Source organism: Mustela putorius, unplaced genomic scaffold, assembly GCF_011764305.1.
Source record: "Mustela putorius furo isolate JIRA1106 unplaced genomic scaffold, ASM1176430v1.1 tig00000827_pilon_pilon_pilon, whole genome shotgun sequence".
Taxonomy (NCBI): Eukaryota; Metazoa; Chordata; class Mammalia; order Carnivora; family Mustelidae; genus Mustela; species Mustela putorius.
The window spans coordinates 7,919,169-7,991,257 of record NW_025421489.1 but is presented as its reverse complement, the minus strand read 5'-3'; the positions used below and the strand labels follow the sequence as shown (position 1 = coordinate 7,991,257).

Here is a 72,089-nt window from a genome sequence, read left to right as displayed (position 1 = left end):
AGAGAGAGAGAGAGAGAGCGCACGAGTAGGCAGAGCAGCAGGCAGAGGGAGAGGGAGAAGCAGTCTACCTACGGAGCAGAGAGCCCGATATGGGGCTCGATCCCAGGAGCCTGGGTTCATGACCTGAGCCAAAAGCAGAGGCTTTAACCCACTGAGCCACCAGGCGCAGCACCCCCTTACATTAAGTTCAACTTTTTTTGTTTCAATTTTATTGAGATGTAATTGACATTACAGCACTGTGTAATTGTTTAAAGTATACAGCATCGTGACCTGACTTACATACACTATGAAATGATAATTGTGATAAATTTAGTTAACATTTGTCATCCTGTATAGATATTTAAAAAAAAAAGGAAAAAGTTTTTTCTTATAAGAACTTTTAGAATGTACTGTCTTAGCAGCTTTCAAATATACCCTTCAGCAGTGTTAACCATAGGAATCATGATGTACATTACATCCCCAGCATTTACTTATCTTGTAATTGGAAGTTTGTACCTTTTGAACTACCTTCATAAGTTCAATTTATAATCTTAAATTCATTTTTGAATGACCATTAAAATGTTCATCGTTCTAAGAGTTGGTTTCAAGGAAACTATTATTTCATCCATTATTAAACATAGTTAATTAGGGGTGCCTGGCTGGCTCACTCAAGTTAAGCGTCTGACTTAGTCACAGGTCATGATTTCAAGGTTCCAGGATCAAGCCCACCTCTCAGTTGGGCTCCATGCTCAGTGCTCAGCGGGGAGTCTGCTTGTCCCTCTCCCTCTGTCCCTTCCCCCCAACCCCCTCCCTACTCGTTCTCTCTCAAATAAATATAAATAAAATCTTTAAAAATACATAATTAAGTCATCTTAAACAATTTTTAAGTGACTCTAAAGATAGCTTTGAACATTTTTAAATACTTCAAATCTGACTAAACCTTCCCATGTACTTAGATAATTCTAGTAAATCTAACAAATGTATTAAATGTAATAGATCTTCTCTTTCTTAAATATTAGCAAATTTTTTTACAACTTTTTTTTTTAAGATTTTATTTATTTATTTGACAGAGATCACAAGTAGGCAGAGAGACAGGGAGAGAGAGGAAGGGAAGTAGGCTCCCCGCTGAGCAGAGAACCCGATACAGGGCTCTATCCCAGGACCCAGGGATCATGACCCAAGCCAAAGGCAGAGGCTTTAACCCACTGAGCCACCCAGGTGCCCCTCCTACAACTTTTTAACTTAAAACCAACAAATCTAAAACCATTTATCCATTCATGTATTTTACGTTAGAATTGTAAGTTAGTGTGTTAGATTATCTAATATGACAAATCTTAAATATTATACATACTCTACATACTAAGTAGGCATAGGCTATTCTTTTTTTTTTTTTTTTAAGATTTTATTTATTTATTTGACAGAGAGAAAGAGATCAGTAGTAGGCAGAGAGGCAGGTAGAGAGTGGGGGGTGGGGGGGCGGGAAAGCAGGCTCCTGCTGAGCACAGAGCCTGATGCAGGGCTCTATCCCAGGACCCTGGATCATGACCTGATCTGAAGGCAGAGGCTTAACCCGCTGAGGCACCCAGGCGCCCCAGCATAGGCTCTTCTTAAACCTCACACAAAAGCATTCTACTATGGTTTTGTCTTACTTAACCCTTGTTTATTGATTCTTGGTTTAAAAGACCCTTCTTTGTTTAAAAAGGACCCTTCCCCCTGAGAAAACAATTTTATAGCCCCAAACAAAGTTGACTTCCCATGTTAGTGGGCTGAGATGTTTGAGGAGGTTTTGCGACTTGGTGGTGTAGTTACCCGAGAGGATTCTTCTGGTGCAGAAACAAGTACAACATGAATTCCGTGGGAGAGAACCCATACCTTCCAAATGAGGTTGGTTATTCTGTCATTTCTTTGTCATTAAGCACCTAACTTTTTCGGTAGATGGCATTGTTTATAACTCGAAGTCAGGAAATTCTACACTTGATAGGAATTGTCTAATCTATTTATTGCTTGATTCTATTCTGAATTAGTTTCGTGTTCTATTTAAATTACAGCTGATTGAATTCTGCCCATTTTTAAAACATGGGATTGCTTCTGGCACTGGATCCAGTTGCTGAGTCAATGGGAAATGGGAAGCCTATAGATAGTTCCTGGGGAATTGGTAGGTGGCTGAGATGGAAGCCAGTTTTTAAGAATGTGTTTGAGAGGACTAGGTAGCTGTCATGACTTAAAATAACATCGGCCATTTTGAGCATTCCACATGCCACACCCTTTGCTAACCACTCTATTATATTAGCTCATTTTGCTACAACAACCTTACGAAGGCAAAAAAGTATTTATTCCTATTCCACAGTTAGGAAGCAGACTCTGGGAGGTAAAGTGACCTGCCCAAAGTCACAAGGTTAGTAAGTGGCACAACCAGGATTCAAAACAGGTATGGGTCGGTCATTCTAAAGCTGTTAACGGTCATGGAGAAACTTCTAGAAGCTTTTCACACTGGCTTCCTTTCCTCCTAATAACAGAATGAAAGGGAAATGGAAACGTTCCCTATAAATATGCTTTGCCTGATAAGAAGGCACAGGCATAAGGGAAGTTCCTTGGCTAGAGTTTGGATTCTGAACATAGATCCTGTGCTCAGAAGAGACAAGACTGGGAGAAGGATTCTCATTCCGGGGGTAGTCTTAACTATATGCCGGACGGAACTACATCAAGACTCTCTAAATTCCTCTGCTTAAAAATGAAACAGAAGTAGAAGCAAGGAAAGCAGTGGTTCTTTTTTGAAATCTGTTCTTTTTTGTTCCTTCCTTCCTCGTTGGCATTATAATTTCCTTGTTTTTGTGAATTTGTAGCATATAAAGTCCGTAAAACAGTGGTACAATAAAGAAGGTGAATGCAATGTCCTCCTTACTGGTCATTGTCTTCTCAGTCTATGCAGTGTTCCTCCCCGAAAATGGCCACCTTGGTAGGGTTATGGGTATCACTGCCATTGAATGTATTCAAGACCATCTTCTGCCTTCAAGGCTGGACCTGAGCTGTGACTGATTCTCCCCCCAAAGAACCCAAAGAAATCCTCTGAGAAGGGTTTTTACAGTCTTGTGATAAGGAGAAATCTGTCAGGGGGAAAGCTCTAATCTCTCATCTGTATCTTTTATTTCCTGGATCCCGTGGCATAGAGATTGTTCAGGTATAAGCTAATAACGAAAAACAAAGAGAATCAAAATTCAACACTGATAAAAGTTTCTGAATGAAATTTTACTTTATCGAAATCTTGAGCAGCTGTAGATGTTAATGCCAATAGCATAAAATTTCCAGTGACACCAGTGGATCCCCTCTGTGGATAGGACCCAGCATTTCTTTCTTTTCTTTTTATTATTATTATTTTTTAACCCGGCATTTCTAGTGAGTCTCCCTCAGTCATCTCTTTTGCTAAGAGATTTTGAGGCACTTTCTTGTGGAAGAAACTGGGTGCCCCTGCTTTTGAAGTGGAAAGAGCAATTTACATGCCCATGAAGGTGAGAATAAAAAGGATTTATGCTCCAGATTCAAGGAAAGGAGATTGTCTGGCGGCTGATGGAGCTTCTTGCAGGCAATAATGGCGATCTCGGCACACACGTGCTTGTCGCTGTGGAAGCTGTTGCCCAGGCGCACCTAGTACTTCTCAATGGTGACCCAGGCTGCTGCCTTCGTGGTTTTAGTACAAGGGCGGCTCATGTGGATGGGTCCCTCAAAAAAAAAGCTGTGGTTGATTTTTTTTTTTTTCAAAAGTAGTTTGAGGTTCACAGCAAAATGGAGTAGAAGGTACAGAGATTTCCCATATGCCCCTTGTCTTGTACATAGGCACAGCTTCCCCACCATCAGTATCCTGCACTAGAGGGGTACATTTTCTACAGTTAACAAACCTATACTGATATATCACTATCACTCAAAGTCCATGGTTTGTCTTGGGGTTCACTCTGGGTGTTGTACCTTCTATGAGTTTTGACAAAAAATCTAATGACATGGACCCACCGGTATAGTTTTACTAGCCTAAAAATCCCCCCTGCTCTACCGAATCATCACCCCCCCACACAAGATAGTTGGACCATTAACTGAAGTGGAAAACCTTCAAGAAGAAGCCCTTCTGTGATATCTGTAACATAGTCTTTTTTTTTTTTTTGCATTTTTAAAATTTTTTTTCAAAATATTTTTATTTATTTATTTGACAGAGATCACAAGTAGGCAGAGAGGTAGGTAGAGAGAGAGAGGAGGAAGCAAGCTCCCCACTGAGCAGACAGCCCGATGCGGGGCTCGATCCCAGGACCCTGAGATCATGACCTGAGCCGAAGGCAGAGGCCCAACCATTGAGCCACCTAGGCGCCCCTTTTTTGCATTTTTCATAAAAGATTTTTATTTATTTATTTATTTATTTTTAAAGATTTTATTTATTTACTTGAGAGAGAGACAGTGAGAGAGAGCATGAACGAGGAGAAGGTCAGAGAAAGAAGCAGACTCCCCATGGAGCTGGGACCCTGATGCGGGACTCGATCCCAGGACTCCAGGATCATGACCTGAGCCGAAGGCAGTCGTCCAACCAACTGAGCCACCCAGGCGTCCCTAAAAGATTTTTTTTTTTTTTTTTTTTTTAAAGATTCTATTTATCCACTTGACAGACAGAGATCACAAGTAGGCAGAGAAGCAGGCAGAGAGAGATGAGGAAGCAGGCTACCCGCTGAGCAGAGAGCCCGATGCGGGGCTCGATCCCATGACCCTGGGATCATGACCTGAGCCGAAGGCAGAGGCCTCAACCCACTGAGCCACCCAGGCGCCCCCCTAAAAGATTTTTTTAAAGACCTGTCCTTTTCTCACCCTAATTTCACAGAAAATAATTTTTGCTCTCTTTTTTTGTTTGTTTTGTTTTAAAGATTTTATTTATTATTTCAGAGAGAGAGAGAGAGCACACACTCAAGCATGAGTGGTGGGGGGAGGAGCAGATGGAGAAGCAGACACCCTGCTGAGCAGGGAGCCGGATGTGGGGCTCAATTTCAGGATCCTGGGATCATGATCTGATCCTGGGATCATGCTTAACTGACTGAGCCATCCAGGTGCCCCGAATTTTTTCTTTTTTATTTAATATCAGTTTGAGGGCTACCCTGATTTTTCCCAAGAACATTTAAAAAAAATTAATCCACTTGACTTTTTAAAAGTAGGTTCAGATTTACAGAAAAATTGAGCCCCAAATAGAGTTCCCATATAGTCTTTCTCCCCACCTCCCACAATTTTCCCTACATACTTTGCATTGGTGGGGTACCTCTGTTACAATTCAGTAACCCGTATCAATACATTATTATTAAAATGTGTCATTAGGGTTCGCTCTTTGTGTCACACAGTTCTGTGGTTTTGGCAAGTGCATAATGTCATATGTCCACCATTCCAGTACATTCCAGTCGTCTCTGAGGACATCTTCTTGAAGATTTTTCATCTTAGTAAATGGCCCAGTTACCTAGGTGTACAACCTGGACAACTAAAGGTCATTTTGACGCCAACCCAGAACACCCTTTTACACCCACTTGGGATGCTTAAGTCCCTGTCTGTCTTGGTCCATTCAGGCTGTTATAAAGGAATGCCATAGACTGGGTGACCTGAAACACAGACATTTTTTTCTCACAGATGTAGAGGCAGAAAGTCCAAGACCAAGGTCCGGGCAGATTTGGCATCTGTTGAGGACCTGCTTGCAAGCTCACAGACAGCATGTTCTCGCTCTGTCCTCCCATGGTAGATGGGGTTCAGGAGCTCTGGTATTCCTAATGGGCACAAATCCCATTCCTGAGGGCTCCATCTTCATGATCTAATCACCTCCCAAAGATCCCACCTCCTTAAACCAGGGGCACAGTCTATAACACTACCTGTTTTCCCTCCTCTAGGACTGCAGTACGCCAGCGGAGGCCACTGCCCAACTCCAGGAGACACTACTGACCCAGACCACAGTCCCATGAGACTTGTCTTCTGCTGTGACACTGCTGTACAACAAGCTGTTGTCACAGGTTGCCTCTTAGGGGTCTTGTGTTTGGTCCATTCTTGGCTCCTTTCTCTCTGTCACCCACTGGACCCAGACTAGTCTTTCAAAAGCACAAATCTGATTAATTCTCTCTTCTTGAAACTCTTCATAACTGGCTCATTGTCTGTCATCTGTCTCCAGATGATTAGACCCCAGGCAACCCCTGCACACTCAACCATACCCCTTTCCCACTAATCTTTAGTTCCACAAGAGCATCAAACCTCCTTCCAACCCAGGGCCTTTGCCAGTGCTGTTCACCCTTCTGGGAATGCTCTTTCTTTCTGCTTTGCTTATCCTTTGGATCTCTGTTTGTTTATGTGACACAGAGAGAGAGAGAGAGACAGTGAGAGAGAGAGAGAGAACACAAGCAGGGGGAGTGAGAGTGGGAGAAACAGGCTTCCCACTGAGCAGGGAGCCCGATGTGGGGTTCGATCCTCAGACTCTAAGATCATGACCTGAGCAAAGGGCAGTCACCTAACCAACTGAGCCACCCAGATGCCCCATGGATCTCTCATAGAATAACTTCTTTAGAGAAGTCACACCTGATCTCATGACTAGACCAAGTCCTACTTGCAGTAAACTCTTCCTTAGTTCCCTGTAATTTTATAATTTTATGTGATTGATTAATGTTTCGTCCTTAGTAGACTATTAGCTTGTAGAGAGCAAGGACTCTGTCTCTTTCATGTGGCATTTCCCCTTCAGTGCCTATCACAATGCTCAGCCCATAGTGGGCATGTATTAAGTATTTATTGAATGAATAGATAAATGAACTGAAAAAACAAAACAAAACTGGACTTAGATTGGGCAATGTGGGTGGAAGTGAAAGCAACAGTAACCAATGTATGATGTCGAACAGAGTATAGAATGTTTGTTGGCTTCAGTTTCTTCCACTGGAAATGAAGAGATTGAAGATTATCTTCACTGTCCCCTTTAATTATGAAGCTCTTTGATTATATGAATGGCCACCTGTTCGCTGATTTTTTAAGAAAGTATATATTTGGTTGTAATAAACTCTGAAAAGCAAATACTTTGTACCTATAAAATACCACTCTGCAATTTAAAATACCACTTAATGCTTGTTTTATATATTAGGTCGGGTAATTTAGAAAAATGTAAAATGTGGGACTGAAAATTTCAGTGGAAACCATCACTAAAAAGCTTCAGTTTAAGCTGATGCATCCACAATGACTGGCCAGGGCCATGTTCTTAGAAGATATACCTAAGGTGGGGCTTTGCATTTGCAGGGGGCCAAAGCCTTGGAAGCCAGATGCGGCCAAGCAAGGCAAGGTGTACATGTCAACTTGATGCTGATCCACAGTAGTTGTTTTTAAAGATTTTATTTATTTAAGAAAGAGAGAGAGAGAGGAAACACATGAGTGGGGGAGGGGCAGAAGAGAGGGAGAAGCAGACTCCCCCCCGGCCCCCCCATACTGAGCAGGGAGCCATTGTGGGGCTCAGTCCCAGGACCCTGGGATCATGACCTGAGCAGAAGGCAGATGCTTAACCCACTGAGCCACCCAGGTGCCACTCTAATCAACAGTTTTTTTAAAAGTGCTTTTTAAACAAATTATTTTTTCTGTGTAATGAAATCTGATAGTGTCTCAGAGAAAAACAAACCTCTTTCACAATTCTCCCCCACCCACTTTCTTTTAAACAGAGTATCTCTGTATCTTAAACTTCAGGAGCCATTAAGATTGAAAATATTTTTGGTCATTCTAACTAGTATAAGGTGGTATCTCGATGTGGTTTTGATTGGTGGTGGGTATTAAGGAGGGCACGGATTGCATGGAGCACTGGGTGTGGTGCATAAACAATGAATCTTGGAACACTGAAAAAAATAAAATTAAGATGTTAAAAAAAATGATTTAAAATATTTTCTAGGCAGTTAGCATGTGTCCTCTAGATGGCAGAACAGGATTTCATTTTGCGCTGTTGAAGCCTCTGTCATTAATGGAAGGTTTCCTATTGCAGAAAGTTCTTAGTGATTTTGTAACCGAAAGACTCAATATATGTCAAAAAATTTCTTTTGTCCAAATAACAAGTTGACCAATCCAAAGTCACAAGACGAAGAATCAAGGTGCATTAGTAGAAAATCTGAACAATGAGTTTTTTTTTTTTAAATCCAAAATATTTGGTGTTCTTAAGCTACTAAATTATTTTGAATAAACTGCTTATTATTTTGCCAAAATGTAGATCCTGCTAGACTGGCTATAATGGACAGACAAGGCTTGTTGTTAATTGACCTTTATTGTTGCTACTTAATACATGTTGCTGGAGTGGAGTCCCTGAAGAGTATTCTTTTATATAGGTTAAAAATGCTGTTACATTTTCCCTTCTGTTGCAAATCTGCTTATTAACATAATTTTTCCCAAAGACATTTCAAAAACAAACTTTAGAATAGACTTGCCTTAGTTATTAGGAATTTTGGATTGGTCACATCTGAAAGATGAGGTTTACATTAGCCCCTTACACCATTGTTTATAAGAGTTTATGATATTATGGAAAGTCATCTCTGAATACAATCGCCATGGGGGCTCTATTAGCTTTCTTCCATCTGTTAATACGGATTCCAGCAGGGAATACATTTTCCATAGAGCAGACAGTCAGTAAATATTTGTGAATTTGAATGGACTCGAACACAGGTCACCTTCAGAACTTGTATGTCAAACATCTCAAGGGATGAGTCTGAGAGGGATCCCATTTCTCCCCCAAAAAGCTTGGATTGCTTGTTTCCAAAATGAAGACCACTGTATCCACTAATATGGAGAAAGTAACAAAGACCAATATCTAGATTTTAGTTTGCTTATATTGAGGTTCAAGGGCTGTATATTTTGTTTTAGGTAGCAGACAAAAGTGATGAAGTCTGTGCTTTCTCTGTCTCTGGTCATTTTGCCTATGAATGATGACCCCAAGTAACCAAGACAAATAACCATTGCCTGGAGGATGGGCAGGTGGGGCTTCTAAGGCCAAGTCTGCTTGTGGAAGGAAAGACCTTGGGATTGATGAGCTTTTTCTGTCATGGTAGAAGAATAAGGAAGCGGGGCAGACATCTCAGGAATCTGTCTTCTCCTCTGGGTTCTGGCTGTGATGTCAGAGGGATCTCAGGGTCATTTCTTCAAGGGAATTCAGTGATATGCGGCTTTTGTTCTACAGGATCAGAGTAGTTTCCCTAAGAAGGCTTTTTCAGGGATGCCTTTCAGAAAGCTTTGCCAGACCTTCTCAAGTTATATATTTTTGTTATTGTTTTGTTTTGTTTTGGTTGGGCATGCATTGGGGTATTAGCTGAGAAAAACGAGTTTATTACACATTTTAAGAAGCAATAGCACCGATTCCTTTCAAATTAGGCATTTGTTCATTCATTTTCACTACAGATGTTAGAGAGCAGAGCACTGTGTTAAGGATGGGGTTATGTTGCTGGGGAAAAGAACATTCTCACTGTCCTGAGGATTCGTTTCAGATTTGAGTTTCTTTAAAGTTACTTTATTGGAAGGACCTTTGAAGTCCAGTTGACTCCCAGAATGTGCCAGCTAGTATTCTAGGTGCTGTGGCAGTCGCAGTGACTAAAACACAGTTCTGACTTTCATGAAGCTTTCCGTTAAATATACAGTATAATGTCAAACATCAGTGTCATAAAGGAAAGCAGAAGGAGGTAATAGGAAGGGAAAGGCTGTTCAGGGGAGTTCTCGCTGTGGATTTTTTATCTGTTAAATAAATTCAAAACATGAACTTGAAGCAGAGGTATGAATGGAGATCTTTGTGAAGACCCGTGAGGAGAGAGAAGGGAAAAACCAGAGAAGGTCTTCAGGTTCGCACTCGATGAGCACAGCGCCCCCTGAGGCGGCCATGGGATTCAACCAGTGAGCCCCAGAATACCACAGAGAAGGGGGAAGAGAACAAATTAGATATATAGCCAGATACACTGCCATGGTAAGGACTTCAGCTTTTATTCGAAGTTTTTTGGGAGACATTGGAGGGTTGTGCACAGAGCAATGATACAATCTCAATTCGTGTTAAAATATTCACACTGAGGGCGCCTGGATGGCTCAGTTGGTTAAGCCGCTGCCTTCGGCTCAGGTCATGATCCTGAAATCCAGGGATCCAGTCCCACATCAGGCTTCAGCTCCACAGGGAGTCTGCCTCTTTCTCTGACCTTCTCTCCTCTCAAGCTCTCTCTCTCTGTCTCTCTCTCTCAAATAAATAAATAAAATCTTTAAAAAACAAAATATTCACACTGATAGAGTATAAGCCAAGGAGAGAACTAGATTAAGTGTGGAGACCAGAAAATAAAACTCTATTATAAAAAGTGATAAAGATTATTATAAAACAATATATTTTGTGTTTATACATTTTATGAAACTATATATATTATCAAAATTCTCAAGAGATTAAAACTTCATATATTTTAAAAGAAATCCCAAACTAGTTAGCCCTTGTATTGTTTAAAACACTATAGCTCAAATACCTATACATCATATAACATTTTAGAATTCAGAAAACATATAAAAATCAGTGATTTCTGAATTTAGATATTAAGAGACACATAAGAAACACCCAGAGCCCAACTTACCAGATTTTGCACAAATACCAATGATGCTCAGTTTGAGATTACTGGCGACAAACAAACAATATCTAGGCTTCATCAGAACCTGTATTTGGGGACCTGAAGGTCCAAGCAGTTTGGATGAAAGTTCCAAGAATATATAGGGTATTAAGAAAGAATATTAATTGTTATTATTACAAACCCAAATATGAATATAGAAATAGGATTATTTGACCTTCAACTTGGAAATAAAGAGATTTCCTCATTTTTAAGATTTTAATTTTTTATTTGACAGAGAGTAGGCAGAGAGGCAGATAGGGGGTTGGGGGAAGCAGGCTCCCCGCTGAGCAGAGAGCCCAACACGGGGCTCAATCCCAGGACCCTGAGACCACCTCATAGTAATATTTGATCAGGTTAAGAGGGGAGAGCGATTAGTGTTGTTTGCAAACATTTCCAGTTCTCCCCCACTCTGGATATGTGAAAAAATTGAACTTCCTGACGTCTCATGGATGGGAGCCATGTACATCCGTTTCACTTCTCCAAAGATACTTTAATTGACAGAGCAGTATCAGCTGGAATTTTAAAAACTAGCTAGTCCTATAAAGGATTAACTAGGAAAGTATACACAACACAACACAAGTAGTACTAGAGAGCAGAAGAAAGGCTATATTTGTCCTGTACAACTTGAATCGACTATAATTTTCATAAATCGCTTGTTCACTATTTCCATCATCTATAGGCCATCTTCACCATCATAGCCTGAGAAGACCAAAGCCGCAGTTCTAAATTTTATCTGATTTCTACCACTAAAGTAACCCTATCAATCGAAACTTGAAAACAAAATAAGGAACAAAACAGTTGAAAGAGGATGACCAAACCTAAGATGTCCTGGAAGAACCTTAGTGGTTAAGTGGTCTCTGAGACGACCCCCAATGATGCCAGCCCCCTAGTATTCATGTCCCCGCCCCTAGAATGTGGACTGCACTGGGAGACTCATTTTTAATGAATGGAGTTGACAACTATCACTGCCACTTCTGGATTGGATTACAAAGGATTGGCTCCATCTTTGGCTTTTCCCTCTTGTTTTCTTGCTCACCTGGTCAGAGGGAAGCCAGCAGCCATGTTGGAAGCTTCCCTGTGGACAGGTACCTGTGCAAGGAAATGAGAGCGGTCTCCTCACAGCCAGTGAGGAACTGAGCCAGGGAGGAACCAATGAGCCAGTGAGGAACTTGACGCCATCAGTCCAGCAACCCACGAGGAACTGAATCCTGCCAATAATCACATGAGTGGACTAAGAAGTGGATCCTTATCTAAACAAACCTTCAGATGTGTCCTTACCCCAGCCAACAGTGTGACTGCAAGGTCAGGAAAGACCTTCAGCCAGCCACATCCAAATTTCTGATTCCAGAAGCTGAGATAATAAATGTTTTCTGTCTCAAGCTGCTAACTTTTGAGGTAATTTGTTATATGGCAATAAATAATACAATACCTTAAGTATATCCTGGAGCACAATGCCAGAGAATATAAATGCAGAACTATGGGCTTCTGAGGGTATATTTTAAACATGTCTGGGCTGAATCCAATTATCATAAAGGAAATAGTCCTTTTAGCTAAATCATGGAGACCATGTGTCAAAACGCAGAATTACTTGTTAAGACCAAACGACGACTTGTTTATATTCACCCTCAGTCGTGTGCAGCTCTTCGTTTCTCAGATTCTCTTAAAGTCGGATTCACCATGTGGCTAGGTCTGTCCAGTGGAACATAAGTTGAAGTAAACTGTTTTATTTCTGGTTGATTTCTTCCCCCAATATGCTGGCTCAACTTGAAGCCAGAGGATGGTGAGACCCCAAGATGGAAGAAGCATGTGGCAAGAGGGAGAAATAAACTCAATGGTATTAAGCCACTAGGGTTTCACGTTTTATCTGTTACCATAGTGTAGCCTATCATACCCTGGCTACTATAGCCAGTAACAGTTACAATGTAAGGGGTAGCATGTCCATTGAAGTAACAGTTTTTAAATATCCTGACTGGAAACAATATCACCTGTCTAATTTGTAGGGAAATATATTTTTATTTTTTCCCTTAGTGAGAACACATTTCTCCTCTTCTACAGTGGTTTGTTTACACAGTCTAGAGGAGAGCTAGATGCAATCTGTGTCCGGGAAGTCAGTGCCACTTGCATATTCCACTCCTGTTGCATTTGAGTTACTGGTATATGAAACTTATGTATTTTTGGTAGTGTTTTGTGTGCTTGGTTTTATTTTTTTCATTTTTTTTTTAGGTTATAGATACATTCTTAGATTCCTTCAGTTCTTTAGAAACTGTCAAATGGGAAAAGTAAGTGCTTTAATAAAGAACTTTTTTTTCATGATTTTATTTATTTGTGTGAGAGAGAGAGAGAGCGAGCACAAGCAGGGGCAGTGGCAGGCAGGGCAGGCAGAGGGAGAAGCAGGCTCCCCGCCAAGCAATGAGCCTAAAGTGGGGCTCAATCCCAGGACCCTGGTAGCATGACCTGAGCCTAAGACAGACGCTTAACTGACTGAGCCACCGAGGCATCCCAAGAAACGTTTTAATAAAGAACAATTTCTTAGTCTTTATTAAAAAAGTAATCTTTATGCCCAATGTGGGGCTCAAACTCAGGGCCCCAAAATAAAAAGTCACATGTTCTACCAACTGAGCCAACAGGTACCCCACAATTTCTTAGTTTTCATTGGTGTGGAAACAGCCCAGGACAAATGGTGTGGCCCTTTGGCTTTACTTTTATCTTCTAGATCACATGTAAACACCTTGTGTCTAGACATGAAATACATTATGGAGGGCACCTGGGTGGCTCAGTGGGTTGAGCCTCTGCCTTAGGCTCAGGTCATGATCTCAGGGTCCTGGGATCGAGCCCCGCATTGGGCTCTCTGCTGGGTAGGGAGCCTGCTTCCCCCTCTCTCTCTGCCTGCCTCTCTGCCTACTTGTGATCTTTCTCACTCTGTCAAATAAATAAATAAAATCTTAAAAAAAAAAAAAAAGAAATACATTATGGAGACTCTGAAATCCCTATGATGTCATGTTTCAAAAAGGAACAGTCTCCTGGTGCCAATCAGAATGCCTGTTATTCATTCATATGTTAATCAACTAATTCAAGAAGTATGTATTGAGTACCTAAAACGTGATAGGCTTCATGGTAAGTGGTACGGACAAAAAGATAAGGAAGACCTGGTCTTAGTCATCAGGGACAGTAGAGGCCACAGGAAAAAGCTATGCTGAGAAATCGCTACATGAAGAGCATTCCAAAGGCGTTGGGGGGCAACAGGTGGTAGTTTGGGGGAAGTGAGGGAAGGAGACCCAGGTCACGGGGACAAAGCGTCCAGAAAGAAAAGAGTGACGTTTAAGTTGAAATTGAAGGGTCAGCGGGAGGGAAGGGTGTAGACAAAGTTCTGCACTGAAAGAACATCAAAAGTAAAGGCTCCAAGGTGAGGAAAAAAAATGGATGAATTAATGATAGGAACTGAAATCAGACCAGTGTGCCTGGAGGTAGCTGGGTCTTTTAGGGCCTAACCTTGTTAATACATCATGTAGTTGGAGAAACTTGGCAGAAAGGATTTCCAAATTCAACAGGGAAAATAAGAAAAGTTTTTTCCTTTCTGATTCTGACTGTTTTCTTCCATATTGTCCATGTTCTATAAAATGAACTAGACTGAATACACTATTTTCTTTTTCTTTCTTTCTTTCTTCTTCTTCTTTTTTTTTTTTTTTAAGATTTTATTTATTTGACAGAGAGAAATCACAAGTAGATGGAAAGGCAGGCAGAGAGAGAGAGAGGGAAGCAGGCTCTCTGCTGAGCAGAGAGCCCGATGCGGGACTCGATCCCAGGACTCTGAGATCATGACCTGAGCCAAAGGCAGCGGCTTAACCCACTGAGCCACCCAGGCACCCCTCTTCCTTTCTTCTTTTCTTTTTCTTTCTCAAGTTTCACTAATGGTTGAGTTTAGGGTACTTGGCTCAAGCCAAGTACATTCCTGGCCATTTTATTTTTTCAGCATCGTCTGTGACATATGAACATATTGGGGAAGCTGAGAGGTTAAAGGCTAAGGCTTTAAACCATTTGTAGAATGAATTCTGTGGTAAAGATGATGTTACATTTACAGTACAAATGTTAATCAAAGGAGTCACTCAAAATCCTTGTTAAAAAAAAAAAAATACCGCTATAAAGCTGTGTGTGTGTCTACCCCCTGACCCTGGAAACTCTCATTCTCAAACTTGAGTCAAAACCCGATCTTTGATTTTTCCTGATTATATCCCGAAAAATGTGAGCTACCGAAATGGTCCATTATTCTGCCTGTACTAGGTGATTATGTTTGCCAGTGGCTTGGAAATGAATCAGTTGGCCTGGTCTAGGAAGGATCTCTTTAAAGGCAAACCATAGAATAATATTAGAGCGTATTGTTCGATGCTAGTCAATGGCGGGCGAGGCCGGGTGCCCTGAAACGAGACTGCGAGGTGCCATCAGCCTGAGTCCCAGGTGCTGAGAGATTCGTGGAATGACACTGCCCTCCCCATGCTCATCTACCCGTGGTGGCAGAACAAAGTGTGCCTGTGGCTCATTTATCAGCAACCAGCACCATTCGCACTGATAATGTCTGCAATTAGAGCCTATTAGTTCTGATTGAAAGTGAGGGATCAAAGGTGTTATGTAATTTGGGAAAGGAGAAACAACATCTGGAGCCCTGTCATCTTGGTGGGAGAGACGGGCTTCATTCCAGGGAAGAGTAAATGCCGAGCTTCTGATAAACAATGCGTTGGGGCGGGTGGGGGGTCGATTTCTTTAGGGACTGGATTCCATGTAACTTTAGAGCTGCTTAACCGTACCAGCTAGGGTGGACCGAGCGTCGCAAGGACTGGGCTCAATGTTGACGTGAGCGAACTTGCTGAAAGCTCACCACAGCCCTGTGAGAAGGGGTACTGTCATTGTCTCTTTACCTTTGGAGCTCTGTAAACAGGGAGGGGCTGCAGAAGTCAGGGACGCACACAGGGCCCAAGAATGCAGAAGCTGATGCTGTGCTGCTGAGGACCACGATGCTGGACCGTGATGTTAGCCCCAGGGTCCTGCTTCTCTGCCCTCATCTCTAGGCTACACCCCATTTCCAGCTCACCAACAGCAACACAGGGGATGAAGGACCCTGAAAGTATCAGGAACACTAGGAAGAAGGACGAGCTTATTATATACCAGGTCAAGGTGCTCGTCCATGTGATGTATTAAGGACAAGCTGCTTGGCTATCCCCAGATAGTCTCTGCTATTTGCTAACTGATGCCTGAAATTCCAAAGCCTCAAACATTAGGCTTTAATCCTGCCAGAGCATTTTCCTCTTTCCTGTTAAAATGTAGGAAGGTGAGATCTTTAAGCTCTAAATAAGTAGTGGTATTTGTATAATGTGAATGAAAGGTAAGAGATCTGTGTTTTTCAGGATATGGGGGCATTGTGAGGCCACTGAATGGAAGAGACTAAGGCAAGAAAGGGGGAGGGGGTGTCACAGGGTGGTGATGAGGGAGCAGAAGGCAAGCTGAGAACAAAGTCCAAGCCCACACCCAGCAAGCTTGTCTTCCCACTCCTGGATAGGATCTGTGTGATATTCCTCCCAGAGGCTCCCAACTGTCTTAATGTTAATGCCTTGCTAGAGGTAAAAACAACCTTAAGTTGACAATGGCGAGGCTTTCTGTATCCTGTGAGGCTTTAACATATGAAAATCCTTTTGAAACCTCCCTTTTCCTTACTTTCCCCAACTCCCAAGTATATAGTTAGCCACCCTCTCACAAACCCAGTGCAGCAGCTCTTTCTGCCCATGGGTCTTGTCCCTGTGGTTTAATAAAACCACCTTTTTGCACCAAAGATGTCTCAAGAATTCTTGGCTGCTCGCTCTGGATGCCTCCCCCCCAAACCTCATGTATATTCCAAAACCACATCAGGTGGGAGCATTTATTTAGACTATAATGTGAGTGGTGTCCCCAGAAGTACCCAACGACTGCGGTGGGCAGGAAATTGGGGCTGCCTGTGCATGTGTGTGTGCATGTGTGTGTGTGTAACAGAAGATGAACTGAGAGCATATTTTGCTTCTTTGTCAAATACTTCTTACAGCAGTTTCCAAGGCATTTCCTTTTTCAACTTTAAAATGTGCCCTTCTTTTACATCGGGCTGAGTTCAAGGAGGTTTCTGCCACCCGAACTGACCCATTTATTTCCTGAAGTCCAAGAGACTTAACAACTTGTCCATGTGACCACAGAGAATGTATGGGACATTGATACTCAGTATTATCCCATTCTGGTAAAAAAATGAAAATTAACAAGCCATCAACCTCTATAGTTCATAAATATTTCATTAAGCTTTGATTGTAATGGGAAATTCTGAAAAAATTGTGTAACATTGAAGTTATAAAAAATTAGTCTTTTAAAAATTGTTCCTACAGGCAACCTGCTTTGAATTATTACTAAGCAGTAAAAACAAGGGCTGTGTTAGGGCCAGATGATAGAAACTGAAAGCTACATGTGGTTTTTCTAGCAAGCATTCCCAAAGGGGCCCTGGTGGCTAGGTACATGCTTTTGATTAAATTCACTGAGTTTCTTCTATTGTGGCTACAATGCTTGGGCTGGTTACCAAATGTGTTCCCTTCGTGGGGATTTGTGCTTTAAAAAATCACAGAAAGGTTCCTTCTTAAAATGTCATATTATGTGAATGTTTTATATTTTGTGAATGCTGACCATTTTGGGTAAGGTTTTTAACTTCAAGATAATCATGCCTGGTGTACTTGGTGTGGGCATCCCGAGGTTAGCAGGATGGAAAGTACATCGTAGTCACCCATTCCTGAAGGTTCCTTCTCCTTGTGGTATGTGTGTGATGCCCCTTTGCTGAGGTTGATTTTGCTGACAAGTAGACATTAGAGCCGAGTTGCCTGGGCTGGCGTTCTGGCTCCATCATTCCTTAACTGCTCAACTTCAGCAATTGGTTTAACCTCTGTGTCCGGGTTTGCTTCTCCGATAGAGAGAGAGAGATAACGGCACTTTCCTTGTCAAACTGTTGTGAAAATTAAATGACAGAATACATATACAATGGGCTTGGAATTATGTGGCTCCTAACAAATTCCCAAGAAATATTTATTATTCCTCTTGACCTTTCTAATTTTCTTTTCCTAACCTTTCCCCTCAATCTCTTCCTCCATCAGTCTTACCTCAAACACGTCTCGACACCTTATGACATTTCCTGTTTCATCTTTGAGATTCCTTCCAACTCTGAGTTTAAGATTCTAGGATTCTTTGATACGTCAGGCATTGCAATAGGTGTGCTGGGGAGTACAGATGAAGAGATGTGGTCTCTGCTCTCAGATTACAGCCCTGCAGTGGAGAGAAGTCAGTGATACATACTCTTACGTATGTATCAAGTGTATTGGTGATAGAGAAAAGAAAAATTTCAGCTGGAGAATGAAATATGATTTGGGATAGCCTTTCGGCCATCTTGGCCTTTGTATCTGATTTTTTTTCCTTCTTTTTTTTTGAGATTTTATTTACCTATTTTAGAAAGAGAGAACACGGGCTGGGGGAGGAGAAGTGGAAGAGGAAAAGAGAGAATCTCAAGTAGATTCCCTGCGGAGCAGGGACCCCAGCGAAGGGCTCAGCACGAGGCTCCATATCATTAATCTGAGATCATGACCCTGAGATCATGACCTGATCTGAAACCAAGAGTCAGATGCTCAATGACTAAATTACTCAGGCCCCCCTGCATTCCATCTTCAATGAGGACATTTGAAGGTGTGGGAATAGGTGAGCAAAAAAAAGAAAGCGAAAGAATGAGTCTGGAGAACTTGAGTGAGTCTATGGAACTGGAACCTAGGGAGTCATGCCCGGCAATTGCAGCCCAGGAATTCGTGATTGCTGGAGGAAGAGCCGGACATGCTAAGACTGGAGCTCGTTTTACTGGTAATAAGAAGTGCTTGAAAGTTTAAAATAAATAGGGCCAAAATCAGTCCTTATTTCTTCTTTCTTTCTGTTCTGTTCCTTCTCCTGTTCCTTCCTTCTCTTTGCCACTGATTAAAGGACTGATTTTCATTAAAGCAATTGGTCAGCCCTACCAAGCCATTCCCTCTGCCTCACATTAAACTTGCTAGGACTCCCCCTGGACAGGGAGGACTGTGTCTTCTGTTAAGGTAATTTATTCTCCTCTGGGATCTTAACTTATGCTTATATATTCTAAATGACAGATGCTTCCAAGTTTTTGGCAATTATGAATAAAGCTGCTATAAACCTCTGTGTGCAGGTTTCTGTGTGGATAGAAGTTTTTAATTCATTTGAGTAAAGAGTTAAGTGGTATAATTCTTGGATTACATTGTAAGAGAATATTTAGTTTTGTTGGAAACTGCCAAATTGTCTTCCAAAGTGGGTGTGCCATTCTGTACTCTCACTAGCAATGGATACAAGTTCATGTTGTTCCACATCCTTGTCAGCATTTGGTGGTGTCAGTGTTTTGGATTTTGGTGATTCTAATGGGTATACAGTGGTGTGCCATTGTAGCTTAATTTGAAATTTCCTGATAATGTATGATATTGAGCATCTTTTCATATGATGATTTGCCATCTATACATCTTTTTTTTTTTTTAAAGATTTTATTTATTTATTTAACAGACAGAGATCACAAGTAGGCAGAGAGAGAGGAGGAAGCAGGCTCCCTGCTGAGCAGATAGCCCGATTAGGGGCTTGATCCCAGGACCCTGAGATCATGACCTGAGCTGAAGGCAGAGGCTTTAACCCATTGAGCCACCCAGGTGCTTGCCATCTATACATCTTCTCTGGTAAGGTGCCGGTTCCTTTGCTCATTTTTAAATCAGTTTGTTTGTTTTCTTACATTGAGATGTAGGCTTCTTTGTATATTTTGGAGAGCAATCTTCTATCAAGTATGTCTTTTGCAAATATTTCTCTGTGTCTTTTCTTCTCATTCTCTTGACCTAGGTCAATCATTCAAACAAAAAAAATATGAATTAGATGTTTTAACAAGGAACGTACAACACAGTGATGAGAAATAGTATTGAGGCAGCTAGAGAAGATTGAGGGTTTTTTTCCCCCCACTGTAAAATACTAAGTGGCTAGATTGTTTTTTTAGTCTTTTAAAGAACATTTTCATTTTAAAATAATTTTAAATGCACAGGATTACAAAATTAGCACAGGGAGTTCTCTTTTTACTTCTCCCCCTGCTTCCTTTAATGTTAGCCATCTTACATAACAGTGATACATGATTGTAACAAGAACTAACATTGAAACAACACTCTTAGCAAAACTACAGGCTATTAGGATTTGACCAGCTTTCCGCTAATGTCCTTCCTCTGTTCCAGGATTCAGCACATGTTGTATTTACTTGCCACACCTCAGTGTGGGTGGAAGAAAACCTTTTATTCCAAGCATCATAAAATGCACACAGCCTGCCCCACATTGACCCCTTTTTTTTGTCTCATCAGCTAGCTCAGACCTGCACTTTGATATCCTGATTAGAACTAACTCTTTCGTCTGTTTGCACTGTCTTCTCAGCTGCTCTTGGGGCAACCGGTAACATTCCCTCCTGCCACCAGGAGCCCAGTTGGACTTGACTGTGAGAATAGCCCCTGTTGAGCCAGGCGTGGCTTTCCTGCCTGGCTGGTCTTTGTCACCAAACCCATGCCAAACATGGCTTGGAAAGCCTGGGTCTGTGGCAGCTGACAGTCACAAACATGGCCCGAAAGTTAAAACTCAGCATACAGGAAACCAGATCCTGGTGGAGTCAGTAAATTAGCATATTCATCTGAGTCAGTTTCACTTAAACTAATTAAGGTTCCCTTTGCTCACCATCCTTTGTTGAATTTTCTCAAGCTTTTTATGATTCAATGAAACACAAGCTTGTGGATTCCTTCCTAAGACGCTTAATAGACCAGCATGTCAGCAAATAACTTCTTTTCAGGGAGGTGGTGAAATGCAGGGGTGACTGACAATTGCTTAATTCCTAGAAAAAAAAAAAAAACACAACACCAAAGAGGGCAGGCTGGGAAATGAGTACAGAGACATGAAAGCTTAATCTGCAATTCTAGGTTTTAATGCAGAGGGGATTAATATAAAAATGGAGAGTGTTCCTATTGATTTCTGAGGAAAAAATATATCAGATTATTCCTTCTATGCGGTTTATTCATTAAGCATCGACAAAGACACCATTTCCCCATACTTTGGCTTTTCTTATCTGTCATCAGAGACAGAAATTGATTTTTTTTTTTTTTATTTGGGGCTGTCAAATCTGAATGACGAAAATAGCTAGCAAATTAGCTAAAAGATTTACCGGGCTAAATGTATGCTTTTTGCTATTTGGTATAGTAAGAGTTGAGATTTTAGAAAGAGGATCTGTGGATAAGGCCTGGGCAAGAGGAAGAAGTCATTAAAATTACAAAGCCTTAGCACTTTTACAGAAAATTGAACTTTAGGGAAGAAAAATTGGGTGGTATTTGTTACATGGTTGATTCTTCCCAGCTGGTCTATGTTCAAATACTGGGCATCTTCCATGTGTGGGAATGGCAGTGATGGCGACGGCAATCCAGCATGTAGGTTTCCATGTGGGGCTCACATAGGGCTTTAGTGATAAGATTTGGGCAGAACCTGAGAGCCTGCCTGCATCACTTCCAGAGTATTCAGTGATGTCTGAAGTTTCTCCCATTAGGATGACATTTATATCTTGGCTTCATTATTTGGGTTTCTAAATGTCCCTGTTATCAGCACAGAGAAATATCTTAAACATTAATAGGTACCAAAAGTCTAGATTAATTGCTTCCTACCCCACAGTGAGGAAAACCCACTAAAATAGAATGCATGTGCGCTGGGCAGTGGACAATGATTCAAATGATGGGAATAGTTCTGCTGAAAGTGGAAGGAGGGACAAAAATAAACATGCTGAGCATTCCAGAGCAAGAGTTCATGCTGTGGTTCTGGAAGATTCAGATATTCAGGGGGTGATGAATGAAAAATAGGTCTTTGGATCATAGCAACACATTTTTGTATGTTTTCTTTTCTTTTCTTTTTAACCATTAGCCATACTTGTTGCTTTTTCTGTTTAAAATGCAATTTAAGAAAAAGGAGCACCTGCATGGCCCAGTCGGTTAAACATCCAACTTTCCATTTTGGCTCAGGCCGTGATCTTAGGGTCCTGAGATGGATCCCCCAATAGCTCTGTGCTGGGTGTGGAGGCTGCTTAAGAATCTCTCCCTCTCCTCTGCCTACCCTCCTCCACTCCCCTGTTGGCATATGCACTCTCTCTCAAATAAACCAATGAATACATACATGCAATCACTATGATTGAAGGCATAACGATAGGAGAAACGGTTTTACCCCGGGGCACAGATACCTGTTCTGCATAAATTCCAGGCGATTCCAAGTATTTGTATCCAATTCTATCATATTGTAAGCACTATACTGTTATTTAAAACTTCAAAGCTGTAGTCAAAACACAACTAAAATGCCCCATTACATATGTTTTCTTTCAAAGGAATCAACCAATAAAACTGGAAGCAGCCGTTAACTTCAGGTAATCATCTCCATCTGAGAGCTCAAGGCTCCAAGAACTACAAAGAACGTTTGCTGACAAGGTCATGCAAAAAGGATTCCCTGTTTTGATGTGACATTCAAAAACATTTTATGAGACAGTAGTGCCAACTTGACTTCTTATTTATTTATTTTTAAAAGATTTTATTTATTTATTTGACAGAGAGAGATCACAAGCAGGCAGAGAGGCAGGCAGAGAGAGAGGAGGAAGCAGGCTCCCTGCTGAGCAGAGAGTCCGATGCAGGACTAGATCCCAGGATCCTGAGATCATGACCCCAGCAGAAGGCAGCGGCTTAACCCACTGAGCCACTCAGGCAACCGCCAACTTGACTTATCTTTACAGTCACTCCCCCTCATCTGCGGGGAGAAGTTCCAAGACCCCCTCCCCCACAGCAGATGCCGGAAACCTCAAGATAGTACCCAACCCTATACACACTTCGGGTTTTTTTCCTTATCCATACAGACCTATGATAACTTTAATTTATCAATTAGGCACAGTAAGAGATGAATACCCAAACTAATAGTAAAGTAGAACAATTATAATAATATGCTATAATAAAATGTGAATGTGATCTCTCTCTCTTTCAAAATATCTTATCGTAGGGCCCTCATGCGTTTCGCAAGGCCGCGCCTGCGCAGGAGGTGAAGTGAGCCAATGACGCAGCATTGTGACGTCACAGTAGCTAACGCTACTGTTGACCTTGTGACGCCACAAGCCTGCGTCAGGAAGATCATTTACATCTGACTGGGGTTGACCTCGAGTAACAAACTGCGGAAAGCGATGCTGTGGATAAGGTAAGACTACTCTTCTACGTTGTGATTTCTGGTGTAAGGATTTTTTTAAAAAAAGATTTTATTTGTTTAACAGAGGGAGATCACAAGTAGGCAGAGAGGCAGGTGCAGAGAGAGAGGGAGAAGCAGGCTCCCCCGGAGCAGAGAGCCCAAGGCGGGGCTCGATCCCAGGACCCTGGGATCATGACATGAGCCGAAGGCAGAGGCTTAACCCAATGAGCCACCCAGGCGCCCCGTAAAGATTTGTTTTGTATTGCTAGGAGGCGAAAAAAGTCACTTCTCGAAACCTGCATGAAGAATAGTAGTTCGTCTTTAGTACAGAGCCCTGACGTGGGGTTTTCCCTCTTTTTCTGCTCTCGTTGCATTCTATTTGCCGATAACAACTGGAATAATCTTCTAGAAATGTAAATCGGATTATTTCAACCTCTGCTTAACTTTCCATTGCTTTTCACATATTTAAAATTTAAACTCCCCTATTCATGTTATGAAGGTGGAAGGATTGAGTCCTTTCTCACCAGCCTCATCTCGTGACACTTTCCCATTTGCTTACTTGGCTCCAATCACACAGACATCTTTCTGTTCCTAGATAAATGACCTGCTTCCTTCCGACCTTACGCCTTTGTAGTTGCTGTTCATACTACCTCTAAAGCTCTGCTCCCTGATTTTCGCATGACTGGTTGCTTCATCGGGTTCCACACTCAAATGGGTTTCTCCTTCGGAGTAAGGTCTTCCTTGCCCTCCAAGCCTAGGGGTAACTTTGATCCCAGTCAACATCACATCACCTGGCTTTTTTCTTTTTTAATTCTGTTTTTCATTATCTGAAATTATCTTGTTCAGTCCTCCGTTTACTTTTTGTCAACCCTCTGCAAGAATGTAACTCCTTGGAGAAGAGTCATTGTCTCATTGTTTCCCTCCATACTTCTGGACTGATAACAGTCTGGGGTTATGTAAATATTTCTTGAGTGGATAAATGAATAAATTATTTCTTTTCTTGGTTGGTTAGTTGACAACCCGTAGAAACTGCACAGTAGTAAAGTAGATGTATTCCAATTAGTTTGTATACACAGAGAGATTAGCACTTATGGTTACCAACTCCGAGGAGATTAGGTTTCTCTGACCTTTGACCTAGTAAGAATAGACTTTTGTCTATATAAAAAATAAATGGCATATAAAAAAAATATATATATATATAAAATAAATGGCACTGGTTCGTTAAGAATGTAATCTCTTCAGATTAGTCAATCTGAATAATTAGTAATACAAATTACTAATTAAGTAAATACCATACAAATTAAAAAGAGGGATGAGGAAGGAGTTCAAAAGAGGTTGGAGGTTAGACATTATATAGATCAGCCTAGAGAATTCTTATTCTCATTGTTGATGCCAAGGGATAAGCTTGTAACCTGAAAGGACATTGACAGAGGGCCTGGCAATGACCCTCCGATGCTTTACATGAAGAAATGTGAGGCACGTGGTGAGGAAACCAATCTCTGTATTTAAGCAGCATTTAATATAGGGTAAGGAAAGTTTTTCAACAAAGAAAAGTGTTGGGGCTGCAGTGACAGAACAGTCTGTGGAGCGTAGGAGAGTGAGTATGTATGTAGACTAGCGGGTAACAAGCGGCTAAAACAGATATGAAGGGTCTTCTGAAAGGGAGACAAAGTTTCTAAAAATAGAGGTTGTGTTTAGAGGGAGAAAGGGGCTATTTCAAGCTTTGTCCTTAATAGAAATGGAGTATGGGGTTGGGAGCTAGTGGTAGGGAAATACATAAAACTCCTCTGCTCAACTTTCCATTAACTTTTTGGAGCAGTTAACAGAGGCAGATGTTTTCTTATTTACTTATTTGAGAGGGAGAGAGCACAAGGCGTGAAGGGGGGAGGGGGAGAGGCAGAGAGAGAGAAGCAGACCCCCCACTGAGCAGGGAATCCTCGTGGGGCTCCATCTCAGGACCCCGAGTTCCTGACCTGAGCTGAAGGCAGACACGTAACTGACTGAATCGCGGTGCCACCCCTAGAGTCAAATGTTTTCTGCCCACTTGTCACCATTTTAAGTCACAGTGTAGATAATGGTTAGCACAGAGCTAGCAAACAATACCCGCCTTGGGCAACTGAACCCATTCCAGGGATGGCTTTGCTGATGTTACACTTTTTATGAGAAAGCTCCCCCACTTGCCTCAGGTAGTGACAATCAACAGGATTCAGCAAGGGGCCAAGACCAGTAGTGAAAGTCTTTCTACGGCTTGGTAAATTTATGAATGACCCTGCTACATTGAAAGTAACTCTGGCTATCCAGAGACTCCAAAAAGAGTTCCTGTTGCTTTGCGAATATGACTATGTAGACTTTGGCTGATGGACAAATGACTCATTGCCCTTGAAAATACTATGGAAATGCTATGCTTTGCATCTGTCTCAGGTTTAATTTGCTTTTGATGGACATTGTGATGACAAACAATTTAAAGTAAAGAAAAACAAAATGTCATCTTTGGGGGCAGATGCTAGTATTTGAAGTCAAATGTGAGGGAAATGGTTTTAAAAATGTGCTATTTCTCTGTGTCCTTTTATGCCGCAGGGAAAAATTTTTATTCTTACTCTCATTTAAAAGTCTGTGACTGCAGCATTCATTGTAAATGAGAAAACATTGTCCACCTGAATTTTATAGTGGGTACACAAGGGTTTGGCAATAAATCGTTTAGGGGGCCCTGTAACTTCAATTACTGTTGTAATTTCAAATAACTGAACAACTATTTGTGTGTGTGTGTGTAATAATATTCTGTGAAAGCTCACAAATGTTTATTGGAAATTCCTTGTAAAACATCAGATGCTTTTTGTTCTGGAGCATTGGGCTCAAAATCTTTAATTTATTGGCTAGAATGAATTGTTCTAATACTGAGACAATATGATGGCCCCTTTAATTCACTTAGCGTATTTGGCATATGCAGATGATATATTAATTAAAACAAAACAAAACAAAACATTAAGGATGCTTTTAAATAAGTTTTTCCATGAAGGCCTGAAAGGGTCCATGACTCTTCTCCCAGGAAGTTTCCTTGACACTGGGAAAATCAGATTTCCTAAATATAACTTGATATTATCCTTTATTTACCCCAAAAGATAAGATGGCAAAACAGCACGCCCAATTCAATAATAGATAAGAAACACACACTTTATATTTTCTGACAGCTGTGTAACCTTTGGTCCATTTGGATGTTTAGAGAATTTTTCTTTTTGTACTTTGTGGGAATTTTTTTTTTTTAAAGATTTTATTTATTAATTTGACAGAGATCACAAGTAGGCAGAGGCAGGCAGAGAGAGAGGGGAGGAAGCAGGCTCCCTGCTGAGTAGAGAGCCCAATGGGGGTGCTCAATCCCAGGACCCGGGTCATGACCTGAGCTGAAAGCAGAGGCTTAACCCTCTGAGCCACGCAGGCGCCCCATGTACTTTGTGGGAATTTTAAAGATACATGGCAAAGAGTTTATATCAAACAAAATGACCTACTTAAAATAGAAAAAAATTGAAACAGTTCCATTCATCTGAGCCAGCAGAAGCTGAAAAATCCTTGATAATGTTCTTCTCTACTGACTGTCTCACTGCAGAGAGACACTCGTTTAATTTTCTGGACACTCCTCATTTCGGAGGGACTGAAACATTATCAGCTGGAACACCCCTTCAGATGTGCACCCCAGATTCTCTCTAGGAGACCTTTGGGCTCTTCACTCTGCGTTATTATCTGATAAGAAAGGACTCATACCCACACACCAACTGTCACTCAAGTTCCTTCCATGCCAGCCATCCTTGAAAGTGACCTAACTGTGCAGGTCTGTCCCTGCTGCCCCAGGGACACCTGGGCTCCCCGGCTTAGTGGAGCCACTGCAAGGCTCCACCATGCTCTGTGACCCACTCACCACTTAGCTTTAGGTGATCTTCAGGATTTAAGATTTTGTCACCTTCTTAGTCTCAGTTGTCCACATCACCCTGTCATTCTCTACTTTACTCTAATTACTTATGACTCACAGAACTCAGAGACCATTCCGAATGTGAAAAGTAGGAAAGGTCTTTAAGAAGTTGAATAATCTGACTTCCAAAAACTACACTTTCCTCCTTTCTGATATTCATTTCTTTGAGAACTTTTGCTGTTCTCCAGATCCTACATGGCTAATGTGAGAATAATCCTCATTAATGGAGATTCCTCAAGAAGTTGAAAATAGATCTATCCTACGACCCAGCATCAGTGTAAAACTGATGATTCACAGACCAGTAGCCCTGAAACAAATAATACATTATATGTTAATGAAAAAAGAATAATCCTCATTACTCACTTTCTAACAAATTGTAAAATTATTTGAATGGACATTGAACCTATTGCTAATTAATTCTGCTTGTTTTCTCTTGGAGCCAACAGGGGAGGACGTGGGGGGTGGGTGGAGAGAGAGAGAGAGAAATATGTCAGTGTGCACATATCCTTGTATACATGCCATCTGTGAAAAACTGGTGTCTAGTATTCTACAATTTTTTTTATTGAGATATAGCTGACATATAACGTATTAGTTTTAGGTGCACAACATAATGATTCAATATTTGTATATATCACAAAATGTTTGCTGCAGTAAGTTCTGGTTACCATTCAACACCATACATAGTTACAATGTTTTTTCTTATGATGAGAACTTTTAAGATCTACCCTCGCTAACTTTCAAATTTCAAACACGGTATTGTTAACTGTAGTCACCATGTTATGTATATTTCATCTCTAGGACTTCTCTATTTATAACCAGAAGCTTGTATCTTCTGACCACATTTACTCATTTTTCCTACCCCTCACCCCAGAATTATAGAATTTAAAGGTCCATTTTCAACATGCCAATTATTGTATCAGAAAACTCTAGTTCCTTTTTGCTTTTTTAAAATGAAAATTTCGGGGCTCCTGGGTGGCTTAGTTGGTTAAGCAACTGCCTTCTGCTCAGGTCATGATCCTGGAGTCTGGGATCGAGTCCCACATCGGGCTCTCTGATTGGCAGAGAGTCTGTCTCTCCCATTGACCTGTCTCTTCTCATGCTCTCTCTCATACTCTCTCCCTTTTAATAAAATCTTTAAATAAAATCTTTAAAAAAAATGAAAATTTCGGTCTAAAACATGATTTCTTTAATCATAGTCTCGCCTTTTTAGAACATTTTTTATTTTGGTTTTAAGTTTTATTTTATTTAAATTCAATTAATTAACATAGAGTATATTATTAGATTCAGAGGTAGAGTTCAGTAATTTATTAGTCTTATATGATACCCAGGGCTCATTATATCATGTACTCTCCTTAATGCCCATCACCCAGTCACCCCATCTCCCCACTCTTGCCCCTCCAGCAATGCTCAGTTTGTTTCCTATGATTGAGTCTCTTATCGTTTGCCATCCCTGTCTAATTTCGTCTTTTTTTTCCCCCCTTCCTTTCCTCTTTGATCTTGTGTTTTATTTCTTAAATTCCACATATGAATAAGATCCTATGATAATTGTCTTTCTCTGGTTGATTTATTTCACTTAGCATAATACCCTCTAGTTCCATCCACATCATTGCAAATGGCAAGATTTCAATTTTTTTGATGGCTGAGTAGAATTCTATTATATATACATACACATCACATATTCTTTTTCCATTCATCTGTTGGTGAACATCTGGGCTCTTTTTGTAGTTTGACTATTGTGGACACTGCTGCTATAAACATTGGGGTGTAAGTGACCCTTTGGATCACTGCATTTGTATCTTTGGGGTAAATACCCAGTAGTGCAATTGCTGAATTGTAGGGTGGCTCTCTTTTCAGATTTTTGAGGAAGCTCCATACTATTTTCCAGAGTGGCTACATTAGCTTACATTACCACCAATAGCATAAGATGGTTCCCCTTTCTCCGTATCCTTGCCAACATCTGTTGTTTCCTGTGCTACTTTTAGTTGTTCTGACTGGTGTGAGGTGGTATCTCATTATGGTTTTGATTTGTATTTCCTTGATGTGAAGTGCTGCTGAGCATTTCTTCATGTGTCACTTGGCCATTTGTATGTCTTCTTTGGAAAAATGTCTATTCATGTCTTCTGCCCATTTCTTTTTCAGATTATTTGTTCTTTGGGTGTTGAGTTTGAGAAGTTTTTTTAAATAGCATTTGGATATTAGCCCTTTATCTGATAAGACATTTGCAAATATCTTCTCCCATTCTGTTGGTTGTCTTTTGCTTTTGTAGACTGTTCCCTTTGCTGTGCACAAGTTCTTTATCTTGATGAAGTCCCAAGAGTTCATTTTTGCCTTTGTTTCCCTTACCTTTGGAGGTATGTCTGGGAAGAAGTTGCTGCCCCAGGATCACAGAGGTTGCTGCCTGTGTTCTCTAGGAATTTGATGGATTCCTGTCTCCCACTGAAGTCTTTCATCCATTTTGAGTTTATTTTTATGTCTGACATAAGAGAAAAATCCAGTTTCATTGCCCTGCCTGTGCTTGTCCAGTTTTCCCAACAGCAAATAGTCTCTTGTTGAAGAGACACTTTTTTTCCATTAGATATTCTTTCCTGCTTTGTTGAAGATTAGTTAACCATAAAGTTGAGGGTCCATTTATGGGTTCTCTAGTCTTTTTTTTTTTACATTTTATTTATTTATTTGTCAGTGAGAGAGAGAGCACAAGCCAAAGGGAGCAATTGGCAGAGGGAGATGCAGGCTTCCTCCTGAGCAGAGAGCCTGATGTGGGACTCATCCCAGGACCCTGGGATCTAGACCTGCGCCAAAGGCAGACATTTAACCTACAGAGTCATCCAGCCACCCCCAGAGATGGTTTTTCTAAAACTAATTTCAATGTCACTAGATTTATATACAGTTTTATATAGGAACTGCTTACCTCTGCAGACAGATGGCCCAAAGTGGGACAGAAAGCTGCTATCCAGGGGCTCAGGTGCCTATTAGAAGTTGATTCCATTTAAAGTGGCAAATTTAAGAAAGGAAATAACAGTGATTCAGCATCCTTTCAGAAATATCAAAATTCTATGTAAAAAGAATCTATACTTAAATGATCTCAGGATATGAAATTCTATCAATTACAGTTTTCTCCCTATTAAGACTGGGAGTAATTTACTCATATTTGGAAGCTGAAGTGAATCTGTCAGGCTGCCAGAGTTGAGTGTTTGATAAACTAGTGTGTGTCAGAGTCGAGATTTGCTTACTCTGTGAGGGAGCCCCCCCTCTCACAGTTGAAGTTGCATCTGAAAAAATATCTGAGACAACTTCCTGGACTTATTCTGTGTTGTTTCTGTCAAGTCTGAAATTCGAAGGATGATGTTTGGGATCAGGCAGACAGAATATTTAGGTATTCTCAAAAATAAATGGACTCTACTTCCAGCATGAGAACGTTGACCTGAGTCATGAGCAAAGCAGGTGGGAGAGTGGGCAGGGCCGAGTGCTTACACACTTCCGAATCGTTTGCAAGATGTGATGTGCTCTGAGGAACCAGTGAATAGTAATCAGACCCATATTTATCCACCATTGTAATTCTGAAGGTTTTTAAATGACAAATTTAGTAATCTTATAAAATGATAGATTATAAACCACTATTTTGTACTTCATAAATATATAAGCATGCATACTAGAATTCATTTTGATAGGAAATTCATGTCTTTTTAATCAAAAAATTGATGTCATTTATTATACCCCAAGTGTCATTCTATTATTCCTTTTTGGGAAGCCCTGAAGTAAGCTCATCAAAGAAAAGAGCACTACATTGTAAAATGATAAATTTTATGCCGGTTTGATATGAAAGAAGCTATGCTGTATAATGGGAAAAAATGTCTTTGAAGCAAAAATTTTAGAAATGATTCCCTTACTCTTACTAAATTAAAAGATAACATCCCTTGATCAGAAAGAGTCACTCCCAGGGCCACTTTTCCTTTCCCTACCTCAGAGAATTTTTGTGAGGAGAGAGAGAGAGAAGATGTAAAACTGTTTATTCATTTATTTTTTCAAAAAATTACTGAGTGCTCATTTTATGGAAGTTTCTAATAGCAAATAGGATCTATAAACTATCTAAACTATAAACGCAGTTTACATAGCAGTGCATTATGGCTGTTTTCTTTCACCCCGCACGGTGCCTTTCTAAGCAGTATATGCAAGCACACTGAGGAAACTAAGGGAGAAGAAACTGCGGACTTCTTGTTGGTTAATGGTGACCACACACACAATGTCTTTCCCCCTCCCTTTGCTATTTCTTCAGTGCAGTCTGTAGTAACTTGAGTATGGAAACAATCCTCAATAAGTGGGTGACTTCCCAAAATTTGGAAGTGTCCTTTGGAATGGATGTTTTAAGTTACCAAAGTCTCACAGAAATCCCTGGAGTTAGATGTAGTTAGAACTGAACTGAAATTCTGCCTTAACATTTATTTCATCCATGGAGCCTTTACTTAAGATTGCGGAAGGTAATGTCTGTCCTGGCTGAAAGCATTTATTAAAGAAACCAGTTATAAAGCACCTGGTGTCTGGCTCAATAGGGTAGGGGGCCTGACCAAGAGTGGTGAGGGTCTTTTCATGACACAAGCCCCCCTGGGGCTATCTTCTGTGGGATGGGGTATGGTGGGGTGGTCCTTTAAACTGTGAGTCCCCTTGATTTGCACTGAAACTTCTTGGGAGGGAAAATATCTCGTAGTTCAGTGAAACTGATGATTATAAGCATTCAAGAGTATGTAGCAAAGAAAATCTCTCAGAGTGAACTCAGGACACTGCCAGTTCCACTCAGCCAAAGCCCACCAAGAACACACCTATAGATGGAGCCAGGGACACAAACTTTGGGGACAGTGAGGCATTTTGGTAAGAAGTAGTAAGGAAGGACTTTCAGTATTTGGACCTGTGCTGGGGATTTGGGAGATGGTTTAAGAAAGCAGAGCTTTACTCTAGATTGGCTGCTGTCAGGAAGGGGGTGGTGGTGGAGAGAGGTAGGTAAGTCTATGACTAAGGGAGTGTATTAATCTGCTAGGGCTGTCTGGAACATTTCCCAACACCACCAAGCAGTTCTCTAGTTCTCAGTGGACACCAACTGGGTGTCCTACAAATTTAACACTGTCTATGTGGAAACAGCGTCAGATCTCTCAGGTTAATGGCTCAGTCCCATAAGGCTGTCTCTACTTCAGATGCCAATTCAAATTGTCCCCTCAATTTCTGACTGGCTATAAACTGATTTCCCTCAACTTCCTCCTAGGGTTTATTAATTTGCTATCCTGGCTCATAAAGCTCAGGAGAACATTTACTTACAGTGATTATCAGTTTATCATAAAGAATGCAGATGAATATCAGATGAAGAGGTATATGGAGTTCTGGAAGGGTCTCAAGAACAAGAGCTTCTGTCCCTATGGGACTGGAGTGAACCACACTCCAGGCACAAGATATTCTCCAGCCCAGAAGCTCATCAGATCTTGTTGTTCAAGAGTTTCATCTCTCCTACCCTTCACAGAGGTTGGTGGCTGAGACTGAAATTCCAACTCTGTAATCACTTGGTCTTTCTAGTGACCATCTCCATCGTAGAGCTCTGTAAGGGCTCCACCCTAAGTCACTCCATTAGCATAAACTCAGGTGGACCCAAAGGGATTGCTTTGAAGAACAAGACACCCCTGTCACTTAGGAAATTGCTAGAGTTTAAGCTCTGTGTCAGAAACCAGGATGAAGACCAAATCTATTTCCTATTATACCACAGGCTGCTGTAACAAATTACCACAGACTGGGTAGCTTAAAAAACCGAATTTATATCTTCACGATTCTAGAGACTAGAAGTCTAAGGGCAAGGTGTTGTTAGGATTGGTTTCTTCTGAGGCCTCTCTCCTTGCCTTGCAGATGGCCCTCTTTGAGTCTTCACATGCTCTGCCTTCTGTCTCTGCATTTTAATCTTTTCTTTTTATAACAACTTAATTGACTCAATCGTATTGAGTTAAGACCCACTCTGGTGACCTCATTTTAACTTATCTTTTCGGAGATCCTACCTCCAAAATAGTCACTTCCGAGGTACTGCGGTTTAGGGCTTCACTGTATGAATCTTGAAGGGCCACAGTTCAGCTGATAAGAGATGTCTTAAATAATCTTATCCAGAAGTTCAGACTAAGGTAAAGCATTATTCATACTAGCGAGGGTAGGGGTGTTTGATCATTAATGTGGCTTTGCCACTGTTCATATTTTGCCTGTGTTAATTGTTTCTGTCTTGATTCATCCTGGCCATAGAACATCCTTATCTGATGTTGATGTTCTATGAAATTGTTTATGTTCAACAGGAGTACACCAAGTCCTACCTGGTAGTGCCAGGCCGATTCCTAGATGTTAGGGACTGCTGTTCTCTTTCTCAGCATCATTAAAAAAAAAAAAAAAGAAAAGAAAAAAGTCAAACGGAAATATACTAGTTCATATTGCTATCCTTTTAAAACTATCCAATTTAAAACTATGTGTTTTGGTCAATACATCATAGCAGTTTTTCCAAATAGGCTGGCACCTAGTAAGTGTGAATAAAACCTCTTCCTAAGCAAGATAAGTGAAGAAATAAGTTGCAATGAGAACTGTGATGCTAAACTATATCACCAGACTCTTGCATAAATTGGTTTATTAAGAACTGAAATAAGAAACAAAAGGCTATCTTGTGATCACTCAGCATAACAGGGAAGGCTGAGCACATACTGCTTAAGTGAGGGGTAAGCACATGACACCATAGACATGGTAACATCTTGGAAGCGACCAAGAAGCCCTTCAGTAAGTGACTGGATAAATAAACCGGTAAATCCAGACAATGGAGTGCTAATGGTTCAGTGCTAAGAAGAAATGAGCTCTCTCGTGTCATGGAAAGACATGGAGGAAACATAATTGTGTATCACCAAGTATAAGAAGTCAGTCTGCACACTGCTATTTGTATGTATTAAATGTTTCATTACAAAAACTTAAAAGTATTCTGACTTTATATATGTTATTACATCTGCCTTATACAACTTCCAAAGCTGACAGGATGCTCAGGCAGAGACACTGAGATATATTTAAATATCAGGAAGTTGCCAGTTCTGAGTGCAGTGAATTCTACTAGTCTGTAGCAAGGCTACTGGTTATTACCTTAAAGTTCTGTTTAAGAATAATTCCCAGGGCGCCTGGGTGGCTCAGTCAATTAAGCTTCCGCCTTAGGCTCAGGTCATGATTCCCGGGTCCTGGCATAAAGCCCCATGTCAGGGTCCCTGCTTTGTAGGGAGTCTGCTTCTACCTCTGCTTGCTACCCTCCTCTTTCCACCCCCCAGCCCCGGCTCATGCTCTCTCTCTCTCTCCATCTCTCAAATAAGTAAATAAACGAAATCTTAAAAAAAAAAAAAAGAATAATTTCCCATCCTTAACAACTATAAAAAAAGTGACAATAGTGACTGCTATCACATGGGGACATTAAAAAAAGGAGATTTCAGGAATATTACAACAGTATTAAAGTTCCCTGTATGACTATGTGATACCAAAAAAAGTTTAAATAAGTCACCTTCAAGTTTAGCATTGGGGCCTGAAGAAGAGAAAGATATGAGGAATATGTCAGGACAACAGCAAAAGTCCGAGACATTGTTTTTGTGTGGAAAAAAAATCCTCCTCGCTGTGCAGAAATCTCTAGAAATGTTATACTCTAGGGTTCGAGAGACTGAGATGAAGCAATATAAAAATAAGCTCTCTTCTGGAAGAAACCCGAGCTGAAAACTGATGAAATAAGAATGGTGCCAAGGTTCAGCTGCATTTTTATCTCACATGCCCGCCTGCATTCAGATTTGACCAGGTCATGAGGTAAAATGGGTTTGTCTGGTCATGCCTGGTGGCCATTTATCTCCATAACGAACCCGCTCAATGACACAAAGGCAAGGAGAGAGTAAATCAGGCCATTTCCAAATGTGATTTTCTAATTTGCCTAAGAGACCGAGACCCTGTTTGACAACTGCCTAGATAATTCCACTGACAAATTATGTTAATGATTATATGAATTTAATTACTTTCCAATTTATACACTACCATTGTCCACGAATAATGCAAAGCCACTTAATCAGGATATTTATATAGTTCCTCACATTTAATGCATTTTAGCAGGTTTTGTCTGTTCTTAAAATAAGGCTGTGAGTCCAGGATCAACAGCTCACTTTCATAGCTGGCGAAGCTACAGTCCACAAAGATTAGTTGACCTGCTCTGTTGTGAGGGAGATATTGGTGTTGTCTTCTTGCTAGGTGGGAAGTGAAACAGAAAAGAAGCTGATTGCTAAAGAAGACCTACCTAGTTTGAAGTGGGATTTGTAAGTGGGATTTCGACACAGATTTACTGACCTCAGAGGACTGTCATCAACTACCTTGGTGTATTACCTTTTCCAAATGTTTTTTTTATGGAGGGTTTAGCCAATTAAAAAAAAAAGGAAGAGTCACTCAGTTGATTCATATTTCCAAATACTATTTGAAGAACATGGATGCAATTTAGAGTAAATTTCAAATTCTTCTGATGCCGTGAGACATTTTATTTTGATTTCTGAAATATCGGTCCATCTAGAGAATTCTGCTTATATTTACTTGCGTGATTTTACCCAGTAAATTCTAAGAGAAAGTTAATCTTGGTAGAAAAACATCTGTTGTTTTATCTGTGGAGAAACCCTGAGTCATTGCAGTTGATTTCAAAAAGAGTTCAAAAGAATGTTGTTAACCTTTACTGTTCATTGTGTGCCCTCCACAAATATGTTTTCAACCTGACAAAATGGAATTGATTACCCATGACTCAATTTCCTTGCTATTAAAATACCATTAGTCTCCAAAGCATTAAAGAAATTAAAATAAGAATATAAGAAGTGACAGGGGAAAATTAACACTGGATGCTATCCCATTTAAAATTTGGGTCTTTTAGTCGTGAGGAAAAGCCCAGAGTGACTTTTGGAGACATTTTCTGAGAGCTACTTACCATCTATTTAGTCAAAGTAAACACATGAATGAACTGTCTGCTTTTGCTGAATACTAAATAGCGATAAAATGTTACTGTTCTAACTCCGGTTTCTCTGGCCTCAAGGTTTTGAGACCAAGGATGCAGAATGGCTGACACCGACACCCTGCAGTTCAGTTCACCTTCCTCCAGGGGTCACTGGAACCCAGCCTCTGTATAACCATTCCTCTGTGTGGGGGTGGAATAGGTGGTTCTTGAGATGGGTCATCACACTTCTGGAGTGCTTGCCTGGGGGATCCCTTAAGAATCCAAAGCCCGGAAGTAATGCCATCGACTCACTACTCCCGCTCTGATGCCAGGCTAAGCATTTCTCTATAACCCAGCTGCTGATACCTGGGCAAGATGCCTCTCTGTGGGTGCCCGAGACTTGAGTCTCCTGCAGTGGATGATGACGACCTTTATCTTGTTCGTGCTTTCCTCCTTTTAGGACACTCCTTTTAGGACGTAAAACTGATCCTCCCACACCAGCACATGTCTTTGAACCATTCTGACGGTTCTGAAATATAGTTGAGAAGCTTCCAACCTGCATCAGCCCCACTTCTCTGGACTTTGGTGCTTTTTCCCCTTGTATTTCTTTCCAGGCAGTCACCTCCCTAGGATTCTGTCAACAGATTAGACATAAGTCTTGTAAAAGCTTTTACAACAAGTTTTTCACTTATAATGTAGATTTCTGCAAATATGTTGTGGAGAAATAAATTAGGAATGTTCTATAACAATTAGAGAAAAATTAAAAGTTAATTATAAAAGAATTAAACACAAAGCAATTAAGCATTAGGGGAAATAAAAACAAAACATAACATTTAAGTTTAAGGGTGGCATATAAAATTCCAGTTACAAGTTAAGTCCTGGAGATATAATATATAGCATGTTAACTATAGTTAATAATATTATGTGCTTTGGTGAGTGCTGTGGGGTGTGTGGACCTGGCGATTCACAGACCTGTACCCCTGAGGATAAAAATATATGTTTATAAAAAATAAAAAAAAAATAATATTATGTTTGAAGATTTTGAAATTTGAAAATTGCTGAGAGAGTTAATTCTAAAAAGTTCTTATCACAAGAAAAAAAAACTGTCCTTATGTGTGGTGACAGATGTAAATGAGGCTTATTATGGCAATCATTTTATAATATATACAAACATGGAATTATTATGTTATACCCTGAAACTAATATAATGTTGTGTGTCAATTATACCTCAATAAAAAAATAAAATAAACATAAGGATGATAAATATAACATGTCACAAGTGCTTCTTTAAAACCAAGTAGTTTTAGGCTTATGCCTAGGCATGTTGGAAGTGTGAATGGCTCACACCTAATATTGTCTTTAAAACTGGCCTATTTTACAAAGAACGTAATGGATGCAACTTTTGCCTAATGATTGGGAAATGGATATTCATTGTGAGAGCCCAGTTGTCAATAAGACCTTCGTGAGCTTTTGAAGAAGCGCTATGCTCAGTATTGACTTTGCTTTTGGAATCTAGGACACAGCTGAAATTGCTTAGTGCGGACGACTGACTGTCTCATCTGGAGTAATCTTCTCACAATCTTTTTTTGGCCTAATAGATATTTCAATCTCACACATTCGCCAAACCAGACATCCGCTCTCTTCTCCTTTCTCTTTCTCCTTGAAGAGAACCGATAGTTCTTTGAAATGTGAAAACAAAAACCAAATAACAAACTTCAGTTCTAAGATTGCAGTTTAATAGGAGATAACGCGCTCATATAACAAACTTCAGAACCCTTGTTCTGTGCTCATAAGTGACCTAATTTAGCACTGAAAAATAGTAATTTTGTTTATTACTTGGTGGAAGACATTTAGTTTATTTCTAGTTTTTGGTAATTATCAATAAGAGCTGCTAAAAAGTTTTATATGCTAGTTTTTTTTTTTAAGATTTTATTTATTTATTTGACAGACAGAGATCACAAGTAGGCGGAGGCAGGCAGAGAGAGAGGAGGAAGCAGGCTCCCTGCTGAACAGAGAGCCGATGCGGGGGTTTGATCCTAGCACCCTGGGATCATGACCTGAGCCGAAGGCAGAGGCTTTAACCCACTGAGCCACCCAGGCGCCCCTATATGCTAGTTTTTAACAAAAAAGTATAGCACTAGTTACCAGGGGTGGGAGTAGGGGTAAAAATTGACTACAAAGGCCAAGTGGAATTTTGGGGGTTGAGGGTTAATGAAATTATTCTGTATTTTGACCATGGTACCGACTGAATAACTAACTATATGTACTTGTCAGAACTCATAGAGCTGTTCACTAAAATGGGAGTTTTACTATATGGAAGTCATGCCTTAATTACAAAAAAAAAAAAGGTAATAGTTTTTATTTAGTTTTTCCCTTACTGCATCTCGCTTCTTTTGTGAAGGAGTTCTGAAAGGATCAAGGACATACATTAGAAGAGTACAAGAAGTTAAGAGAGGAATTACATAATCATATCATACAAATGATATTACAGATAAAAAACATTCATAGAAAGTGAAATAGAACTGTTTGCTCCCTGGTTAAGTAGGATGAAATTATTCTGTATTTTGACCATGGTACCGACTGAATAACTAACTATATGTACTTGTCAGAACTCATAGAGCTGTTCACTCTATGTGACAGGCACTGGCTATGTGTTTCTTTTTTTTTTTTTTAAAGATTTTATTTATTTATTTATTTGACAGAGAGAAATCACAAGTAGACAGAGAGGCAGGCAGAGAGAGAGAAAGGGAAGCAGGCTCCCTGCTGAGCAGAGAGCCCGATGCGGGACTCCATCCCAGGACCCTGAGATCATGACCTGAGCCAAAGGCAGTGGCTTAACCCACTGAGCCACCCAGGCACCCATGGCTATGTGTTTCTTAAAATCGTTTTATCTACCTCCTGGGCTCACTATCAGATGATAATTTCCAACCTCCCTTGCAATTATGTCTGGCCATATGACTAAGTCCTGTAGACATTTTCATGCCGCTTGCATGCTTGGCCCATTAAAAACTTATAACTCTCTACTCTTTCTCCTTACACAAATTCGGGATAGATACAGAAGATCCACCAACAGATTTAAGTTCCTGTGGACTTAAATGGAATTGCTAAGTGGAAGCTACCTGGGTTTCTGAGTCGTCATATGGAAGGAAACCTTCAAGTGGAGTGTAATGGGAATAAAAAAATAAACTTTCATTTTGTTAAAGTAATACGAATTTATTAGGTTTCTTTGTTGTAGAACTCTGTGATACTTTCCCTAATCTGAACAAAAAACAATCAAATTTCTTTGCCTATTCAGGCATATTAAAAGCTTGGAATTTTTGGTAAGAGGAAAATGAGATAATAAATCCATGAAGATGGAGGGCTTCAGATATTTTTGGATGTAGCATTTTTGGTGGGAATATTTTGAGGGAGTTTTTTTTTTTTTTTTAAAGATTTTATTTATTTATTTGACAGATGGAGATCCCAAGGAGGCAGAGAAGCAGGCAGAGAGAGACAGAGAAGCAGGCTCCCTGCTGAGCAGAGAGCCCAAAGCGGGACTTGATCCCAGGACCCTGGGATCATGACCCGAGCCGAAGGCAGAGGCCTTAACCCACTGAGTCACCCAGGTGCCCAAGGGAGTTTTTTTGACCTATAGGTTTTAAGAACACTTATTACATTTCATTTGAATTGTTATGTGGTAGCCAATTTGTCTTATTAATGGAAAGGGCATATTAAAAACATTCTACTATGTTGGTAGATTTCTGTTTCTCATTGTTTATATAATTTTTTGTTTTGTGTTCACTGAACTTATGTTATTAGTTGCATATAATTTTAGAACCGATATTCTTCCATGTATACTGAAACATTTCTAAAAACTTTTATCATTATGAATTGACTTGTTTCTTTTTTTATAAGATGTTTTTAAGACTTTATTTATTTATGAGAGATAATGAGAGAGCATGAGCAGTGGGGAGAGGGAGAAGAAGGCTCCCCGGGGAGCAGGGAGCCTGACATGGGACTCCATTCCAGGACTCTGAGATCATGGGCCGAGCTGAAGACAGAGACTTAAGTGACTGAACCACCCAGGAGACCCTGAATTGACCTATTTCTAGTAATGCTCTTAGCTTATGAATGAATTGTTGGTATTAATGGAATCATGCAAGCTTTCCTTTGGTTAGTATTTACTGAATATATACACTTCTACTTATTATGGCTTTTATTTTCTATACCTCTATGTTTTTGATATATTTCCTATAAATAAGATATAGCTGAATTAAATAGTTTATAATTTTCTTTTTCTTAAATTGAAACATTTGGTCCATATAATCTTAAAATATTAACATATTTGGAATAATCTCTCTTATTTTATTTTGTGATTTCAGGGTATCTTACCACAGAATGGTTTTAGTGAAAGGATAGATATTGTAGATCAGTGGGAAAGAATTGGGAATCCAGAAATTGACTCATACTTATGCAGTAACTTGTTTTCAACAATGGTGATGAAGCAGCTTATTAAAGAAAGTCTTTTTAACACATAGTGCTAGAAAAAATGGATATCCATGTTTAAAAACAAACAGACCTCAATCCTTAGCTTACCTTATATACAAAAATTAACTTGAAGTAGATTATAGACTTAAATGGGAAAGTTAAAAATAAAAAACTTCTAGAAGAAAAAGTAGGATGAAATATTTTTTGCAAATTTGAGTAGGAACTTTTTTTTAGATACCACACAAAAAGCATGAACTACAAATGAAAAATATTGGACCTTATCAATATTACAGACTTTTGTTCTTCAAAAGACACTGCTAAGAAAATGTAAGGTAAGCCTCAGAATTGAATAAATTATTTGCAATACATATTTCTGACAAAAAACTTATTTCTAGAACATGTATAAAGACTTAAATTTTTTTTTTGAAAGATTTCATTTATTTGTTTGAAAGACAGAAAGAGCACAAGCAGGGGGAAGAGAGGAAGAGGGAGAGGGAGAAGCAGACTAGCCACTGAGCCAGGAACCTGACTTGGGACCCCATCCTGGGACCAGGAGATCATGATCTAAGCCAAAGGCCAATGCCCTACCATCTGAGCCACCCAGCCACCACAAGACTTCCTTAGTGAAAAAATAAGAACATGAACTGACCAATTTAAAAATGAGCAAAAAATTTTAATAGATACTTTAAAAAACAGTGGTCAGTACGACTTCAAATGATATTCCATATCATTTGGAGAATACAAGTCGAGGCCATGAGATGTTACTACTTACCAGTAGAACACTGATTTTGGGGGCTCAGTCAGTTAGGCATCTGCTTTTGGCTTGGGTTGTGGTCCCAGGGTCCTGGGATTGAGTCCTGCATGAGGTTCCCTGCTCTGTGGGGAGCCTGCTTTTCCCTCTGCCTCTGCTGCAGCTCCCTCTTCTTGTGCTCTCCCTGTCAAATAAATAAATAAAATCTTAAGAAAATAAAGAACATTGACATTAAAATTGCCAAGAATACACATACTCATGAAAATGTGAAGCAATAGGAACTCTCATACATTCACAAGGTCTTTGGAAAACTGACGGTTACTTTAATAAGTAAACGAATACCTACGTTATGATCCAGGCTTTTCTCTAGGTATGAAGTGAAAAAAAGAAAAAAAAAAAAGAAAAATATCGGTACAAAGGTGAATGCTTATAACAGGTCTAATAATAGCTAAAAAGTGGAATCCACCTAAATGTCTCTCAGTGAATTTTTTAAAAATATGCAGTATCTGGGGCACCCGGGTGGCTCAGTTGGTTGAGCAGCTGCCTTCTGCTCGGGTCATGATTCCAGGGTCCTGGGATCAAGCCCCACATCGGGCTCCCTGCTCAGCGGATAGCCTGCTTCTCTCTCTCCCCCTCTCCCTGCCGCTCTGCTTACTTGTGCTCTCTCTCTAGCTCTCTGTCAAATAAACAAATAAAATATTAAAAAAAAATATGCAGTATCTATTCAACTGATTATTATTCAGAAATAAAAAACAATGAAATACTGATTCACAATACAACACGAATCATCCTCAAGATCATAATGCTGAGTGAAAGGATCCACACAAAAAATACATTTTTTATGATGTCATTCATGCAAAAAGGAATTTAAAAAATGCTATACTGGTAAAGAATATATATCTGTGGTTGTCTGGTGCCAGTGGTAAAGGATAGGATGTACTACAGAGGGGCGTGAGGAAATTGTACACATTAAATGCTTGCAGTTCATTTTCAATATATTATAACATCAATTAATTTGGACTACTACCTCAAATTGGGTTTAGTATGCTGGTAGCTAATTTTTCTCAGCATGCATATAATTCCACCATCTTCTGGTTTCTGCTGTTACAAATGATAATCCTCTGTTAATGTAATTATTCCTTTATAGTAATTATCATTTTTTTCTACCTTTTTTTTCACCTGGTTCTACTTAGACTCTTTCTTTCTTTCTTTCTTTCTTTCTTTCTTTCTTTCTTTCTTTCTTTCTTTCTGGTTTTTGATAGTTTCATTGTAATATGGATTTCTCTTTCTTTATTCTACTTGATATTTGTGAAGCTTTCTGAATCTGTGGGGAGAGGTCTTCTGTAAGTTTAAGAAGCTTTAAGTCACGGTGCCTGTGTGGTTTAGTTGGTTAAGTCTCTGCCTTTGGCTCAGGTTATGATCTCAGGGTCTTGGGATCAAGGCCCACATCAGATTCTCTGCTCAGTGGGGAGCCTGCTTCTCCCTCTCTTTCTCTCTACCTACTTGTGATCTCTTTCTCTGTCAAATAAATAAATAAAATCTTTAAAAAAAAGAAAGAAACCTTAAGTCATTGTTTATTCAAATATTTCCTATAATTCATTCTCTTTCCTCTCTCCATCAATTAAACTCTTATTTGTGCATGCCTTGGACATTGTTTTCTGCTTCTGCACCTTTAAAGCCACGAAAGCCAAAGCTTCAAATTCCTAAACTCAGAAATTGGCTTCCTCCAAGGAATAACCCATTTTAAATTCTCTATTTACCTTGCTGGGTTTCTGCCCTCACTTAAATTTTGGCACCTGAGTATTACTTTCTTGCTAGATCCAGGCATTTGAAAAGATTTACAAATATATCTGACTTAGCATTTTGATTTGTTTTTCCCTGAAGAATCAGTTATGGAACCCAGTCAGTACTTTCAGAAAATGGAACTGCATGGTATAGATGATTCCACTTAAATAATCGCATTATGATATATCTCTTACAATTTAAATTATTTCTTTAATGATTATCCCTTAATCACTATATAAGTAGGTAGGGTCTGTTTTGGGGAGCTGAAAAAAGAGTTTATAAACCCAAAACACATTAGGAAATCCTGGAGAGATTTTGTTTCGGTGGTATCGAATCATCTCAGGTCCGTTTGCAATGAGATTGCAACAAAGCCAAAGACTGACATTGAACAGGAGATTATATTGCAAAGACTATGCTGTTTTTCTTAACAGTTCGCATTAGAAATTGTATATTTTCAGAATGATCTCAAATTACGGAAAGAAAATTTGGTAGCTGAGATGAAAATCTTTTGAGACACTTCTGATATTAGAAGAAAAAGGAACAATTCATTTCTTTTCTCTAGGTTGGTGAAATCATATTTCAGAAATGACAGATCTTACAGATGGAAAGTTTTTAACTTGATCATTATTCAACTCATGCCAATTTTAGGCATATTCAGTAGACAAGTTATTCTCAATATTTTGGAATTTGATACCTAGTTTGACTTCATAATCATTTTACTTTATTTTATGAAACCTCTGTGAATTTCAGATACTGTGGTGGTGTAAACCAAGTTTGAGTCCTGGCATTCCTACTGTACATTAGCCAATGTCCTATCTTCTGTTTATATATGCTAATTATAGCTGTTTTCCACATCTCTCAGGCAACTAACTGTACTTTTAGCTTATAAAATTGATTACACACACACAAGCACATACATCAGTGAAATAAACAATTTACTTTTAGCTCCAAAAGACTTCCATAAACATTTGCAATGAACTAATTTAGGTGTCTATATTATTTTGGGGACTGCTATCAATGTCCTAAATATATTTGTTGTTCAATGTTTGTTAATAAAGAAGGAGATTTTGAATTTCTATCTTAGTATGGGCCATTCTGGGTGAGATTCTTACCTTTTTTTTTTTTTCAAAGATTTTATTTATTTATTTGACAGACAGAGATCACAAGTAGGCAGAGAGACAGGCAGAGAGAGGGGGAGAAGGAGGCTTTCTGCCAAGCTGGGAGCTGGATGCAGGGCTGGATCCCAGGACCCTGAGATCATGGCCTGAACTGAAGGCAGAGGCTTAACACACTGAGCCACCCAGGCATCCCCTTACCATTTTTTAAAAATAAAACATTTCTAGATTGTCATATTGCACAGTGAATATACTTTGAAATTTGTTAGTTGTGCATTCTTACTTTAGATGCATGGTAATTTTGTATTTCTGAGAAAAGAATATTGTTTTAATAAACCTTTCTTTAAATTTCTGAACAGAAAGTTAAAGGGGGGCATGGGCTTATATCAGGCTCCAGTTTTGAAAAAGTGTGTGTTGTTTGGATAAGCATACTTTAAATCTCTGAAGAGAAAGAAATAAGGAAGGCTAGAGCAATATTGGATATTGTAGAATGAACATAGATTTGGAAGTTTAAGTCTGACTCCACCATTTAACAGATATGTAGCAGCAGATGAAGAAACTTTATGTCTATAAATTTTGAATGGCTCAAATCTAAAGAGTTGAATGTCAATAAAAAGTAAATAAAAATGAGTTGAATATTACCGATCAAACAGGGTTATGTGTATCAATTAAGTAGTATATGTGTGATCATAGGTACTTAAAAAATTAACTTTTTTTTTTTTTAAGATTTTTTTTATTTAAGAGAGAGAGCACAGGCAGGGGGAGCGGCAGAGGGAGAGAAAGAAGCAGACTCCCTGCTAAGCAGGGAACACATGCAGGGCTGGATCCCAGGACCCTGGGATCATGACCCAAGATGAAGGGAGACACTTAACTGACTTAGCCACCCAGTTGCCCCCCAAAATTAACTTTTCTAATTTTGGATCATCTAAAGTTTATTTGTGGGACAAGAATAAAACAGCCTGAAGCATATGCTTAAAGCTTTTAAAAAAGAAGAAAAGAAACAATGAAAGAGGGAACTACCTTTACTGAGAGGAGGCGCTCTATCACTCTTTTGCTGGAGAAAGTTTTAAATGAATGACTGCTTTTGTTTTTATATTTTATATCTTGAAACTTCTGCTTCTGATGCCCAGCAGGGCCATCATAAATAGGACAGGACAGATGTTCAACTGAAGGCGGCCCACAAAGAATCAATTAGCAAGAACTTATTCTTTTTAGTATCTTGGTATTATCTTAGCACTTTCCCAAGCCCCGCTGAGACAAGTGATTTCTATGGAGGATTGTTTGAAGCAGCCCATTCCTTTCTGTGAACTAAACTGGAACATCAAAAAGCTATGCAGTTAGTGTTTATTTTACTGTGCATTAGACACCATGCTAAGAGTAAAAGAGAATGGTAATAACATTCTTAAGTGATCTGTCATCAGCCCTTTTTTTTTCTTTTTTAAAGATTTTATTGTTTTGACACAGAGAGAGAGAGCACAAGCAGGGGGAACAGCAGAGGAAGAGGGAGAAGCAGGGTCCCTGCTGAGCAGGGAACCCATGAAGGGCTCTATTCCAAGACCTGGGATCATGACCTGAGCCAAAGGCAGATGCTAACTGACTAAGCCACCCAGGAGCCCTTTATCAACTCCTGCTCAAGTTAATGACTCCTCCATCTTTGAAACACTCTACATGGTCTATTCTCTCTTGGTTTGCTCCACTCTCACTGACTTTCCTTTCCAACGTATCTACCTGGTATTGCTTATCTCCTTGATCTTTGAGAATTGAGTCCTTGGTCCTTTTTTTTCTACATCTATACTAGCTCCCTTGGAGATCTCATATAGTCTTGGGGTTAAAATATCATGCTGACAACTGCAGAATTTATATCTGTAGTCCAGACCTTTTTCCTACAGTCTTATATGTCTAATTGTCTCCATGACATTTGTACTTGGATCTCACACTTTACATATTTAAACAGAGTTCCTGATTCTCCCCAGGACTTGATCCTCACAGAGTCTTCTGGGATCAGGTAAATGCAACTCCATCTTTCCAGTTGCTCAGGTCAAAAATATCGGACTCCTCTCTTTCCCTTACCTTTAACTCTTCTCTGAATCTTTCATCCCAAATACAATCTACGAGTAAATTCTATTGGTTCATATTTGAGCTATGTCAAGATTCTGATGCTTTCTACCGCTGTGACAGCTCTGATCCAAGCCACGTATCACATTTTACCTGGATTATTGCAGTAGCCTCCTGTGTCACGCCAACTACTATAACACAACTCTAAAACCACAGCGGCTTAGTGCAACAAATGTTGATTATTTGCTCACATAACAGTAAATGAATGAAGGGACTCTGATCTACATGGTCTTTAGGGATCCAGGATTCTTCTATCAGATGGATCCTTCTTTCCCTGCAACGTGGAATTCTCTACTGGATTCTCCGCATGTGGCAGAGAATGTGGGCAGGGTGTGTGTTTTCTTACAAGCCAGGACCGGATGCAGCATACATTACTTCTGATTGTTCTCCATGGGGTACATCAGTCACATGGTGCCATTTGCAAGAGAATCTAAGAAATTGCATTGCAGTGTGTATACAGGGAGGAAATAAGGTTATTTGGTGAACACTTAGCTGTCACCTGGTATCCTGTTAAATAAAAGTACCAAACTGCATTACTGCTCAAAACTTTCCAATGGCCTAACTTCTCACTCAAAAAGAATAAGAATAAGAATAAGAATAATAAGAATAGGAAGAAGAAGGAGGAGGAGGAGGAGGAAGAGGAGGAAGGGGACACTTGAGTGGCTCAGTCGGTTAAGCCTCTACCTTCGGCTCACGTCATGATCCTAGGGTCCTGGGATCAAGCCCCACATTGGGCTGCCTGCTCAGCGGGGGGCCTGCTTCTCCCTCTCTCTCTGTCTGCCTCTTTGCCTACTTGTGATCGCTCTCTCTCAAATATATAAATAAAAACTCTTAAAAAAAAAAAGAGGAGGAAGAAGAAAAAGCTAAATCTGTAACTTGGGTAAGAGATCTTCCATGAACTGGCTACCATTACCTTTGTCACTTTATTTCCTATTCTTCCCCTTGTTTGCTCCTCTCCAGCACACTGACTTCTTTGATGGTCCTTGCATGTGCTAGGCATGCCCCCATCTCAGGGTCTTTCCACTTGCTGTTTCTTCTGGGTGCAGTGTTTCTTCCTAGCTATCTGCATGGCTTTCTGCCTTAGCATCTTTTTATCTTGGCTCAAATGTTGCTTTCCCTGCGAGTCCATGCCTGCCTGCCCAATTTGAAACAGTAGCCGTCAACCTCAGTACTCCTTACCCTGCTTCCCTGGTTAATTTTTTTCATAGTTCTTATCACTTTGTATTTTATGATATATGTACTTTGTTTCTTGTGTCCATCCTAATAGAATGTAAGTTCCAGCAGAATAGGGATCTTGTTTGTTGTATTCACTGCTGTAGCCTTGGCTCCAGAGGTAGTACGTGGCATTTGGAAGGTTACTGAAAAATAATTATAATAAGCATAATTATGCAAATACAACAATAATACAATCTAATCTTTTGAGTAAGTGAATTCTCCATTCCCAAGGATTTTAAATCAAGCTAGGAACACAGACAGACAACTGTAACATCTCATTACAAGATACAAATACTAATTGTTAAAGAAACAAAAGATATACTTGTTCTGCCTGGAACCTGAGGCTTCAAAATGACAGTGTTGGACCTGCGCAATGAAGAGTGAATAGGAGTTTTCCAGATGTTAAGGGGCATTCTATGAAGAAAAATAGCACAAACAAAGACTTGGCAACAGGAGAATTAAGACATTTGGGTAACAACTGAGGAATCAGAGGTGTCTGGAGGTGGACAGGTGTGTATATATTTAAGAAGGGGGATATTAATCTAAAATGTTAGGTTAGTACAAAAATGTTTGGTATTTTAACATTTGGATTTGGATTTTACTCTGTTGGCCATGAGGAGGTTTGCAGTCTCTAGTAGGAGTATGATGAGTCTAGGTGTGCATGTGTGAAAAATAAGCTTGATGACTGAAGGGCAAGTGACAGGGACGTACGTGAGAGGCTGCTCTGATACTCCAGACAGAAATGAAAACCTGACCTAAGAGACTCAACAAGGGCTCAGATGCACAATTTTAATCAGTCACGAAGCTCTCATCTAAATTGCTTGCTTATAGTCTCCTAGTGGAAGGTGTGAGAAGTCTGCCCAAGTGTGGCTAACACTGAGAGCACAGAGATCACTAGGAACACTGATATTGACTGAAGCTAAGCATTCTACACCTCTATCCACGTAAAAGCTGTCTCTAATGCTGTCCATGGCCATGATAGCAAAGTCCTCAAGGTCTGGATCTCAGCTATCTTCTCATAAAGATATGACTTTGTGATCAAAAGAACATATGATCATTTATATTATTAAGTGTTCACACATTACTTGGTTTTGAATTTGGTCCTTGATTCCTCAGGCCTGTTTGGCTTCACTCAAATGAACATCAGGATCTCTAAATGATTTATGTCATTATTGATTTTATTCCCTACAATTCAAAAAGTTTTGATTCCCTATAATGTTCACCTTACAAGGGCCCATAAGACACACAAATATGACTAAGAGAAAAACATTTGAACCACAGCTTCTATCTATCACTGTCTTGGTCCATTACAAGCATCTCCTTAATGAAGTGATAATCAAAACCTGTGGGCCTTGTAAATAATACTTTAATAGGATTGCTTCCCCCTCAGTAAACCATTTGTGTTTATATTCACCTTCCAAATCTGAATTGAATAATTTCCCAAAGATGGTCTTTTTTTGTTGTTGTCCTAGAATGCTCTGAAATTTAGCATGTGATGTTGGATATAAAAGTTGCATGTGTGTGCGCACACTCTTCTGCCATGGCTAAGGCACAAGACTGATGAGCAGCTAGGCTACAACCAAGTGAGTACTACGGAACCAAGACCATCCATCACTTTCAACTGACATAACACGTTTATCTCTCTAGACAGTACAAAATCCAGAAACAACTTGTTTTGTTTTTTCAGTGATAGATGCTGCTTCTTATTAATGATTTTTTTTCTCTGTCTGACATACGTGTATGTTAATAGTGAAGAAATGTGAAAGCCCAAGCTTCCTGGGAAAGTGCACATTTGTAAAATTCTCTCATGTAAAACATTATGAAGAATGTGTCTTTTCCCAGCACTGGAGAAATTGGTGATCTAAAGCATCTGAGCTAGGATTGTAATTCCTCTGTGAGTTCATTTCACGCTGAGTAGTAGAACTTGATAAAATATATTTGACTAAATTCTGGGCATTGGTGGTATTTCATTTTTGTGGGTGTTCTTAGCTTCACTGGACTTAGAAATAGCTTTGTTCTCAGGGTGTAAATAACCGTTTTCTCGTAGCCTTCTCATCCTTTATATTTCCTCTGCAAACCTTTCCTCAACCTGGTGTCAGCTTCTCATTCTACATCTGTCTGTCCCGGTTCTATGAAGTAAGAAACTTTTGGGGGGGAATCTTGAACTTAGGGGTCTTAATTAGCGTGGCTGTACCTGTTTCTTTTTCAGATTCACTTCTCATTTTAGTAAAATCATTCAGTCGAAAGGTTTTTTGGTTTGTTGGGTGCTCATTTTTTTTTTCCTTTCCTGGAAGAAAATGACTTGGTTCTCAAAAGTTAACCAGAAGATTTTTTTCCCCCCTTGTTATAAGCCTTCTGGAGAAAAAGGAGGGTGTAGTAGGAGGCATATGTGCATTATTCTAGAGTAGAGTCTGAACAAAGAAAATACTCTCCATAGCAAAATGAACTTGTTTAATAGTCGTTCATTTTGGGGAAAATGCAAAGTTTTATACTTTGTTTTGAGATGACTTTGACAGCCTCAAGAAAATAGGTGTCGTCATAAGCCATAATAGTTGGTGTGGAAGCATAAACAGATGATGGTCAAGGAGGTTGCTGAATCTCAATGGGAATGGGTCCAAGAATCAGGCTGTTTTCTAAAAAAATGTCAGCTTTACTGACGTACAATAAAAATACAAAGTTGCAAGATGTATAAAGTATATTTTGTGATGATTTGATATACATACGTATTGTGGAAGGATCCTCCTCATCTAGTTCATTAATAAGCCCATCATCCTCCATAGTTATCTGTTTTATTTTTTCGGTGAGGACATTTAAGTTCTACTCTCGTAGGAAACCTTAAATTATACAGCACAGTATTATCAACTATTTTCACCATGTTATACTTTCGACCTGCAGAACTGACTCATCTTGTAGCTGAAAGTTTGTCCCCTTTTACCAGCCTCTCCCTATTCTCTAGCCCCTGACAACAACTTTTCTAAGCTTTCTAGGAGTTTAGCTTTTTTTCTTTTTTGGCTGTTATGTTGGATGAAGAAGGTTGAAGCAGATGAACCTGAAAGAAAGAGGTTTTTTTGGGAATGCAAGCGATCCTATAGATTGTTCCTAAATAGAGTTTCAAAATCCACTATGGCAAAAGAAATGTCTTGGTAAAATGTATCGGTATCAAATTTCCATAATATATAGCCCATCTTCAGTGTTCTTATGAACTGCTGTGCTTCTTAATAAAATGTTCACTGTTCAGAGAAAGACAATTATGATATGACCTCACTGATATGAGGAATTTGCAAAACAAGTGGAGGATCTTAGGGGAAGGGAGGGAAAAATGAAACAAGGTGAAACCAGAGAGGGAGACAAACCATCAGAGACCCTTAATCTCGGGAAACAAGCTGAGGGTTGCTAGAAGGGAGGGAGTAGGAGCGATGGGGTAGCTGGGTGATGGATATTGGGCAGGGTATGTACTATGGTAAGCAAAAAAAAAAAAAAAGAAAAAAGAAAATAAAATGTTCACTGAGTTATTTTGGAAGTGATATTTATTGAGCACTTACTATGAGCCAGGCACTGTTCTAAGCACTGGAAGTATGGCGGAATATAGCAGTACGTGAACACAAGAGTTGTGATGTTATTACATCACATTTTTAAAAAAAGATTTTATTTATTTGACACAGAGAGAGGTCACAATTAGGTGGAGTGGCGGGCAGAGGGAGAGGGAGAAGCAGGCTCCATGCCAAACAGAAAACCTGACATGGAGACTGGATCGCAGGATCTCAGGATTATGATATGAGCTAAAGACAGGCGCTGAACGGACTGAGCCACCACGGTGCCCCTGTAATGGGAATTCTTGTACCTTTCCCTATTGGGTTCATAAGCCATTAAAGCCGTTGACAGCTCTCCAAAGGTAGATGTACTGGAATGCTCCTCAAAACTGTGACATTTGGAGTGCCCACACGGAAGTTCCTTTCAGTCAAGATGGTAAGGGATTAACCCTATCCTCCATGCATTCCCACGCCAGAGAGATTTTAAGACCACATCTATGCAGTCATCTGTGAACTTTTTGACTGAAGACCATGCCGTGATATTTTTGAACACCTCTTCTAAAATATATGTATATGTAACCCTACAAATGGTATTTTAAAACATATACAAAACAGAAATTGTCAAGTGATGAAATAATAACAATAAATGTGAATAGAAGTTACAATATTCTCTTCTGTAATCTCAACAGATCATTTTGTTGATTCCTTTAATCTCAGCATTTAAATTGGTAGAAAGCTGCCACAGGAGGACAATGTTATCTCTGGGTATAGATGTTTATGGAGTTTTCCTTCCTATACAGAAGAATTTTAGACAGGTTTCTAAAAATTTATAACAACAATCCAGCTTCAATTCCTGGCATATCAGGTAGTCAGAGCAAATGAGATCTCTTTATTCTGTATCTCAGGAACTGTTAGAGAGTCTGGTCTGGATTTTACTGTACTTTCGTCTCATGGGACAGTTTAAAGCAATTCATGTTTGAGTCGTAATCTAAGGCTCTTCTCAGCTGTTGTTACCACAGAGGGATTGAAGGTATGTGGAGATACTGAGTCCCTGGTCCCGTCCAGTTGTAGGCAGGCATGTTCAAGATCCTTTGGAGGGATATGTGTGAGTCGGAAAAAGTATGGCCCAAAAGATAAATTGATCATTCATTTTCTGGATTTTCTAATATAATGTCACCAGAAAGTTAGATGGATATTTTAGATGACTTTAATATGCTATAGAAATTATTCAAAGAATTTTAACATATGTTCTAAGCATTTTTTAAAGAATTTATTTATTTGAGAGAGAGAGAGAGCATGGTAGGGAGGGGCAGAGGAAGAGGGAGAGAGAAACTAGTAGATTCCACATTCAGTGTGAAGCCCGACTCTGGGCTTGATATCACGACTCTAAAATTACAATCTGAGCCAAAATTAAGAGTCAGATGTTCAACAAACTATGCCACCAATGCATCCAGCATTTTTTTTAGATGATTATTATCCAAAAAAACCCCACAGAATATATTGTTATTGATGATACATGCATTTAGCAATGTTTGTCATGTTATTAAATATTCTTTTTTAAAAAAATATTTTATTTATTTACTTAACAGAGAGAGAAAGAGAGATTACAAGTAGGTAGAGAGAAGGGCAGAGAGAGAGGGGGAAGCAGGCTCCCCGCTGAGCAGAGAGCCCAGTGTGGGGCTTGATTCCAAGACCCTGAGACTATGACCTGAGCCTAAGGCAGAGGCTTAACCCACGGAGCCAACCAGATACCCCAAATATTCTTAATGAAATTACTAGCAGGAAACTTTCTGTCCCCTGAAAATGAAAAGTACACTAGGGTAACAATAATCTTCTTTCTTTAATTTCCATTTCATGAATAATTTTGTTATTTTTTTGTGGGAAGCCAAATGTTAAATTTTATGGTTAGATCATCTTGTATCAAGAATTAAAAAAAAAAAACATTTTGTTCAAAATACTGACATTTTGGGGCACCTGGGTGGCTCAGTGGGTTAAGCCTCTGCCTTCAGCTCAGGTCATGGTCTCAGGGTCCTGGGATCGAGCCCGGCGTCAGGTTCTTGGCTCAGTGGGGAGCCTGCTTCCTCCTCTCTCTCTGCCTGCCTCTCTGCCTACTTGTGATCTCTCTTTGTCAAATAAATAAACAACATTTAAAAAAAAATACTGACATTTTTATTAAGGAGTTTACTTTAAAGATTCCTTAGACAGTGTGTTTTAAAGATTGCCATTTGCCATGAAGATTGTCAGACTGAGAAAAATACTTGGCTTTGAGCCTGCGCGTATGTGTGTGAGTAACTTTGTAACGGGGCTACATAACTGATATTTGCCAAGGGATATATAAGGATGTATCTTTTTACATCTTTGAAAATATTAAAGATGTTTGAAATATTTCCCATCCAAAAACCTTCTATTGATCCCTCATATCCCAACAGTTCCTGTCTCATTTCTTTAATTTCCTCATTAGCAAACTTCCTTGAAAGTTTGACAATACTTTGTCTTCTCATTTCCCACTGAACTCACTCTAGTCGTTCCCCTCATTCCACACCTGTTTCTTATCCATGCCCTCAATGTTCTCCCTGTTGCTAAATTCATTGGTGAATCCTTAGTCCTCCTTTTACTGACTGAGCAGCCACATTTGACCTCACTGGTTGCTCCTTTCTCTTTGAAACTGTGTTGGGTACCTGGGTGGCTCAATTGATTAAGAGTTTGCCTTCAGCTCAGGTCATGATCCTGGGGTTCTGGGACTGTGCCAGGCATTGGGCTCCCTACTCAGTGCGGAGCCTGCTTCTCCCTCTCTGCTTACGCCTCCCCCTGCTTGTGCTCTCTCTCTCTCTCTCTGTGTCAAATAAATAAATAAATAAAATAAAATAAAATAAAAAGAAACTATGTCTGTAGTTGGTCACCAGAATATCCTTCCCTTTATGTTTTATTTCTGTCTCACTGCACTGCTGCTTCTCTGTTTTCTTTGCTGCATTCTACTGAGTTTGTGACCTCAAAGTCTCTCAAGGTATAGTCTTTGGATCTCTTCTCTTCTCTGTCTATATTCACGCACTTGGGTTTTCTCATCCTGAACCAGAGATTTGACTCTCAAAAGTATCTACTTTTCCTTGAAGCCCTATGTTTCAAAATATCAACAACTCTACCTTCAACGTAAGTCTGAATTTTGAGCGATCAGTGAAATGTTTTTGGTCCAAGCTGCCATCATCTCTTACTTGGTTACTGGAATAGGTTTGGAATGTGCCTCCCAGCTTCCCCTTTTGCTCAGTCATCATCCCCTACCCCTGCCCCAATAATGACTTACAGTTTCACTCAGAACAAAATTCGAAGTGCTTACCATGGGAAATAATATTCTCAGTGAAACAGCCTTTTTACCCGTTTCTTTGCATCGCTTTCCAAGTCTTGGCCTCACTCAGTCTACTTCAGCCAAACTTAACCTCCTTGTGTCATCCCTGATCATGCTAAGTCCTCCTGGAACTTGGCAAAGGGTGCTGCTTTTGCTGGAAGCACTTTCATCAGATAGCCTGGCGGCTTGCTGTCTTACTTCATTTAGGTTTTCTATCCATTGTCACACCACCTGGTCCAAGAGTCCCTCCCCGAACCTCCATCGAACATAGGAGCTCTGCCAGCCTTTTAATTCCACTTTATCCTCTGACTCCCTTTTCTTCTCCTTCGAGCACATATCAATATTAATTACCTATTGATTCAGTTGCTTGATTGTTGCCTTTCTTCAGTAGAAGGTAGGCTCTGTGGTAACAGGGATTTTGCCTTTGTTTTTGCAGTTACAGTAAGGACTACCTGCCTACAGCAAGCGCTCAATACTGTTTTCAGTGACTGAATGAATAGAAGAGATGGGAAATGGCTTTCAGGGTATTGGCCGGAAGCATTTCTTTTTCTTATGTATAATCTATAAATTGCTGGTGTGGGTATATGATTAATCAATGCTATGCCTCTTTACCCGGAGAATTCTTTGCTTCTCTGAGGAGCTCATTCAGGGTAATGCAAGGGTCATTCCACATGCTTTTTGCTGGAAGAGTCTTTTCCTGCTTAGACTTCTAGTGGAAAACCAGTCCAGCCCCGTGAGAAGGGTGATTGCTGTGAAACTTGTCTCCTACTCCAGTGATTGTGGGTCTGGCATTGAACAAGGCCATCACCCTTTAGTTACTTCTTCACAAAAGCAGGATTTATTTTCAACCCTATCCACTTATTTTCTGGAGCCTAGTTCTGTAGTATCATTGTTTTATTTTACGGGAGGATGCTGGGGAAAGGTGTACAAAGTGCTCAAAAGCAAAGATATATTAGAAGTAGTTCTGCTGTGGCCAAATTGTCTGAATCTGACTTTGAAGTCGATATTTTCATTGGATATTTAGTGCTTATCAAAATCATTTGCAGCCAAAATAAAATGTCAGTCAGAGGCACACATTTTACCACTACAAATTTAAGATTTCATAGGATTTTTGTGATGTATATCTCTTCAGGGTACGGTTTGACAGAAATTAAATTAAATCTGCCATTTCAAATAAATCCTGAGGATGGAAAAATTACAGATAATTTTTAATATTTGATAAATATATGTTCTTCTCTAGTAGTGAATGCTACTATTGAAATAAATAATAATTTTAAAAATTATTGGAGATAAACATTGTTTTCAGTAAAAGATATCATTAAAGAGAATGACATGGAAGCCCTACTAAATATTACAACAGTAAGATGATTAAAATTCTCCATGTGATTATCATAAATTACAAAATTAATATAAAGATTAGTGGGGCTTTTTGGTTATTTAATTCATTAAAATATTCCACATTTAGTAAATGAGGTGTTTGCTAGAATTTTTGTGATATATCATAAAATAAGTTAGAATAGTCAAATATCCTTGTATGAAACTTTTAATTTTAAAGAATATAAAATATTAGTTTCAAAAGGAAACCCAGAGGACAGAACATATTACTATATTACTATAACACATTCTATAAAATTATATCATTTTTAACTTAAAATAGCTATAAAGTTAATAAAAAAATTTTAAAGAAAGAAATTGGAACACTCTGATACATAAATTGCATTTATATTTCATGCTTTTTCCAGTCCTTACCTCAACCCACACATTTTTTAATAGGTATAATGATGTTATGTGCAATTTGATATCTGTGATTTTAACATAAAATTATATATATTTTCCTATCTTGCAGTGTAATCTTTATAAGTATCATTTTTATTGATCACTATATTCCTTTCAGTGGATTGCTATAATTTGCCTAACTACTTTTCTCATGCTGGACTCAGTCACATTTATTTGCTTCCTGAGAACACACTTGAAATATTAAGTTATAATAAATAACTCCCTATGTGGTATGATTGGAGTAGGGCTGAAAAATATTTCTCATTTCAAAATATCCATACAAAGTTATTATTCATTCTTATACCTTGGCCTGAACCAGTTAGCGTATTAGTTCCACCCAAAATATGAGAAATACATTTTGAATGGAGAAGACATGAACACACTGAGTGTTTGAGCCTAGGCTCACTCACCCTGGGGTACCAAGCTGTGGGTTGACACTGAGCACAGGCTCTTGTGTGAGAATCAACACCCCAAAGGGTCAGTGAGGATACCTCATTTGCAGTATAAAATTTATTTTTGGGTTGAAGCATACAAACTATACAATTTGTGTGGAGGTTAGCTTTGTAACCTTTGTAGAGGTTACTTTGTGTAGAGTTAGCTTTGAGGTTAGCTTTAGACATGGAAAGAAACTTCAGATGAAAAGAGATGACTGTAAGTGTGTCTTTCCTGTCTTGGGTTGGAGGAGTTTTAGGGAGATGTTACTCATTCACAGTGTGTATCCAGTGTGGGTAGAAGAATAATAAACTGACTTGACCAGAAATTGAACACAACACAGGAACATGACTGTGTTGAACATGAACACATGAACATGACAATGGTGCCAAATCAGTAAAGTCAGAGCCACACTTGTCAGTTCTGTTGTTTGTCATTATGCCATGCAGAAAATACTACAACTGGCAAGATTTTGAAAGGTGATCTTCCCCCCCCGCCTAGATTCTTTCATGGTCCAACTGACCAAGACATCACTGGATCAAGGGTTCACCTAAATTGTAAGGCAGTACACGAGGAGCAATAGGATTCCATTTTCCTTAGTGGGCTGTATTATAATTTAGAAGCTAATTTTTGTTCACTAAATTGAGCTATGACCGTTTATGACCAAAATGATAATACCCGGTTTTAAGGATTTAATTGGAGCAATGAAGTAAATTGTGAATTTCATGAGTTGTTAATTATGTGTATAAATGTAGCAGTAATTATGTTCATTCATTCATTCACTCACATTATAATAATATTCATATTCATAGCAATATTCTTTGAAGTTTTATATGTGGCATGCTGTAGTCTGGGGGATATCATACTGAACAAGACGAAGTCCCCATTCTAATGCAGCTTATAGTATAGCGGAGTGAGATAAATGCTAAACAAGTAAACATACATATACAAAATTTAAAATTTCAGCTTGCACAGGAAAAACAAAAGTAAGCTAAGAACACTAAAGGCAGACCTGTTTTATTTATTTCCTTTTTTATTTTCAGTAGGCTGCATGCTTCACATGGGGCTCAAACTCGCTACCCTGGATCAAGAATCACATCCTCTACTGACTGAGCTAGCCAGGCACCCCCAGATCTGTTTCATATTAGGTGGTCATAGAAGGTCGGAAAAAGCAGAATCATGACCTGAAGACAGGAGAGGACAAGCCTGCAGGTATGTGGAAGGACTTCTACATGGAAACATAGCAAGTGTCCAGTGTTGAGGTGGAACATTCTGGGTATTATCTGGGGGAAGAAACAAAGCCATTGTGCTAGGGCAGAGTGGATGAGGAGGACACTTCCATACAATGACTTCAAAATGTTGTGTGTGGGGGTGCAGGGTATGGAGGGTGTAGGACTTTTAGACCACTGTAGTGACTTTGGCTTTTACATAGGAGGAGATAAGAATCCATTACAGGGTTTTCACCAGATGAGAGATATGCTTGGGTTTGTTTTAAAGGAATCACCCTGTGGTGTGGCAACTAAAGATGAGAAGAAAAAAGGGAAACTAGAGAGCGATTTTATGCAGAGACGGTAACTATATCTTTGAGATAATGGAAGTGGTTAGAATCAGGATATATTTACAAGGATAACTGATACGTCTTCTGTTGGATTGAGCACCTAGTGTGACATTGAGAAGACAAGGATGACTAAGGCATCTGGTCTGAGCAAATGGGAAGATGAGATTGTCATTTAGTGAGATACAAAGTGTTCCAGGAGAAGCAGCCCTTTAATCCATTTTGAGTTAATTTTTGAGTACAGTATGAAGTAGGGGTCCAACTTTATTCTTTGGCATGTAGATACCCAGTTTTCTCAGCAATGCTTGTTGAAATGACTGCCCTTTCCTCACTGAAGGTCCTAGAATCTTTGTCAAAATTATGTGAGCACCTATGGGAGGATTTGCTTCTGGGCTCTCTCTTCTGTTGCACTAGAATGTATGTCTGTCTTGATGACAGCACCAGAGCTTGGATCAGTATAGTGTTGGTAGAAACTATTGAAATCAGCAGGTGTGAAACTTCTAAATTTGTTCCCCCCCCCCACCCAAATTGTTTTGGCTGTTCAGGGTCCCTTGAGATGTTCAGTGAATTTTAAGATGGAATTTTCTATTTCTGCAAAAAAAAAAAAAAAGTCTTTGGGATTTTGATAGGGATTTTGTTGTGCATGTAGATCCTTTTGTGTCGTATTGATATCTTAATGATATTAAGTTTTCCAGTCCATAAACATGAATGTCTTTCCATTTATTGGTGTCTTCTTTAATTCTTACAGCAACATCTTATAGTTTTCATTCTTCTCCTCCTTGATGGATTTTTTTACTAAGTATTTAATTCTTTTGTGATGCCATATTATTTTTTATTTTTAAGTTTCTTCTCCAGATTTATTGATATATAATTGGGGGAGAAAGATTCTCTCAGGGAGAGCAGGAAGAGAGAATCTTCAAGTAGACTCCCCGCTGAGCATGGACCCTGATACTGGGCTTGATGTCACGCCCATGAGATCATGACCTGAGTCAAAAGCAAACATATACTGTTGTGTATGTTTAAGATGTACTATGTGATGATTTGATGTATATATTATGAAATGATTACTAGAATAAGGCTAGTTAAAACACAATTTGTTGCTATTTTAAGTGGAATGGCATTCTTTTTTTTAAAAATTTGTAAGTTTTTATTAACATGTAATATATTATTAGCCCCAGGGGTACAGGTCTGTGAATCACCAGGTTTATACACTTCACAGCACTCACTATAGTGCATACGCTCCCCAATACTGGAATGGCATTCTTCATTTGATCTTAGCCAAAAGGCTGAGAAGCGATTGGAATGGCATTCTTAATTTCCTTTTTGGATTGCTCATTGTTACTGTATGGAAATGCTACTGAGTTTTGTTGAAACATTTTTTTCTCCCATATAATATCTCTAAAAACCCTGAAAAACTATTGTCCTGTAGAGCACAGTTCAGAAAATATTGCCCAAAGGGACATACTAATTTTTGTTGTTGCTGTTGTTGCAAAGTCTTTCTTTAAACGTATTTGCTTTTCCATATCATTTGGGGAACTTTGTTTATGTCACTTTTCACACTTATGATAAATCGTATTCTTATTTATTTTGAAGGAAAAGGCTCTGGAGAATTTGAATAATGCCTGTTGTCAAATAAAAGGTGATTTATGCATCTGCCAGAATTCCCCATTTACCTTCATCTCATTAATTCAAAGGACAAAAGTTTAAATCTAAGTTCTACTGTATGTGAACTATATGACTTTGAACATCTTGCTTCATGATTCTGAGCCTAAACTTTCTAATCTGTAAAACAGAGTAACAATGCTAGAATTACTTTTGTTCTAATCAAAGGACACAGATATGTCTATTTCACTGAGGGAGTGTTTTAAATTGGAAATGAAGAATGTGTATTGCCTTTAGACTCTGCTATTGGTTCTTTTTTTAAACTGAAGTATAGTTGACATACAATGTTGTATTAGTTTCAGGTGTGCTACATAGTGACTGGGCAAATCCATTCATCATTTAGTACTCACTACGGTAATTGTAGTTATCACCTTTCACCCTATAATGTTATTTCAGTATTATTGACTATATTCCCATGCTATAATTTTTATACCTTAAACTATTTAATAACTGGAAGTTTGTATTCTTTAATCCCCTTCACCCATTTTGCCCATCCTTCCCCTCCCAGGCCCCTCTCCTCTGGCAACCAGGAGTTTATTCTCTACTTATAAGATTGTTTCTAGGTTGATGTTGTTTTTTTTTTTAAATTTACACTTTATTCTTTCTTTTGCTTTCTCAGTGTTCCAGGATTCATTGTTTATGCACACACCCAGTGCTCCATGCAATACGTGCCCTCCTTAATACCCACCACCAGGCTCACCTAGCCCCCACACCCCTCCCTTCCAAAGCCTCAGTCTGTTTCTCAGAGTCCTTTCTAGTTTTGCGTGTTTGTGTTCGTTTGCTCATTTTTTAAGATTGTATTTATTTATTATTTGAGAGAGAATGAGAGAGAGAGACAGCATGAGAGAGGGGGAGGGTCAGAGGGAGAGCAGAGCAGAGCAGGGAGCCTGATGTGGGACTCGATCCTGGGACTCCAAGATCATGACCTGAGCCGAACGCAGTTGCCCAACCAACTGACCCACCCAGGTACCCCTGTTCATTTTTTTTTTTTAAAGATTCTTTCTTTTTAAAAGATTTATTTATTTATTTGAGAAAGAGATAGTAAGGGGAGGAGCAGGGAGAGAGACTCTTCAAGCAGACTCCCTGCAGAGTGCGGAGCCTGACACCGGGCTTGATTTCATGTCCACGAGATCATGACCTGATTAAAAGCAGGAGTCAGGGTGCCTGGGTGGCTCAGTGGGTTAAAGCCTCTGCCTTCGGCTCAGGTCATGATCTCAGGGTCCTCGGATTGAGTCCCGCATCCGGGACTGTGCTCAGCGGGGAGCCTGCTTCCCTTCCTCTCTGCCTGCCTCTCTGCCTACTTGTGATCTCTGTCTGTCAAATAAATAAATAAATAATTCTTAAAAAAAAAAAAAGGCAAGAGTCAGATGTTCAACAGACTGAGCCACCCAGGCATCCCTCATTTGTTTTGTTTTTTAAATTTCACATGTAAGTAAAATCATATCATATTTGCCTTTCTGTGTCTCACTTATTTCACTTAGTGTGATATTGTCTAGTTCTGTCCATGTTGTCATGAATGGCAAGAGCTTATTCTTCTTTATGGCTAAGTAATAATATTCCATTATATAAATAGATCTATCTCACATCTTCCTAATCCATTCATTTATTGATGGACACTTAGGTTGCTTCCATATCTTGGCTATCGTAAATAATACTGCAGTAAGTGTAAGGGTACATCTATCTTTTCAAATTGGTGTTTTTGTTTTCTTTGGGTAAATACCCAGTAGCGGATTACTGGATTGTGTGGTATTTCTGTTTTTAATTTTTTGAGAAAACTCCATACTCTTTTTCACAGTGGCTGGCTGCACCAATTTACAGTCCATCCAACAATCCTTGAGGATTCCCTTTTTACCACATCCTCACCAACATTTGTTATTTCTTGTCTTTTTGATTCTAACCATTCTGACAAGTGTGAGGTGATAAATCATCGTGGTCTTGATTTGCATTTCCCCAATGGTGAGTGATGTTGAACATCTTTTCATGTGTCTGTTGGCCATCTGGATGTCTTTCTTGGAAAAATGTCTGTTCAGGTTCTCTGTTCCCTTCCTACTCAGACTTTTTTTTCTTTTTCTTTTTTTTTGATGTTAAATCGTATGAATTTCTTGTATATTTTGGACATTAACTCCTTATCAGATAAATAATTTACAAATATCTCCTCTCATTCAGTTGGTTGCCTTTTTGTTTTGTGGGTGGTTTCCTTTGCTGTGCAAAAGCTTTTTGGTTTGTTATGGTCCCAATAGTTTATTTTTACTTTTGTTTCCCTGGCTTGAGGAGACATGCCCAGAAAAAAGCTGCTAAGGCTGATGTCCAAGAGATGACTGCATATATATATATATGTGTATATATATATATATATATATGTATATATATATATATATATATATAAAAGGAGTTTTATGGTTTCAGCTTACATTTTAGACTTTTATTCATTTTGAGTCTATTTTTGTGTATGGTATAAGAAGGTAGTCTAGTTTCATTCTTTTGCATTGCTATTCAATCTTTATGTCCTACGTTATAATACTAGACTTAAAAATTATTTTTTCATTCATGGAAAAGTGAGATACATGCAAATTATAAGGTCTAATAATATCATTAATTCATTTCTATTATTTAGGCTTGACTATTGCTAACCTTGTTAATTTCTCTGAAATGGTCTGACAGCTGATATTTGAAACACAAAATGGGTGATATTTTCTGTGGTTGGGGAGTTGAATGAGACATTCCTAAGCATGATCGCTAAGAAACATTGAGCAAACCATTAAGGAAGAAAGAATCAGAACCTTGGCTTGTTGGTAGCAACCTTCCCTTCTCTTCCTTATAAAACTTTAACCATTTTTCTATAGCCCTATGCACTGTGTGAGAATAAACTCATTGTTAAGGATAAAACACCCCCGGTGCACTTGAAATCATTGACTACAGAGGCTTGAGTCGAGGTTTTTTTCTCTTTCTCTTATTCAAACCTGTAGAACAGATTTACCCTGAAATATTGTAATTATTCTTTTCTTTAATCTCAGTTCTCTCAGGAAAGTTTAAGCTAACTTCTTATCACTAGCCTTAGAGGTGGCATTGCTATTATCTTCACGGTGATAACGTGCTTTCTGCCATACAGCATATGGTTGCAGTCACTTCCCTAAAGGGCTTATTTCCTAAGCAGGAAAGTCCATTCCCCAGTAAAATGCCTTAATGAGAAATACCGGCAGTGTGCAATTACTCATTCCTTGACTCTGGTTGGAGGCAGGAAGTAAAGAGATTTTAGTTCCCTGAGAAGTATTATTGTTAGAGGTGGAATCAGCCCTTGTATCTTTCTGTGTTTCTTATGGGTACGCTGGTGTCTGGAGGCAGCTCTGCCTCTTGTTCAGGCTCAGTGAGAGGGCAGAATTCCCTAATTCCACACCATCGGTTCCTTGAACTCACCAAAGCCCTCAGCGACAGCAGGCTTCAGTAATCATCCGTTGTGTCTCTGTCAAAACCACAAATGCTCAGGAACGTGCTCACCTTTTTTTCCTTTTATTTGTGTATTTGCTCATTTGCTCAGCAATATCAGTAAGGCAATCCTGGAGACAGAGATTAAAAAAATATATAATTTCTGACCTCAAGAAACCCTCAGTCTGTTAAGGTGATAAATATATAATTCCATTATACTATGATTATGACTAGGGCACAGAGGAGGGACCTCTTACCCATGAGGGGGAGGGAGAAGGTTGACTTGACATGAAACGGTAAGTGCAGTATTCCGAATTTAAGGAGTGAAGTTTAGAATCCTAGGCATTGCAGATAGCTTAAAAAAAGCACAGGGCAAAAGCACAAGGCAGTTTTGGTGGTGGTGTTTGAGGATGGATATCATTCAGGCAGCTCCCCTTGAATGTGTGCTGTGAGTGGTCAGGCTGCTGCTGGATCTTGGTCAGTGAAAGAGTGGGTGCTTCCTGCAGCTTCCTGTAGCTAGATGCTCTTGGAATTGAACTGATGTTCTGACAGGGTGTCAGTGTCCAGGTCCACTTACAGAAAGGGGCTGGAATCCTACTCTTGATTCCCTTGCATGAATCTCCTGGAGAGATCAGACTTACAATGATGACTCCCGTGGTTTCTGCATCGCCTGGTGTCTACACGCCTTGTAGATTGTCAACATCTCACTGAGATGAGGTCTTCTCACATGGTGTGGATGACGTCCTTCCCCTGAGACGCATGGCTCCACTCTTACTCCCTGCAGGCCTCCTTCTGCCTCCTCTTAGGTGAGTGTCCTCCTAAGTCCCACATAATGGCCAGCTGGCAGACATAGTCCCATACCTCAAGTTATACCTGGGTCTTCCCTGGATGGAGATTGTTCCAGAAATAAGTTATCATTTAAGACTTTGTTTATTTATTAAAGATTTTATTTATTTATTTGAAAGAGAGAGGGAGAGACAGAGAAGAGAGCATGAGCAGGATAAGGGGCAGAGGGATAAGCAGGACCCCAAGGAGCAGGGAGCCCAAAAGTGGAGTCCCAGGACTGTGGGATCATGACCTGAGCCAAAGACAGACACTTAACTGACCCACCAAGGTGCCCCTCATTTCAGACTTCAAGGGGAGTTGAGGACATAAAGGGATTATAAATGGTCAGTAGGAAAATAAAAAGAGTAGTGAAGAAGAGAAACTGAATGCTAAAAGTAGTAATTATATATATATTACTGAAATCTACATAATCAAAATGATGGCTCCAAAGCTTTCCATGAAGGGATATGGATGCACTGGTTGTCTGGAAAGGCAGATGGTAACTGTGGCTTAACAAATGTATTTTGCAATAACGATTAAAAAAAAATCTATCCTTTTTATAAACTCCATCATTAGATCTCTCAATTACAAAAATACTCTTGTTGGTAGTGGCCATTTACCTTTTTGGTATAGTCTGAACACATTCTCGGGGACCAGGGCTCACCCCAATGTCCTGCCCGGCCTGGGGATCGGGCACATATGAAACCTAGAACTGCCAGGATCCCAGTTCCCACAAGGCTCATCCACTCAACCCAACATGACCCACTTAATGGAAAGAAGAAAAAAATCAGACACGCTAATCATTTGATAACAATACAGTAGAATTAGTCACAGCCTCACACCTGTGGCAGGATTGGTAAAACTCAACCAGGTGAAATCCAGACCATTAGGAATTCGCTTTGGGACAACAAGACAGCTGTTAGGGCTCAAAGTTGCGAGTCTGCTCTAATAGGTTCCTCTTGCCCCAGACACAAACATTGGGTTATCTACTCGAGAATTTTGTGCACTTTTTTATGAGTTTTCTCACAGAGTTACCCCCCCCTTTTTTGTCAGTTACAAGATGCTAATATGCTAATGTTGGCCTAGCTGGGGATCATAAATATTCAAATCAATTCCATGTAGTGCTTGTTATGTGCTTGGCTGTAGCTCTAATAAAAGATGAGTAAAACACATTCTGATCCTCAGAGAAGCAGGCTAATTGCTTGGGAGGAATGCTTTTAGCATGCTTTACATTTTATGTAAACGTAAAATGCCTTATGTTTACAGGGGAATTACACCTTGAAATACTGAAATGTGGTGGAAATACAGGACAAAGGACTCCAATGAGCATCCCAGATAAGGAATTTTAGTATTTATGTGTCCATAGCAGGTCACGACACTGTGGCTTCATGGTAAGACAGAAAGTTTTTGTGAACGGACTGAGACTTCAGTGGCTTTAAAGAATGAACGGGAGCATGGTAGACAGACTGGGGCTTGGGAAGATATTTTAAAAGGAGAAACAGCCGAGAGTCTCAGAAGGCTGAAGGAAGGTAGTGAGGCTATCTCCTTGGATGGCAGATGGGGAAAGATAACGGCACATCATGTTATGGGCAAATTGTGGGAGGCCATGAAGATGAGATATTTGCTCTTTATTCTGGAGAAAACTGGAAATCACAATTATTTGAGCACAGCACTTGTGAGTAGGTACATTTATTTGCTAATTTCTTGAAAATAAGGAGGTCAAGAAGTACTAACTTCCAGTTGTAAAATAAATAAGTCTCAGGGGCTTGGGTGGCTCAGTCAGTTAAGCATCGGACTCTTGATCTCAGCTCAGGCCTTGATCTCAGGGTCATGAGTTCAAAGCCCCATGTTGGGCTCCATGGTTCTCGTGGAGTCAACTTAAAAAAAAAAAATTAAAAAATGAAAATAAAAAAATAAATAAGTCATGGAGATATAATGTATACCAGGGGGCTATAGTCAATAATATCGCAATTTTTTTTCATTTTATTTTATTTTATTTCAGTGCTCCAAAATTCATTGTTTATGCACCACACCCCATACTCCATGTAATATGTGCCTGTATTGCAAATTTGGAAGTTGCTAAGGAAGTAAATCCAAAGTGTTCCCATCACAAGGAAAAAAGATGTAATCTTGTACAATGACAGATGGCAAATAGACTTAAATGTGATCATTTTTCAGTGTATACATACACTGAATCATTACATTGTACATATGATTCTAGTATAATGCCATGTCTCGACTATACTACAATTTTTAAAAAGTATGTTAGACCTGGATAATAGAGAAGGCAAGGAGAGAGGTTGATGGGATGATAAAGCAATCTGGGGAACATAAATATTCTTTATTAATTAAAGTTGTGACAGCGAGAACAGAAATGATCAGAAAAAAAAAATAGCTAACACAGATCCACTAGGATGTGGCAGACACATTTCTAATTCTTTTATTATATTACTCATTTACTCCTTGCAGAAACTATGTGGTATGTACTATTATAATAATCCCCATTTTTATAGATGAGGAGACTGGACAAGAGGTCATGTAACCTTCTCATGGCACATAACAGCCTGGATCCCACCAGGCATTGACTACACAGTCTGTGCTCTTGGCTGCTAAATCCCGTTGCCTTTGGGGTGGGCAAAGGGGTATTTACGAAGAAATGTACGTAGTATTTAGAAATGCTATATTGTATGTGAAGACAAGCAGCAACATCTCTGTCCCTTGCATAGCTTTTAGTAACTGTTTATTCAACATGTTGTATCATTTGAGTTAAGGGTAGATAATGCATGTTTAAAATGGAATGATGAGAGATAAATTTTTAAATGTCTTCCTTTGATTTGTCTTTCAAAGGGTAGAGATATCTTAAATCTGCTTATTCCAATGCCTCCAAAATGATAGACATTTATATATTTTTAGATGTAAATGTGTTTTTTGAGGTGTTTTCAGAAAGGCAATTGAAAATGTAAATAGTTGACACATACTGTATGCAGAATGCAAATGAAGACTTCTATACATGTTAGGTTGATTTTGGGTTACATAGCAAAACCCGCACATTTTCCTTTATAATTTTTAATTTGCCAAAACGCTTTTGGGTAACTTACTAATTCAACAATAAATAGTCTGCCTTAATATTTATTGTAATATGAGTACTCAGTCCTTATGTCTGAAGATAGAAAAAAATCCATGGAGAAAAATGTTTTTTACAACTTCTCTGGCTCTTACTCTTTATTTAAGTGGTGCATTGTACTTCTAAAGCGAGGACAATCTCACACTTGACATCTGTTATTAAATGTGTGGTTTGCACCTTTGTTGGGGGTACATTTTTAAGCTGTTTCATAAAAATGCTAACAATTTTATACTAATAACTAATCAAAATAATGGAAATATAGAGCATTTTAATTAATGTCATATTTGATTGGACTTGTTCTGAGCTTAATGATGGAACAGATAAGATATTAAAGACCTCAAAATGAACATTTCATTGCTCTTGTCCAAACTATTTCTTTTAACTTGGTATTTAGTTTGAAACATATTTTATTTCAACAAGGAAGTACAGCAGGGATGTATTTATTTCTTTCCACATGAATGCGTTGACTTTAATTTTTAAAGAAAAACCAAAAATGGGACGCCTGGGTGACTCAGTTGGTGAAGCATCTGCCTTTGGCTCAGGTCACAATCCCAGGGTCCTGGGATCAAGTCTGACATCTGGCTCCCTGCTCAGCGGGGAGCCTGCTTCTCCCTTTCCTCCCCACTCCTGCTCTTGGTCACTATCTTTCTAAAATAAATAAATAAAATCTTTGAAAAAAGAGAAAACCAAAAATGACCTTATTATTATGTAATGAAATATAATAGGTCTCATTTTTAAGAAAACTGAATTTTTCATTTGCTGCATTGAGATATTTGGACATGACAGACATTCCAGAGCAAAGGTTCAAGTTCTTGCTTATATTTGTTGTTATTTGCAAGGGAGGACAATGATATAAAAGACTTTTGACAAGAAGGGCTGGTCTTTCAGAAAAAAAGCCTTTTCTTTCCAGGACTTTTAAAAATTTGCTTTGGGAGGGGGGCACCTGGGTGGCTCAGTGGGTTAAGCCGCTGCCTTCGGTTCAGGTCATGATCTCAGGGTCCCGGGATCGAGTCCTGCATCGGGCTCTCCGCTCTGCGGGGAGCCTGCTTTCCCCTCTCTCTCTCTCTGCCTGCCTCTCTGCCTACTTGAGATCTTTCTCTGTCAAATAAATAAATAAAATCTTAAAAAAAATTTTTTTGCTTTGGGAGCACCTGGATGGCATAGTCAGTTGAGCGTCTGACTCTTGGTTTTGGCTCAGGTTATTATCTCAGGGTCATGGGATCCTGCCCTGCAAAGGGCTCCAGGCTGGGCAGGGAGTCCGCTTGAGATTCTCTCTCCTTCTCTCTCTGCCCTCCCCTCCATCCCTGCATTCTCTCCATCCCTGCCCCTGCTCTTTTTGTTTTGTTTTGTTTTGTAAGTTCTATTGGTGGTTTAAGTTTGGCTTATCTTACCTTACAGAGTCAAATTATTCCATTTCCCTGCAGGATTACATGTTTTAATCATTTGTAAAATATTTTCTTTTCTTTTTTTTTTTTTAAAGATTTTATTTATTTATTTGACAGAGAGAGATCACAAGTAGGCAGAGAGGCAGGCAGAGAGGAGGAAGCAGGCTCTCTGCTGAGCAGAGAGCCCAATGCGGGACTCGATCCCGGGACCCCGAGGTCATGACCTGAGCCGAAGGCAGCGGCTTAACCCACTGAGCCACCCAGGCGCCCCAAGAGGTTTTATTTTCTGCGTGAATGACTTCAGGATCTCTATCACAGGCAGATAGAACAGGCAAAATGACCTTCAAAATTGCTTTCAGGTCAGATGCTAAACTGATTATTTATAGAGTCTAAAGTCACTAGAATTACCTAGCATAAGGAAAGAAAGAAAAAACAAAACAAAAAATGTGTTTATTTCCAAATGGTATTCATTGTATATTTACTCAAACAATGATTTCTAGGATTTAAATAGAAGTATTTTGCAGAGTAGATAATTTTGTGACACAGAAATAAAAACTGGCCCAGATTTAGAGGAACCAAAAAAAAAATAGTCTAAGTTGCTATATCTATTGCTGACTTTCTAGTGATTTTAGATCTTAAGATAAGAATATAGTTCATTTCTGCATGTGTATAACATTAAATTATTAAATAGAAAAGTGTAAAAATTTAGCTATGACCTTATTGTCAAGGTTATGTGGGGCTACATGACCTGGTGAGTATAAAGTGCATGAGAAGAGCAATAACTTAGAATCAACAAATAATATTTCTGATTATAAAAATAATATAAATGCAATATAGATAATTTGAAGGTATAGAGACATAGAAGAAAGAAAAAAAACTATAACATGCAACCTGGAAATAACTTTTGTTTACTCTGTTGTATTCCTTCCAGTATTCTTTATTTTCACATATGAATGCAACTGATTTGGATCATATTTAATTAATGTTTTATTCTTTGTACATTTTTTCATCTAATGTTCTATCAGAAGCATCTCATTAAAATTCTTTGAAAATTTAATTTTTAATAACTGAGAAAAAAATCAAGATATAATTCATTTAATGAATCTGCTTTGATATTTAGTTTATTTCTACTTCATCCATGTTGCAAATAATGCATTAATAAACATCTTGATAAATCTTTATCATCGCTGTCTTATTAATTCTGTAGAGTTGATTCATAGGACTGGAACTACTGGGTTATTTACTTATTTAATCATTTGTGCAACTAATATCCTTTGAAAACCATCTTTGGGCTATGAAACATTTTTTAGTATTTTGATACATATTATAACATTGCTATCTAGTGTGGTTATACCCATTTATTGGTGTTTATTCCAGTACCTCCCTCCTGGTATTTATGCCCTTGGATAGTCCCTTCCATAATGAATAGGGTTGACCTGGGTAAACCAATATGATGTTATGGAAAGGAAGGTTAGTCAGAAAGGACATTGTGGTATCTGCCTTGCCCCCTCTTGGCTCACATGCTCTGAAGGAGCCAGGTGCCATGCCATGGGAACACTTAAGCAGCCCCAAGAAGGGGTTTTGTAGTGAGAAACTGATGCTCCATCCCAAGAGCCAGCAAGGATCTGAGACCTCTAGCCAGCAATTATATCAATGTGCCCTCTCTCAAGCATCCTCTAGGCCCACCCAGCCATCAGATGGCTGCAACCCTGGCCAGCATCTTGATGACTACCTCCTGAGAACTCTTGAGCCAGAACTGCCAAGAAGCTAAGCCACTACTTGATGCTTGACCGTCAGAAACTGTGTAGGATAATAAGTATTTGTTGTTTCGTTCTATTTTAGGACACTTTGTTACACATCAATAGATAAATAATACCCATGCCTACCAGCAGTTGGCATAGTCCTTGCTGACTTTGTCATTTTTGAGCTAATTGGGCAGATAAATATTATCTTCTTGTTTTATTTTAGTTAGTGATTTCCCTGTGATTAATCATATTTTTTTTTCACTTCCAGTGGTGATTTATGTCTCTTCATGGATTTTAAAATGAGAGTTTGTTTTTTCCTTTAATTTCCATCAAGAACCCAGTACAACAGTATAAAGGTACAAATAGGAGCCACTAGAAAACCTCAAAATGCATGATTCAAGGATTTTGCAAGAATAACAAAGGGTCAATATTGAGACAAAAACTAACTCCTAAAGATGCAGTTTAAAATTTCTCCTGGTACCCTCTTGGATCATCAAAGCAGCTGTGGCAGATCATATATTCCAAAATGCCAGAACAATATTTCCTATCTACATGCTCTTCCTACAATATGAATTTGACATTCCTTCCATTGAGTGGTTGGTTCTATAATGTACATCACTTTGAGCCTGGAAGAATAGAGACTGTGTAAGTTCAAGTGAAGATATGTGAGTTTGGAAGTTAGATCGTAGAAGATGCTATAGTTCCTTCCTGATTCTCTTTCGATGCTTCCTGTTGGAACTTAGCTACTCTCTTGCAAGGGAGTCAAAACTAGCCCACATGGAGAGATCACTTGTGGGTTTTCCAGCCAACAGTCCAATGGAGCAGCTCCTAGTCAACAACCAGCATCAACTGCCAAATATGTAAGTGGAGATGCCTCCAGAAAATTCTAGCTCTGAGCCACTGAGTCAACCTCCCAACCCCCGCCACTAATCTTCGAGTCTTCCCAGATGAGGCTATAACCATCCTGGAGCAGAAGCAAAAAAATCTACTTTGCCATATTTGAATTCCTGACCTATAGAATTTGTGAGCATAATAAAATAATTGCTTTATGTCTCTATGTTTTGGTTTGCTATGTAGCAATCGTAACTGGAACAGCAACCATATAAGGACAAGTAGGTTAGTCAGATGTTTTTATCACCATTTTACTTGTGGAAATACAAGTAAAGAGAGAGAGATAAGTGACATTCTCAGGGTTTCCAAATAAATTAGTGTCAGTTCAATAGTGGACTGTTTTCACCACAGGATATGCTTTTAAAGATATAACTAGTGATAAAAATAATAATGGAAATATTTTATACTCAATGATTCATTCAGAAAGATTTATTGACTAGTACTAGCTTACATGCAATAGATGAGGTTTTTGTGGTAGAATAGTGAGCGAAAAGAAGGTATGGACTCCATCTACCTGGGAATGACAGGCCAGCACAGAAGACATTTATCAGATAATCACACACATACATAAACATTGACAACTGGTTACATCTAATAAAGGAAATGATAACAGTATCCTAAAAGCAATACCAAATTGACGGTGGTCAGGAAAATGTGACCGGCATTTGACTTGAGTCAGGATGAGTAATAATATTCAGCTGTACTTAGGTTTTCTTTTCACATGTTATTTCATTTTTTATTTGTTCATTCGCTTTTCACTATAAAATTATATACTGCTTTAGACCAGAAAATGTGCTTTCTATTTCAGCTGAATAACTCCATGGAGCATAATTATAGTCATAGTTATGCTAAGGCTTCCGCAAGTGGTACAATGGACTTAAGAATAATTCAGCTTAGGGTTCCATTTCTACAGTTGCTTTATGATGCTGTTGTCCTGTCACTCACTTCCAGGTTTTAGCAGAGGTCTTTGCGTCACCTGTACTAAGCTCTTCTGAAAAGTGTGAAGCCAATGTTTGGGACACTGATCTACAATGGAGGATTCAATTGGCCGATGCATTTATTTGGCAAAATAATGGGTCATATCCACTAACAACAT

The 72,089-nt window shown here is 39.3% G+C and overlaps 1 long non-coding RNA gene across 1 annotated transcript; it reads left to right on the top strand.

The window, feature by feature from the left end:
* The first annotated feature begins 22,750 nt into the window (after positions 1-22,750).
* Positions 22,751-71,124, top strand: LOC101675522. The gene is made up of 3 exons (XR_001180288.2): positions 22,751-22,925; positions 57,427-57,595; positions 70,371-71,124. It is a non-coding gene; the product is annotated as an uncharacterized LOC101675522 (long non-coding RNA).
* Positions 71,125-72,089: the final 965 nt, after the last annotated feature.